This window comes from Castanea sativa, chromosome 2 (genome assembly GCF_040712315.1).
Source record: "Castanea sativa cultivar Marrone di Chiusa Pesio chromosome 2, ASM4071231v1".
NCBI classification, from domain to species: Eukaryota; Viridiplantae; Streptophyta; class Magnoliopsida; order Fagales; family Fagaceae; genus Castanea; species Castanea sativa.
In genome coordinates this window covers 45,195,799-45,247,435 of record NC_134014.1, presented here as the reverse complement: position 1 = coordinate 45,247,435, position 51,637 = coordinate 45,195,799, and the positions used below count along the sequence as shown (strand labels likewise).

Genomic DNA, 51,637 nt, shown 5'->3' with positions numbered 1-51,637 from the left:
AATTTAGAATTATAATTTAAGTTTTTCTCAGTTTTATCTATTATATATGTGTGTGTGTGTGTGTGATCCACATCTTGTCTCACATATGGGACCAAGGGGACCTTGACCCAATGCTGGCTAAAAAAAAAAAAACAGGTCGTCTAGACTGTAACTTGTGACCCTTCTCTAATTAAAAATTTTTTAATAAATTTTTTTGAAAAAAAAATGGTTACTAAATGTTGCTTTGTGTGTTATGTAGCCAAAATCCTTGAATAAACCCAAAAAAACTTTATTAATTCATTAAAAAAATTAAGGGCAAGCTGAGAAATGAGAGTCTAAGGATTGTCACTCTTTTATTTATATTCGAAGCAAGTTTCTTGCTCTTATTGGTATGTATGCATGTATAGGAGCACATATTTCTCTATCTATCTATACCATCTATAACAAAATTCCCCCATTTGGACTGAATTTTTATGTGATTACATTTAACATGAATAAAATTTGAGGACAACCTGGTAAAAATATATCTTCAACTCCACTTAAAATGCCTACAAAATAGAGCACTCTCCTACTAATCCATATTTTCAAAACAAACTTATCCAAATTAAAAATAAAACAAAACTTCTTAGTACACTTTGTATATTTCCTTCAAGACCATGTTCCAACTTAAAAAAAAAAAAAAAAAACTTTATCAATACTCACAGGTTTTTTTTTTTGGGTTGTGTCATAATCTGAAAATTAAGATAAATGAAAATTATGACACTAGGAAGAAAAAAAAAAAAGTCTCATTGTACACGCAAAGCGCATATGATGAGACAAGTGTATATATATTGACATTAAGTGTCTGTTTGAGATCTGCTTATTTTGCTAAAACTGAAAAAATTATACTGAAAGTATTGTAGATAAAGATAAAAGTTAATTAAAATAATACAGTGAGATCTATGAATAGTAGCAAAAATAAACTGAATAGTAAAATAAATTGGTAAAACTAATCTTTGTCTTAAACGGCCACTAATTATAATATTCAAATTATTTTATAAAATTTTGTTTGTTCCCTCAAATGTCACAAATACCACGCATTGTAAATTTAGGAAATGGTTTCAGTGAATTCCAATGGCATGCCATAAATTTGGAGAGGTCAAGTCAAATTTTATCTGCCATACTATTGGCACATGAGACTTGTTGGTGTCTCATGGATATGGAGTGAAAAATATTCTACTCTTGAAGATAAGAACGAGGGCATAGTCGTAATTAAAGTCAATACTAGGACTTGGGGGCCCACTATATTTCAACGAGTAACGATTAACGGGTGCACCGTTTCTTTTTTAGTTTTTAGAGAGAGAGAGAGCATTTTCGGTTTATTTCCATATTTGTCATCTCCATTTCCCATTTCTCTTTCTTCTAGGAAAACAAGACTCAGCCCCCAAACAAAACCGAAACACACAGAACCAACAAAAAAAAAATGGTATCGGACTCGGATCTTATCGCCCGGCTCCACGAGTTTCTCCGGAACTCGGACCTGACCACGACGAGCACCGCCACCGTGCGGCGGAAGCTGGAGGAGGATTTCGGCGTGGATTTGACGGACAAGAAGGCATTTATAAGAGAGCAGGTCGACTTGTTCCTCCAGAGCGAGCAAGAGAGACTCGCCGAGATTGAACACGACGGAGAGGAGGATGATCGGACGGCCGGGGTTCAATCTCAACAATCCGACGTCGACGACGATGATCAAGAAGAAGAAGAAGTTGAAGAAACCAGTAATGGGAAGCGTAAAAAACGGTCAGTTATTATCTTTTTTTTTCATTTTCAAGAATTCACATTCTAAAATTGACCGTTTTTGCATTTGGATTCGGAGCTTTTAATTTACTATTTTTGCAATTGGATTATGTAATTAGCATTACACATGGAAATACACAAAAGATTCAAATTAGGTTTATCAGTTTCTAGTTTTTTATTTTATTTTTTTATATATATTTAATTTGGGCATTTTGTGGTTGTTACTTTGACGAATTTTTGGTTATCCATGTGGCAATTTAATTAGGAGTTAATTTAAGAAAGTTGGGGTTTGTAATTGGGACTAAATTTTCTAGCTTTGTACATTATGTGTTTTGAAAGCAATTGATAAAGTTACGTGCGTTATGGGTTATTTGTAGGTGGCAGTGATTAGTTTCACGTGCATGTTCACGTTATTCTTCACCTTTATGTAATAGGAAAGTCTATTTAGGGCTTTGCTTTTGTTATACGCTGTTGTTTTAATTTTTCATCTATGGCTGAATCTTTATTGTAAAGGCCCAATTATATGTACATGATGACAAAAGTTTGGAAGGAGCTTGTGATTGACAGAGGCTGAAGGAATTTGTGGTTGTTATTTTGCATCTGTGACTGATTATATAATTTGAACAGGTTACGAAATCGACTGTCTGTCATTGCCATCGAAAGTTTCAAACCAAGAAGAACAATAGATGTTCTAGAAAGAAAGAAGAAAAAAATAGTGATTTTCTCTTTCAAATTATCCTTTGGTAGCTTTTTGTTTGATTTACTTAGAAGCTCCATAGTTCGGGTGAAATTTTTAAGGAAGTTGAGAAAAAGGGATCTTTTATTTGAGCTCCGTGAATGTTATATTTTTGGAGAAGCTTACTCTGTTGTCTCAGCTAGCTTAAGTTATGTTCTCAAGAACATATTTCTTAGAATCATGTTTTATCAGAAGAAAGGACATTTTTTTCCTCTTTGTAATCTTTTGGGTAATTTGATTTTCGGAGTTGCAAGTCATTTGCAATTCTTCCAAATGTTTATGGTCGACAGTAATACTAATAGTTGTTATGCTGCTTTATGATAGAAATCACTGGAGATTGGCTATGTGAGTCCAAAATTATGAATTGACTGATACAATGTGCAAGCTACTACAGCTCCCTCCCAATCTTTGCATTCTGTACTTTAATAGCAGACTATTAACCACTTCTTATGGCCTCTTATCAGCCTATTGTGCATCTTGTATGAAAATTTAGAAGTAATGGTCAAGAGGCTATTTATTTTGAAAGAATAGCTCTCTTTCAATATACAAATGTTCCCAATTGACTTCATGGAAAAGCAACCACTTCAATGCAAAATTTTCTTGATGTTATTGAAGATGCGCATTCCAGACACCATCTTAACTATTGGGTTAATTTTGTGGTTGTCCCTGTAATCACACAAATTGTAAATTTAATTGGAAATTAGTTTTATTTATTGTCATTTTAAATAAAATTACCCAAATGCTCTCTTGTATTTAGCCAGAAAATGTCTCCTTTTATATTGGTGTGTATGCTGGGATTTTTTTATCGTTCAGTTAGTTACCCACAACCTCATCCACCACCTATTCTCATGGAAGAAGGAAGTGCCATTTGAACTAGAATTCATTGGCATAAAGTCAAATGGGATTCTTTTACAGAGATTGCACTTTACTTGTAAACTGATTGTTGTCTTTTCTTATATTTCAGGTCTAACAAGCTCAGTAATGAGGTCAAGAAAAGAGGGGGTGGTTTTACCAAATTATGTGGCCTATCTCCACAACTTCAGGAATTCCTTGGGGCATCTGAAATGGCAAGGACTGAGGTATATTAAGAAAGTTATGGAGAAGTTACTTTTTAATTTTATTACTTATTAAAAAAAAAAAATTCAATTGTCATTGGTTAATATGCTGATTCAGAAGTCATAATTATCATAAAATTATCTGTTTTTATCTCGGTTCTAGGTCGTCAAGCAACTCTGGGTCCATATTAGAGAGAACAATTTGCAAGACCCTAGTAATAGGCGAAATATAAATTGTGATGAACCATTGCGTGGCCTTTTTGGTGTTGATTCCATCAACATGTTCCAAATGAATAAGTCCTTAACAAAGCATATCTGGCCGTTAAATTCAGACGATGGTATGCCATTACCACTTTATTTTTGTTAGTTATTCTTTTTCTTTTCTATTATTTGAGATGTTGGAACTGTAAATGTTGAAAAGAAATTTCTTGTTTCAATTCTAACTCTGTTCATTCTTTGAGAAGGATTATAAAATTTAACGGCTGCATTGATCAAAAAATGCTTTTTTGAAATATGTTGCCTCTATTTTATCTATTATTGAATCTAAGTAGCCTGTCTCTTAGTTTCACTTTTATGTGACTTCTTGAAACATTACGTGTGCTGTCTTTCTTGATATAGTTGTGCCAGTAAAGTCGACACCAAAGGAAAAGCATCAGAAGCAAGAAAAAGAAGAAGGTAGGATCAATAAATTAAGTTTCTTGTTGATATTATGGTGCTATGTTATGTTCTAAAAGTTGCTCTGCATCAATACTTGGAGTGACAATGATCTTCTCACCAATTGCGTGAAACTAATAGAGATATATGTTTCACAGTTTCAGCTTTAGCTGAACTCATACCTTCTACTTGCTTGCCACATCAGAATCTGCTTTTTTTTTTTTTTTAAATCATTTTAATATGTACTAGGCTAGGTCTTTCAGTGCAGTGGGAGTCTATTTAACACAATCTTCTTGTTCACTGAAAATTTATAATAAAGGTGAACTTTAACAGATTTCATTGCTAAAAAATTGTTTACATTTACTAATTGAATCTATTCATTTCTGAACAGCATATACTAGACAATTACTTGTCACGGGTTTGGGGAAGTCTTTTTATGTACTTCATCTTGATCTCCATTTCAGATCCAGATGAGCCAAAAAAGAAGGAGAAGAGGCAGAAGGGAGGGAAATCGGGTTTTCTTGCTCCTCTTCAACTTTCGGATGCCCTAGTAAAGTTCTTTGGTACTGGGGAAAGTGCATTATCACGGGCAGATGTTGTGAAGAGAATGTGGGAATACATAAAACAAAACAACCTCCAGGTATTTTTTTTCTTGCCTTGTTGAAACTTGAAACCCTATGATTACTTGTATTTGTAGGTTTATATCTCATATGTGTGACCCAGCTATACAGAACTCAAAGTTCTTCCACCATATTGATTTCTTGGTTAGAGTTTGTCAGTGTACCCTTTTTTATTTGTTTCTTATTTAAAAATAAAATAGCCTAATGAGAAATGGTAAAATCATGTTCTGCTCTTTAATTAATTTTACTGATATTGAAAAATCGTAGTAGCCTACTGAGTTAAGAAAATGAGTAGTACTTGTTATAAAATGAGGATCACCTAGACCTTGTAAGCAAGTTCTGATGTGTGTTTTGCTCTTGCTTACTGGGCTTATCATTCTTTGTTTGAAAACCTCTTTTTCTGGGTAAGTAAAAAATCAATAGAAAAGGATGCCAAAGGGGGCATCTCTCAGGTACACAGGAGTATGCAAGAGGAACACTAAAGGAAGATGAACCAGTAAGTTACACTTTTCTGACCACTAGTAACTTAGAAGCGGAAATTGTGCTAAATTGTGGGCTGAATGATGATGTGGAATCTAGTTTCTAGTTTTCTAATTTATGGAAGTCTTGAGGTTGACACCAAGTTATTGTTAGGGTTTACTTTGAATCTTTACAAGACAGATGAAACCCTATATACACAGGAATCTGTAGAATTTGTCGTTATTTATGCTTTATTTTGGGGATTTTGATGGAGATGGATAATTTTTATTATTTATTTATAATTTTTACAAGTATTTGGTAGAGCTTGATAACTGCTGTTGATAAGAGGAGACTTTGTAAGTTGTGTGATGGAAGTGCTTTACTATCAGTGTTGGCTTCCTATGGTGCTTTCTTTGTGAATGTTTAGCCAGAATGTCACTCAAACTTGTGTTATTTGCTTGTTCATGAAGGACCCATCTGACAAGAGGAGAATCATCTGTGATGGGAAGCTGAAAGAACTCTTTGATGTCGATTCCTTTCATGGTTTCACAGTTTCAAAACTCTTAACTGTTCATTTCATCAAGACAGAACAATGAGTCACTTACGCAGATCAAGCCCAAGGATATGGAAGTTTTGCTACTAAATTTAGTGTAGCCTTTTAGTATTTCGTTTGTTGGTTCTTTCATGTATCTTTTTGTAAGGCCCACAAAGAGGGCAAATAGAAAATATTTAAAAAAAAAAAATTAGTCTCCTTTTTTCCCTAACATTTCGTATGACATTGTCACGTCTTCTTTAGCCGCGGCTTAGTACTCTTTGTCAAGGCCAAAAACAGGAGATTTTCGGTACAGGGTGCCTCCACTGCAGTCATTCAGTAGACTGAACATGTTGCCTTTCAACTTAATTTGAACTTTCTGGATTTTGGTTGCGATTTCCACATGAGAAATTAGGTCTACAAATCCTCTGGAAAAAGGCTCAAGTAACAGCATTGTATACATAATGAGTTGTGGCTTAATTGATGTTTCCTTTTCCATAATAATAGGATGGATGGGTGAGTGGACTCAACTCCTACGAGTGCCTGTGTGGAACTTATCAATAAATTAATTATTAAAAAAAAAAATTTTAGAGATAATTTTAGCCTATGAAGTTTGCTCCTAATGATTGATGGTTATTATCCGACTAAGATTTCAATTAGATTTTTGGTGTAGGAAGAAAAACAAACATATTCATATACTAGAGATTTAGTCATTCTTTTTGGTAAATTCAATGATGTTTAAAAATAAGGTAATATTGTGATAAATAATATATATGATTATTTGAAAACTTGTAGTGATGCATCTGAATTGATACCGAATTCTGAAATTAAAAAATGAAAAAAGAAATAGAATTGATACTAATTCGCATTCATCTCATAATGTTTCTACAAATTCCAAAATTGAATATTCTAAAATGATGGTTTATTGTTGGATTTTGTTAACAACTGCCCTAAGGGTAGTGGCTAAATGCATTTAATGTTTTATTAAATAATTTTTTAATACATTTTTTCAAAAAATAAAGTCAAACTATAAACATATATACAAAAAAGCATACACAACCACAATAAATTTGTTTAAGACTATAAGTAATTGAATCATTAAAATGTGTATTTTATTATTTATAAGTGTGTATTACAGCTCGTAATTGAATATTTATTAATCTTTAACATGTGCCCTTAGGCACTCGTTAACAAAAACCTTTATTATTTTGTATATCAAATCTAAAGCCTTAAAACTGAGAATGAGATGCTTTGAAACCTTTATTATTTTATGTATCTAACTAACCCTTAAAACCAAGAGTGGGATGCTTTGCGTGGTCTAAGTCAATGACCCGAAAATGTAGAGTTTATCCAATGAAAGAGACCAATTCAAACTTTCCATTTTTTATTTTATTTTTTTATTTCAAGGCTTGAAGATACAAAAAGAAATTAAATGAAGAGCACGAATGACGATTCAGTGCTTTTCTCCTTTATTGATCTTGTTTAAAACAAGCACAACAACTATTATCTATTGCTGGTTATGTTACTTAAAGAATTTTTTATTTTTTTGGGGGGATGAACATGAAATGCATTAGATTAATAAAAGAAAGGGTTTTTTGTTTAACTTGTATCAAAGTACATTTGTTAAGGAGGCTCCCAAGGGTCCTAACTACATGAAAATAATAAAAACTAATATTAAAAAAAGAAAAAAAAGTTAATTGCACATTTTGAACATTTAATATCTATACTTCAAGTATGATGTCCACATTTAAAATATGAAATAGTTAATGTGTATTGGTGCATTTTAACACTCATTAACATAATTAAAAAAGAAAGGGCAGACAAAATATCACATCTAATTGAAAAAAAAAAAGTACTTATTCTATTGGTAGGTTTCGTTGAATTGTGACAAACATAAGCTTTTGATGAGTATCATTTTAAAACAAACTTAAAAAAAATGATACACTAAAAAGCTAGTATAAGTTAAATTATATCTTATCCATATTTTGAGATGTGGCCACTCACCCAAATGGATGGGGTGGCCTACCCACTATGAGAACATTATACTAGAGGAAAATGCTTGGAATGTCATTGAGTCGATTCGTAAAGAAGATGTTGATCTCCACTGGAGTATTAAAACTTTATGTGATGATATTTTGTATTTTGTATTTTGTAAAGTAATTTACCAATGTAAAAATTTTCTTTTGTTTGTACGGAGACAATGTCTCTGTCTATCTTTTAGCCCAATGGACAGCTATTGTAAGCTAGACTGAGCCGGTTCCCATCTCAAATTTGTTTTCTTCGATTTTGCGGGCTTAGGATAAAGATGGAATTTGATCCAGTTCTTTTGTTCTCTCTTTTTTCGAGTTGAGCAATAAAATATTTATTCAACAAAAAAAAAAAAAGAAAAAAAAGAAGAAGAAGATGGATGGGGTGACCCATTTAAACCAATGGTCTTCACCTTGGATTCTTAGCAATTTGTTGTTTTGTGAGCTACCCACCCATGATGGATTTGGGTTCTATCACTTCTATCCAGACACATATTTTGTCAAAACGGTTCATGCATGTTTTGGATTGGCCCATTAACTGTATGAGTCAACAGCACAACTAGCAGGCCAGGTCACATCCCTGTAATTCTTTTTGGTGGAAAGGAACTTTCATTGAAAACTAACCAGCTGAAAGCCTGAAACAGAGGAAGATACAAATCGAACCCCTGCACTATCCAGGCCCAAACAAAAGAGCCATATGTGCTATATCGTATCTATTAATACTAGCTATAAGCTAGCCTTTAGTTTTTTAGTTGCTCACTTTTTTTGCTTTTTCTGAATTTTTTAAAGTGCAGGTATACTTTAGTAAATTTTCAACAAAAATACTTTTAGAGAAAAGCTAAATAAGTTATTCTGACATAGACCCTTTTTTTTTTTTTTAATGTAAACGGTAGACATGAACATGAGAATATATCAATAAGCTTCAAGTGATGATTACTTATTGGGTATAGACTTATAAGTGAAGTCTAACATGAAATGAATAATCTTCTCTGCATTCTTATACTATAAACTAGCCTCTAAGCAAATATGTTGACTCTTCTATTTTTTTTAGATAAAAATTAATAATTTGTATCTATTATAATTCAGAAATATATATTTTTATTTTTCAAACAAATAAAAATAATAAACTTTAAAGATAAATAGTAATTTTTTTTTTAAATGTAAAGAAAAAAACATTTTAAAAAAAATTCTAAATTTTAGGAGTTTTTTTTAAAATTCAAAATAAAATTTATTATTTGATATTTATAACTCTATTTTTAAATAAAGTTACCCTTCATTAATGATGGAATTTTTGAACCACGTTAAAGTCCAATTGAAATAAAATAACCTTCTTATACATATAGTATAGGTAGATTAAAAAAAAAAAAAAGTTTAAATTATAAATCATTTGCTAACAGATTTTGCCAAAAGGGTCATATTGGTTCTCAAAAAAAAAAAAAAAAGTTTAAATTATATGTCATTTGCTAACAGATTTTGCCAAAAGGGTCATATTGGTTCTCAAAAAAAAAAAAAAAAAAAAACAAACAAACAAAAGGGTCATATCGATTAAAAAATCCAAAATGGAGGTGTTTCCAAAAACTTCCAAACCCTTTTCCTTTCTCTCCCTCCTAAACACCGCCTCAACCTGAAGTCTATGCAACGGTTGTAAAGCCCATGCTCTTACTCTGATTTTTCTGCTCTCTCTCTCAAAGAACCCTAATTCGTAGGTGAGTACTTCTAGAATCTTCTATTGCTTCAATTGTTATCACTTGTATGTATTTCCTTTCAACTTTTTACTTGTAATCGTTAAATAAGAAGATCATATAAAAAGAAAAAAAAAAAAAGAAAAAGTAACTACTTGTAATGGCAGGGAAGTATGAAGGAAATTGTGACTGTTCAAGTTGGAGGGTTCGCCAACTTCGTTGGCTCTCACTTCTGGAACTTCCAGGTATTTTTTACTCATTAAACCCTGTCCCTTCTTAAAAAAAAAAAATTGTATATATTTTTTTGTGGTGATTCTTCATATTTTATATTCAGCAAATATAGTGGTTTGTCTATAAAAATTGTTCACATTGGAATGAAAAAAGTTGATATTTGCTGAAATTTGTGTTCAAAATATGAACTTGATCAAAGCAAATAGGTACACAGTAAGTTAGTGAAGTTATTACACTGTTTCTTTTGACTTTGAATATGTAAAATTTGAAAACCAATTACAGATTTTGCGTTTACATGAGTTCTTAATTATGTCAATGAATAATGGGATGACAATTTGTTGATTCTCTTATATAATATGGGTTTGCGAGGTTTAATTTTGCTCTGTCTGATCCATTGGAACTGGATTGAGTTATAAAAAATTGTATTTTGGTCAGTTTGGGCGTTAAATTGAAAATTTTACATCTTGGTTTGCATGGGATTAAAGTTAACTTGGCTACTCTTGGTTATGGGGAAGTTGGATTTATTTTGTTTTTTTTGAAGCAGTGGTCAAATTTGCTGCTTCTATGGTCTCCTTCACGCGGAAATTTGTAAACTTTCTCTTTTATGAATGACTTTCAATTGAAAAACTTTATAGGAAGTTTATAAAAGTTTCGGGAAATTCTAGTTTGCAGATTGAGGGAAATGTTAAAAATGCATTGCTATCCCAGGCTTTGTATTTAGAAGGAATTCTGGTGTGGTGTATCATTCTGGTCGACAGAATTACTTGGTGGCTTCCCCATAGTCCATGTCGTCAAAGAAATCTGAACTTTTCCATTTTCTTTTATTTATTGAACATCTTTTCCCATGTGCTACACTGCTACGATGTACAAATAGCATTGTTGATGAAGGGACTGGCTTTATATTTAAACAAGTGTATGATTCCAACTTAGATACAGTCCTATGTTCACTTTTCTGTGTTGTCTATTAAAAGTCCTTTTAGCTTGTGATTAACTGTAGCTCTCCTAGCTGTTGAGACTCAAGACACAGTCCCAATCTAGGTTCTTTTGCTAATGCCAAGGAATAAAATTATCTCTCGATAAAGTTATAGGATATTTAAAATTTAAAATTTGTCTTTATTTAGGCATTTTTTAAAATGTGATATATTAACCTCATGTGCTTGATACTGAAGGATGAGTTACTTGGATTGGCTTCGGACCCTTCTGGTGATCCAGTCTTCAAGAATGATGCTTTAAATATGGATGTGCTCTACCGTACTGGTGAGACACAACAGGTGAAGCGTTAGGACAATGAAGTTCAATTTAAGCAGATATTTTATAATTGTTTTTACTTACAAGCTTAAATTGGTGGCTGACTTGTTGTAGTACATTGGTATCAGCAAATGTGGGAAGAAATTTATGCAGATTTTGTTTTGATATCCATTTAGATATTAGTTGACATAGTCCATCATCAACTCATTGTTATTGAAAGTAAGCTCAGAAAAATATAAGGTTCTTTTTATTAATATGGAAGAAGTACACACTTTTCAAGCACCCTTTTTTTTTTTATGACGTGGAACTTCACCAAGGCAAGTCCCTTTGGACCCACCCTTGGGAAGAAAACCACGGATACATGGCCCCACCCGCTAGAACTGTGAATCAGATAATCTAGGGGAGCTCCTAGTGGGGATTGAATCAAGTTGTCTAGGTCTTCAGCTCATCCCAAGCTTTCAACCACTAGGCTGCACTTGTTTGGTTTTTCCATCACAATTTTCAAATCCTTGTAATTTAAATGCTGCACTATGCTTGAAGGGTTATATTGTATTTCTTTATTTGACTTCATAGATCATTTAAATCTTCATTGTGTAATTCTTTTGGAAGCTCCACCTTTTGTTTGTTCCTTTCTTTAATAAGATTTTATTAATAAGAAATATTTTTTTTTTTAATTCCTTTTCTTTTCAATGAGTGGAAGATTCTTTTTTTGAGATTAATGGAATTTTCCTGGTGATAATTTTCTTGTTAACTAAAATTATTATTGCTAGAGTTCTATTATTTGAAATTATAATTTTTTTTTTTTTCATTTTTAATGCTTTCTCATATTTAATTTCTACGCTTTCTTATGAAGAAATATTTACCCTTGAGGTTGTCTCATCACTAGACCATTGTTAGTTGATTTGCAGCAAATCTAAGAACTTGATTTTGTCATTTCTAACTTGCATGGCTTTTGTAAAGATACATTGCTAACAGCATTGCTGCCAAAACACGTGCAGGGCACCCTTACATATACTCCTCGTCTGCTTTCAGTTAACTTCCAAGGTACTTGATTTATATTTGACGTTAAAAGAATACTCAATCTAGTTTCCTTTTTCCTTAGGCAGTGGGATTTATCTGAATGTGGCAGTAGAACTTAGGTTGACTAGAGTTTCATTTTCTGAATAAGCTGGCGCCCTCTTGCTTGCTGTCCACCTTCTTACCTCATCTCATCTCTAGGCTTTCTAAAAGTGATGCCATTCTTTGCTTGCGAGGTGAAGCTCAGTCTTTATACATTAGTTCAGCACTAAGAGAATATAGAAATGGATTGCTCTCAAACCACAGTTGACACTCAAAATATTCAGATATGAATTTTGTGTATTGGACCATTGGTGCTTGGGTAAATGTCTGTAAGCCTTATGCTGGCCATCTATGTGCTACTATGAACATAATTTAGTTCAAGCTGGCACTGTGTCCTTCATCTTCTGCACCCTGGAGCTACTTTTCAACTTAAGGGTGAAATTGGTAGTGCTAAAACATAAACATTATAGTTATAGTGCACCCAGACATGCTCTTGAGGATGAGAATGGCATGGTTCCTAGATATCATTTTTCGGAAATGCATTTTCAAATTCTGATTGTGAAACTTTAGACAGGTTCGTTTACATGTTCATCCCCAAGGTGCTGAGAGGAGAGCAGTTCTGTTTTGCTAATGGTGGCCTGTTTTGTGTGGGGGTTAATCATAACTTCCATCAATGTTTTTGCTATTATCCTATTGTACACTTGTGAAAAACATAATTATAGATTACATTCTTTCTTTCTTGTCTTTTATTAAAGGGTAAATTACAATTTACCCCCTTGTGGTTTGGCCTTATCACCATTTAGTCCACAAACTTTCAGTGGCACATTTGACCCCTTAAAGCTTGGATTAAAATGAAACTGTTAAGGTTTTGTGCAAATTAACAGATTTTGCATTTTATGGACAAGCAAGTTATTTTCTTATGCTTTGACACAATCACAATTTACTACCACAAGAATTTTCCATTGTTACATTTTGACTCCCTAAGGTTTGGATTAAAATGAGTCTGGGTACTTTGGCGAGAACCCTAATGATTTTATTTTATTTTCCAAACTTTAGGGGGTCAGATGTAGCAATTGAAAGTTTGTTGGCTAAACTGTGATAATATCAAATCACAGAGAGGCTAGTAATGCATGCTTGTCACCAAGTGGGGCATTAAAGAGGTTGAATTTGTGTGGAATTGCTAAGGGTTAGATGCGGAATCGCTGTTATGGTTTGTCCAAGTCTGGAGCGCAAGCCCCTCAACCTTGGGGTTGAAGGGTGACCCCCATCCACCATGGGTGGGTAGTTATGCTATTGATCTGGCTCACATCTATTTTGTTCCCTTGGTATCCTATGTGATGTTATTTTTTTTATTAGTGTTTCTCTGAATAATGTGTTAAGCTTTGATATCACAGGATCCCTTGGATCAATGAGTTCATTTGGTACATTGTATAATGAGGTTGCATCTACACCACCGGATGTTCTTACATGGTAAGATTACATACACACACATGAATGTTTGAAATGATGACTTCATTACTGATCTAGGTTTGTTTAGTCACATTAACTTTTAAGGTGGCATTTTAAAATAGTTAAAGCTCTTTGCAAATTAAATGCTTTTCAATTTTTTAATATTTAGAATTAAAACAAACTCTAGTTAGAAAAGCATATGCCTAAAAAGGATGTTCCCCTTGATAATATCTTTTAATGATGATATTAAACATAGCTGATAGAATGTCATTTACTTTGTGCATGACCAAAAAAGCCAAATTTATTATGATATAAAACACAGCTGATACAAAGTTATGTCAGCTATGATTGTCACATTAGATGCTCATGTGATCTATTTTGTGCATAACCATCATTTCCAATGCAAGCAAACCCTGGAGGCTTTTTTGTGTGCATGTGTTTGGATGTTGTTTCCTACTAAAAATTATATGCTTTTGGTCCTTCTGGTATTATATGTTTTATTAGAATACTTTATCGGGAATACTGATGATTATGCATATCTTAGATTTGTGTACATTGATGGCATATATGTATATGCTGCAATTTGGGATCAACTGTAATTCTAGTATGCTTTCTCCTACTTACATTTTTTCATTGTGGTAGCTTGTACCCACTGTGTCAATTTCATCTCCCCCTCTCTTCCTCCCTCCCTCCTCTCCTCTTTTGGTTTTCTTTACTTAGAAAATGATGCTATGGCATATAAGATTGATATTGGATCTTACCTAATTGTCTGATTATAATATGTCCATCCTTTTTAGTAGTTTGTCATCCTATGTACAATTCTGGACTTAATGTGATTTCTTAAAGTGAGGAAGATCAAAAATTACATTAGTAGAAGCAATAAAACATTACGTCAATTAAAGTAGTAACAAAGAATATGTCTTCAGATAGAGTAGAATGGAGACAAGGAATACATATGGGCGACCTAACTAATACGTTGAGGATCTATAGCCGACCCCAAAATTTTGGGACTACGACTTTGTTGTTGTTGTTGTAGTTGTGCTGAATTTAAGTCAATGAGTAAGTCTTAATGAGTCAACAAGTCTTATCTGACCTTTGACTGCATGATATTGGAACTAGGGGGTGTTAATTATGCAAGTTGCCTCTAGCGAATCATTTTAGGCTAATGTGAAGCCTCTTTTACTGATTAATGTTATCTATTCTAGAGAATTGTTCTCTACAAGCCTATCATGGGTTTGTGTCTCTTCATCTATTTTTCTATTCTCCTGTTTCTTTGCTCTAGATCAGCTCTTGCAGTCCTTTGAGTACTGTGGACTGCATCAAAATCTAAGGTTGGAGTTGCAGGACTGGTACTGTTTTATTGTGATTTTTAAATGAATTGAATATCTGTAAATATTGTGCAGGACTGGTAATGTTTCCACACATGCATCTGAACCTCGAAGGAGGAATTTGTTCTTGCAAAGATTGTATGAAGAAGAACGGGATAGTTTGACTCAGGAGAATGCCATCAATGGTGGGAGAAATAAACCCCAGAGAGAAATTAAGGATGAGGATATAGTTGAATTCTTAGAAAATGGAGTCCAATATTGGACAGACTTCTCAAAAGTTCACTACCATCCTCAAAGTTTATATGAAATGAGTGGATTATGGATGGGCGCTCAAGAATTTGACAGTTATGGAATTGGAAGGGATACCTCTTGGGCTTTACGAGAAGAAATTAGTGAGAGGCTGCGCTTTTTTGTAGAAGAGTGTGACCATATACAGGTATATATTAAAAGCTCCTTGCCCTTTAGTACGATTATGTCTTTGATTTTTTACATTTTACCCCAATATTGAAGAAAGATATGGTAATCAAGAATGTTCACTCTATAAAGCTCAAGATTGATAATATCTTGTTGCGTGTCCCTTGAAGTTAGGAGTGGGTGAAGATTTCCGATGTCCCATCTATATATGATGATTATATTCTTATAATTACGATTGAATTACCCTATATTTTATGAGACCCAAGTTATTTTTTAATTTTTTATTAAAATAAATAAATAAGATTTTAAAAAAAATTTCTTACTGCCAAGAGCCCTATAGCTAATTGGCATCTCATGGTATTTCCAATGGATACGTCCAAGTTCAAATCCCTCCCTCCCCTATTATAGCTATCAAAATCTCTTAATTTTCTTGTCGTGAAACTTTTTTATCTTTTTTCTTGTAAAGTTTGTAGAAGTACAAAAATCAATGAAGAAAGTTATATTAGTGTTCGAGTGCTAATTACTTTTTTTTTTCCCAATTATTATGGGTTTAAGAAAATGGGACCTTTTTCTTGGAGTGCTTAATGATTTCTCATGCTCAAGTTTTGTAAAGCCTGTAGTGCTAAGGTTATTGTTGCCTATAAATTAAAATTGCACCCAATAACTCATTCCAGGATGTGTTTTCTCAAATGGGGGCATTGTTATTGCCACTTGTCAAGAAGTGTTGTGGTCTTTACAAGCGAGGTTGAATTTGTAGTGTTTGTAAGTTTTGCATTACATGTCAAGGTATCTGAAGTTATCAGATGGAGCCTAAAGCTGATATTGCTGCTCTTCATCTGTGCTACTTATTCATGCTTTTTTTAACCATGTTTCCTTCTTTTCATTATTACTCTATCCATATTTGGTGCAAAAATGTCATTTTGAAGTCCATTTGTTTTAAGACATTTTTTTTTTGGAGTTTTGTAGACCATCCAATATTGTCTGTGATCAGTATCTTTATGGCTATAGACAGTGTTTAAGTTTTGACTTCCCAAGTCTTTAGAAGGTTTGTGATCTTCACATGTGACAGTCCTATTCAAAACATCCCTGGATGTCAAGAAAATGGTTCGATATTTACTGTATGAACCATGAACTTTCCCTGGCCTTTTGTATAAGGATGCCTAGACCAAGTGCTTGTTTCGTTTAACCTTTTTTGTTGATGTACAGCTTTATAAAGCTTCATTTTTTTCTAGTTACAACTGTACTTTTACCCAGCTTAATTTTTAAGCAAAATAAGTCAATGAAAATAAGCTCAAACAAACCAAGCTCTAAGATATAAGTTTGGGTGTAGGCACCTTGTTGTATGCCTGTATGCAGGGATTCTCAATATGAATTGTGATTTGATCTTTATCCTTCTTTTTCTTTGTTGCTGAACCTTTAGAGATTTTGACAGGGTTTTCAGTTCATTGTCAACGATTCAGGAGGCTTCTCATCTGTAAGTGCTGATTTTCTAGAAAATATTGCTGATGAATACACAAACACTCCTGTGCTGCTCTATGCTGTCAAGGATCCTGGTTCTCACATGATCCCCAAAAGCCAAAAGCAAGTGGTCTCTAAGAATCTTCAAGATGCAGTTTCATTTTCAAGACTATCATCCTTTTGTAAATTGATTGTGCCAGTTGGTCTACCCTCCTTGAGTAGAAGTAAGTTATATGATATATGTGGAATGTATTGTTTCAGTTTTAGATGTCTCTCTACCCTTCCTCAGTATTTCGTTGTTACTTTTCATGTGCCATTTCTTTACCCTTTTTTACTTGCAATTTTTTATAATAATAACAAGTCTTGGCATCCAATCAACACCCCCTCCACCCAGCAGGCACCCACGGACCCAACCTTTTTTTCCCCTATATTACAAAGTACAAACTAATCATTTGTTCATATTTTTATGAAGGTAAAGCTTCCACGTTCCTTTGCATTGAAGATGAGAAGCCTTATCACTGTAGTGCAGTTTATGCCTCTGCTCTGCACACTATTAGTCTCCCTTTCCGAATGGAACCACTTGGTCCCAGTGCAGATTCATGTTATGTTTCTGGTGCTGTTGATATCCATGGTGTTGTAGAAATTTTATCAGGGCAAGCTAGACAGAATAGGGTAATTATTCTCGATGTTGCAATGCCTGCACCTTCTTTGACTGGTAATATCTGAATGGCTTTCACACTTAAGCCTTGATTTTAAGTGATGGGTTTGGGTGATTGACTAATTGTTCAAAATTCTGAAATCCAGGTAAACAGGTTGCGCAATCTTTCTTAGGGAATTTGCAGACATTGACACCTGAGATATCAGAGGATGTGGAAGACTTGCAGGCGGTGGAATCCATGACCATCCATGGAGCTCTTGGATCAGGTGCTTTGAAGAATCTGTTCACATATCACCATCTTTATTTTTCTCATTTCACTGCCTTCAGTCCATATTTGGTTCTGGAGAACAAGTTGACTTTACTGGCTAGAAGAGATTTAAAAGTGGTAATTGAAGGGTTGAATTTGTGGAGTTGGGGGGTGTTCTCCTATGGGATTTTCGGGATCAAATTTATCTTAATTTAAGATCACAAAATTATAAAATGCAAACTGGATGGACCTTTAAAGCCTGTTTTGTAACGGTTGAGGAGTGATGAGTTTGCTCAAGACATTTTTCTTTCCCCCTTTTTTTTTTGCCATTTTTAGTAAACTCAAAATTTACTGATAAATTTAAGACAGATAAGTCATCCTGACTTTTGCTTGCAGGACACTCCTTAAGTATGCCATGCCACATTACCTTGTTTTAAATGACTAAGCTGCTTTTCTTAAAATATTTTATTGGGTATGTGCTTTTTTTTTGGTTGGGGGGAGGGGAGACAATATAAACATTAAATTTTTGTCTATATTTATTTTGGTGCTTAAGAAACGTCCATGCATCTAATGCTTTGACTTATTGTTTTTTTTTACAGGAGGTCATCGGGCTCCCGTTTCCGAAGTGAAGGATATGGTTCGGGTTGCTTATGAAAATGCAATGACAAAACCAAGGTTCTGCAATCTGTCAGTGGCTCTTTGTCCTCTTCCAATACCTTTACCTTTTCCAAAAATATTTGGAAACCTTGTTGGCCAACATGGTGAGCTACTGGGTAGTCCAGTTGTTGATTCTCCATTGAGGGGGTCACTTGACGTCCATTCCATCCCTTTGGCAGCTAGACTACGTTCTAGCAGTGCTGTCTTGCCATTTCTGGAGAATAGATTGGGGAATATTCGTAGACTTGGAATTCAGCAAGGGGCAGCTGGGGCTGAGATAGTTAGAAATTGGGGCTATGGAAAGGATGAATTAGAAGACATGGGGGAAACGCTATCTAAAATGGTTCTGGAATTGGATCCTTATTCTCAGATGTCTTCTGATTCAGATTAAGTTTCTAGTTTGTGTAATATTTGGTTTCTTTTTCGTTTGTTTTCTCCACCAATGTACATTTCTTGAAGAAAATGGTTCAATTTTGCCTTAATATCACTCTTTGCCACATTAGATATTGGGATGCTTTTACAGTTTACACAACAGAAGATGAAAAGAGCAAAAGAGGGGGGTGGGGTGGGGTTGGGTTTGAGATGGATACCATTAAGCCTCCTGGTGAAGCAGTATTACTTAAAAACTAACTTTTGTATAACTGAACTAAACATATGATCATGATGAATTATTTATTTGTTTTAAAATAACTCCAGATATTTGACAAATTTCTCAACCATTTAGTGTTAGGTGTGATTGGTGTATAATAAATTAATAATAGTAATATCAGTTGTGGTCCTATGTGAACATAATGTCAGATGTGAAATTTGTCTTGTCTATAGCATTGTTATTTTTTCTACGAAAATTTCAACCATATGGTTGTGGGCAAGTGGAGATAATCGTTGAAGTGGGGGAAATAGTTTTACATTTGCATGGATGAGAGTTTAAAGCACAAGTTGTGGAGATTTGGGAGTAAAGTCAAAACTTAATCCTTATAGTGTGCTTGGATGAAAAAAAACACACACTAGGTGCTCCAATGCTGAATGGATCAAAGTCAAAATAAAACAAAACCCTAATATTTTGCAAAAAATACTTAAATTTCGCAGCATCCTTCTCAAGTTTACCTACAAAAATTTTCCCATCTATGACAACGAGACTACAGTAGAATTAAAATCTGAAAATTATAACATTTATACGATTGAAACCTTCTTTTATTAAGCCAGTTTTTACTCGAGACAATATTTCAGTGAGATCCAACCTTATCAAAATCAAAATTTTATTTTATCTTCTACTAAACAATGAAATACAACCCATCCCATAGCGACAAATAGAACCTAAAAATCTAACCTTTAAAACATTTTGGGAAGAAAAAAACCTTTTAAATATAAAATAAAGCAAACATATTGAAACCGAAGATTTTTATGTATATTAGAACAAAAATTATTCTATGTCCTACTAAGAGGAACATATGACAAACGGTGATTAATAAAATATAAAACGGAATAAACACATTGACACAAAAGATTTTTATTTATTTGAGAACAAAAATTCTTTGATCTACTATTAAGTTATTATAGAGACTTTAGTTTAACTTGTTCAATAGAATGTACATACAATAAGACCAAATTATTATTCAATTTAAAACTAAAATTCTCCGTAAGTTGTCTATTTTATATTCCATCAATTAAATTATGCCTTATATTTGATGTTCTTTATGTTTAAACTTTAATTATTTTGCAATGAAAAAAACAAGTACGTCTCTAATGTACAGTACGTCTCTAGTGTACAGTGGAACACACACATTCAAAGAATATATTTTTATTCATGATTTCCATCTAGCAGACCTAATTAAAGAATGCATCCCTCGAATGGACGGACGAAAAAACTACAAGGTCAAAGAGCAACAAAAACATCAATCAACAAGACTAACCTAACTCCTACCCTCCTTGCTTTCCAACTTATGCTGCCGAGGCTGACTTTGTTGGCCTTGTTGTAGTGGTTGTGGTTGAAGATGGTGTAGAGGTTCAGCGACCTGTGTTTGAATTGGGTAAGGGTTTTCAAAGGTGCCCAAAGCCAAAGGAGACATGGCAACAGCAGCATCATTCCTTTGATTATACTCATTGGGATTGATCGAACCCAGGTTGGCTGGTGGGTCAAATCCAGTGTTGAACCTCACAAACTCCCGTTCCTGTTGCTCTCTGGCAGCCACAGCCGCAACCATTTTTTGTTCCTCAAAAATCTGTTGCTGCATTTGCAACATATGTTGCTGCTGCTGATGTAGTTGCGGCTGCGTATCGCGAATCACCAATTGGCTACCATGGGTATCAGCTCCAGTGGGAATGTAAGGCAAGACTGAAGTTGAAGAGGAAGGGTTGTCCAGGTGCTGTAGTTTTGGGATAAACCCTGGTGGATAGAGAGTAGGGTGGATGGCCTGACCGCTCGAGAATCTTGCAAGCTCCTGCTTGGCATTGTAGAGATTGATCTGGATCTGTTTCAGCTTGAACTGGAGAATGGAAATGATACCCACGCAGCCATAGACTGGATCGCTCAGACGAGCCTCTGCCTCGTACGCCAAGGAGTTTACTGCGTCCTCACGCTGGACAGGGTTGAGTTCATTCAGAAGCTTGGCAACATTGCTAGCTCCAAACACATTGTGGACATTAGCAAACTTCTGGGGCTGGTCCGCTGGAAAATACGGTGCAAACACGCAGTCTTGCGTGCACTTTCGCCTTTGGAGCTTGCATGCTGCGCATGGCGAATTTGAAGATGACATTTTCTCTCTCAATTTTTAGGAATTGAGAGGATCCTGATAAAATTTAAAGACCAAAATTTGGTTCAGAAAAAAGTTGACAAATGGAACAATCGACTTCTTTGAAAATACTAAATTTTTAACTTAGTTGATGTAGTCAAGTAATAAAAAATCTTCATTCACAATTTTTTTTTAAAAAAAAAAAGTAAAAAAAGATTCTTAACATGGTATATTATTGCAATATCTCCTAATTAATGTGCTGGATTTTATTAATTATTTTCATTTATTAATTTATATATTTTTAGTTAGCTTAAATAGGTAAATTATAAAGTAGTTTATATATATTATTGGATAAAATTTGGCTACAAATTTATTTTTACTCCAGCTAAAAAAGAAAAAAATTTACGAGGCTGAAAATTTAGAAATTCTAATCATATTCTTTACTTAGAGAATATGTCTAATTTACTATAAATTAGATATTATTTACTATTCAATCAATAAATTTATTTTTTATGTATAATTTTAAATTACAAAAACTTGAAATTTAAAAATTTGATTGATGAGATAATTTTTTTTTGAACTCATTGATGATATAACTATTGATATTTGATATTTTTGAAATTGTGTAAGCATGAAAGATAATAATAAGAAGTATTATATTCTCCATACTTGTAAAATTTTAAGAATAAAAATATCAAAGATTAATAGTTATGCCATTAATTAAATGTTTAAATTTAAAATTTTTGTTATCTAAAATTATACATTAAAAAAAAGTTTATAGATCGAATAGTAAATAACATCTTACCAGACCACCGCACACAATTTGCATGATGTTCATTTGTAATTTCTTATAAAATAGGGGCAAAAATCAGGACTATAGTGTCCAAAAAAGAGAAACACATATATGAGACGCCCATTAACCAAATCCATCAAATAAATCTCAAAGAAATGTCAGAATAGGATTACCTTTTTTTTTTTCTTCTGATTATGGTAAATTCGGTCAGATCACAGTTTTGGCTCTTTTTTCTTTTCCCCTCTCTCGGTGCTAGTAATTCCTTGTCACCCCTGTCACCGCTGCTATTTCGTCTGCCCTCTTTGTATGCTAGTAATGCTTCATCACCCCTGCGCTAAACCATAGACTCCAAGAACAGAAACGTCGAAGTTTTTGGTGGAATAAAAAGAACTATAATGAAGAAATGAAAAGATGAAGAAAGAATCTCAGAGAGTGTGTTCAAGTGAGAGAGAGCTTGATCCGATATTTGAGTTTCACGATCCCAACAGAAGAAGACTGGGGGAAATAACATGTGTGAATTTTAGAATAAATAGAGAGAGATACGTATCATAACAGAACCGGTAAGGACCGTTTCAGGAGAAACATACAATGCACTCCGAGATCCTCTTTATTTTTAAGTCCGCTCTATTTCTTTCAACTCTTCGTAAAATTTTTTTTCCTCGACTGCCACATTATTTAAAATTTTAAATAATACGACAACGTTTATAAGTTTGAGTCCATAAAATCTATGAAATGATCAATGTTTATAACAGTGAGTAGCCTATAGAAGAATGAGAAAAAGATAAAGCTAATTCTCATAGGATCTCTCCGTTTGAAATTGATATGGATCCTACCATTTTCGTTTCAATCTCAGCTAAGCCTCCAAATGCTTTTTAATACGAGAAATGGTATGTCCACAATATTTTCACAATATTTTTACAATAAATCTTAAGTGACAGGTTGTTATTGGTGGAAAAAAAATTAATCTTAATATTAGATTTAAATTTGAACCATTAACAACTAATCACTTATAATTTATTATAAAATATTGTGAACATAATACCTTTTTTACATACCCATGCAGTCTACGCCAATAAAACTCTTTCTTCCCTTATCTCTAAAAGGCTGCCTAGGCTTCCTTAAAAAAAAAATATCTGAGGCCACGTAGCCTAATGTTCATTAAAAAAAAAAAAAAAAAAAAAAAAAGCGTAGCTTAATCTTGACAACTCACCTAGCGTAAAAGAATAAAAGGGTTTATATTCCAGTTAACCTTTTTTTTTTCTTTTTTTTTTTTGTATAGCTCTTAACAGATTTTATTATTTAAAAAAAATACCGTAACAATGATAAACCCAATAACAATATGCATTTACCTAGATCTATTTATTTACTTCTTTAGCCTTTTTTTTAGAGAGTTTCAACTTATGACATTCACTTTTGATGATATTTTTTATCTTGAGTAGTTTTTTTTAGAGAGTTTTAATTTTTGACATTCACTTTTAATGATGTTATTAGTTATCAAATCAAGACACCAATCGATTTTTTATGTAGGTAAAGATTGATAGCATTTGTTTAAGAAAAGCGCATATTTACTTTTTTATTTTTATTTTTAATATTAGCTTTTAACATGTGAATTTTATTAATATCAGTTTTTTTTTTTTTGTGGTATTTGTTATGTATTTGGTTTAAGTTATTTAAACAAATAAAGTAAATGAATAATAAAAATAGTAATATCATACATTATATAAGTCAACAAAAAACATATTTATATATGTAGTTGTAGGGACTGAATTTAGCTCCTGAGTCCAAACGATTGACAAACCCAAGCCTAAATAGCCCAGCACAATGAATTTGTAGAGAGTGGACTATAAGACTAGGCTTCTAGGGGTTAGATAATGTTCACTATAGGCTAAAAATAACAAATAAGCAAGGAAGAACAAAAGGCAACCACAATATTGTAAAAAAATTTTTCTCCTTGGCCAAGTCTGAAGAGATTGATTCTTCAATATATCACTATGAAACCTGTTTACAGTTTCAGTTCTTTGTGCTACAGTATTTTTCTCTGCTCTTTTTCCAATCCCCTCTCTTTGGGGGACCTTTTATCTTATATAGACCCTCTCAGATGATCTGGTCTTCTATTTGTTGATCATGTAGGCCACTACTCAAGTGCTAGTTCTATCAGACACCTTCCCATAACCCCTGTGAGATGCTGCAACCAAGGTAGTACTGTGCAAGGGTCTTCTCCACAAAAATGCGGCCAGGAGGTTTGGTGGGATGCATTAATTAGGGTGGCAGCCACTAGCTCTTCAATCACGTCAGTGCCAGCCCCTTCCCCAAAACTATTTCTGTACAATAAGGCCTCCTTTGGTGATGTACTAGTGATGTGATCCTAAAATCCGAGGGCATGGCCTCCTTGGCACAATAATTGTCCTTCTCAACCCTGGTATGACACGTGGCATAGCTACCTTACTTGGAATTCTTGTACCCCACAATAGCCCCTTAAAACTCCAATTTGTTTCTTCCCATCCAAGGAGAGAAATGGGGTTTTGACTTCAAGTAATTAATTTAACACGTGTCTCTGACTCTCATGCGTGAGAATGTCGTTTCGCATGTCCATTAACTGTATCCGACGCTTCGGAGTCCGTAACGCTTCATTAAATGCTCTAGGCGGCAATCTGTCCCCCACGTCTAGCGGTGAGATGGAGATCCTATGGTTGACATTTCTCCTCAAATTTTGAGTGGGATAACTCCCACCCAAAATCCGCCTCCTGTAAAAGGCGCCTAGAAAGTTCATTTCCCCCATTTTACAAGTCTTTGAACTCTCCAGGTTTCTCACACTCCCAAGTTTCCAAGATTTCCTAACTTTCCCTGTTCTCAATAAGCTCCTGAAGAGCCTCTCACCCTTATTTTTGTAAGTTCCTCACTCCTAGGCTGTTTTCTCCTCGACCAGTCTCCTCGGCCTTATACTTTCTACCTCTTTTTCTCAGACATCTCCTGCGCCTCTCTCCTTAGTCTTGCTTAGATGGGTAGATTCGCTCACCTCGTAGACTCTCTTGCCGGTATGGAGGGATTTAGGGCTAAATACCATATTCCACCCTGAGTTTCCTTACAGTACTGTTCTTCGGGGTAGTGGCACACCGATAGAAAGGAGGGGGAGGTCGTCGTTCCCATAATCACCTTTATAGAAGGGGGAATGACACTCTTCATAGGTAGTGTGACTAGGGATTACTTGTTCGCCCATAGGTTGTCCCCACCAATGTGCGCCCAACCTATTTAGGGCCTTGGGTAGTGTAGATGCCCTTAATACGCACATGGGCTTGAACCTCACATGACATGACATCGTTTGGATGTACGAGTGCCATTCGCTTGGTGACTTAGGGTATTACCTCAAGTCTAGGTCCTCAGCCGTTAGGTTGGTCTCGTGACTTCCCAAGTCCAATAAAGGCATGAAGGACGACTACTTAATTGCCTCTGGGGTCTTTACTGCCCATCCCGGGAGGGGAAGCCAGGTGGGGTGCCCTAGGTTTAGGTCCATTGTTGTGGGATTCAGTTTTGTGGTTTTTTTTTTAACTAAGTGCTCATCCTTTTGATCTCGGTTTTGCTTTTTGGTTGTGTCTATAGATAAAAGATACATAGCTCCTAACATTAGCTTCGTTAACGTCAAGGGTCTTAACAAAGTGTTCAGAGCCGAAGTGTTCGTGAGTGAAGATAGGCAACTAAGGGCTCTCCACCTCATTCTTGATTTCGAGCCCTTATCCGACAATTTTTAGGAGGTTGGTAACGCAATCCGAGCAGGCAATCCTCAGCTTAACCGTATAGACATCATGGTGCCAGGTTTTCTAGCTTGAGAAGACATAGTGCAAGTTGTTCGACCTTCCCAACGCACTCCTCTAGAAACAGTGACTCCAAGGGAAGAGACTGCTTCCTCTCAACTGTCACTTGAGGAAGAAATCAACTAATTTTGACTTGAGGAAGAAAATGAGGAGCTGGGAGATCCTGTAATCCACCTTTTGGACAAAGATGATGAGTTGGACAGAACCTCAGGTGTTCATGCCCCTGGCTTCATAGTCGCACACATAGACAGCAGTACAGAGGAAGAGGAAGAAATGACCCTGAACAGGAGGAAGAGTTTAAAGGACCTTCTCGCAGATAGGGCTAAGGGATAGATGTCAAAAGATGCTTCGGCGTCCCAGCCTCTTCCTGCTCTTCCCCCTCCTCCTTCTCCTCCAGGTAGCTTGCTCCCCATACCCAACTTGAGGAAGAAAAGAAAGGAAAAGACGAAACTGAGGAGGGGAAGGTGGTCTGGCAAAAGGAGCTAAAGTAGCAGAAAACGACCAAGGGCCAGGCGTGGGCTTCTTCTGTCGAGAGTAAGGAAGAGTATGACATGGCCGAGGTACGCCACCAAAGCCCTTCTTGGGCCCCTTGGTTGGAGTTGGATGGGGCTGCCATTCTCCCGAACTCCTCTATTAGGAAGTTCTAGAAAGGGCACGCCCACTACTTGGTAGAGGCCCTAGAGCAGCCTCTCATTCTACCTAAGGACATGGCTGCGTTAAAGAAGATGAGGCAACCTGACCTTTTTCTATCCCTGAAGAGGGATCTAGCCTTGGTAAGTTCCTTGGACAACACTGTCGGCACTTGATCTAGTTGTCTCTTCCCACTTTTCCTTTCCTTTTTGTAATGTACTTGTTTTTCGCTTTTGTGCAGGCCATTCAGGAGGTGTTTATCGTCAAGGAATGGGTGAAAGACGCCCGGAATGAGGCCATGGTTGAGGCCAACCTATGCGCCGATGCCGACAAGACCTTGGGAGCTGCTGAGCAGAAAAACTAGAAGCTCGCCGTAAAACTGGCGACTGTGGAGAAGGGGAGAAGCAGTGCTGAGGCTGGGCTTAAAAACGCCAAAGACCAGGTGGAGGAGTAATGCAAGAAGCTCCATTACGCTAAAATAGAATGAGAAACAGCCCATCAGCAAGTCCTGGAGCTCAAGGCGAAGCTAGCCAAGGCCAAGGAAGCCACCCGAACAATCAAGGAGACTGCGGAGGCCTCGACTTAGGCCTCTTACGACCTTGGGTTGGAAGAAACCGAGTTCTAATTGGTTGATCACTAAGGTTTGCAGGGACTACTGCGAGATGGTGCAGGCAGAAGCTCTCAATGTGGTAGGAGTTCCAGCTACCTCAGAGTAGAGGAAGGCTGAGAACGTGTACTTCCCTCCAGACATCCGTGCAGTTTCAGCTGCCCTTCCCTCCCATCTCCTATTGTCCTTGTGCCCATTCCCCCAGATCAGCCCTCTATCACCCAGACCTCTCTTCCTCCTCCCATGGTCTCCACAGGGTCTGACAAGCTAGTGACCAAGGCCAAGTGGTTGAGGTGGCCCAGAGCAAGGGGCTGGTTAGGGTGGCCCATGGCAAGGGCAAGGAGGACGAGTCCTAATCAAGGCATAGTTTAGGATCCCTTTCCTTTGCCTCCTTTTGTTATTGTAATAGCACCATTATGTTTTACTTTTCTTCTTGCAATTTTCTTTCTTGTAATTTTCTTTTTTCCTGGCAATCTGCCTATATCCATGTTGTAATCGTACTCCTATTTAATGAAAAGACTTTAAATTTTATCCTATGTACGTCTCTTTTTGTTTATGATGTTTATATTTGGTTAGTTATATCCCTTACTTTACCCTTTGCCAAGGTTTTAGGTTAATGATGCCTTTACGAGTGAACACCCTTGTTTTAACAATAATTAGTGCTAACGACTTGTTGTCTACTCAGACAGAATAGAACCATGTAAATGATGAGAAAAAATGACTACGGGTCCGTTTGGATAGAACTTATTACTGAAAACTGAAAACATTGTAACAAAATAATTTTTTAATGTGTGAATAGTATTGAGTCCTATTTTTAATATATATATTTTTTTGAATAAAGTGTTTATGGGTCCTATAAACAGTACATGAACAGTAATATACAGTGCCATTTGTCAGTTAAAAGATGAAAATCTTGAAGAAAAAAAAAGGTGAAAAGGAGCTGAAAAGGGTTGAAAAGTCAACATATGCGGCTACCATTCATGCTACAATAGCATGAACAGTAGCATCTGTCCCTGACGCATGCAGCAGTAGAGAAGAAAAAAAAAAGGGAAGAAAACGTGAAAACACTAGACGCAGCAAATTTAATCCGTATCCAAACGGATACTAAGAGAGCGTTTGGATAGCGCAAACACGTGTCCACGTCCACGTCCACATTTTTTTTTTTTACGCGTGTTTGTTACTGTTCATTGGCCATGAACAGAGATTTTAGGCCAATGAATAGTAACATTTGGCATGAACAGTGTTTTTTACCCGTTTAAAAATTATTTTGCTACAATATTTTCAGTTTTCAGTAATAAGTTCTATCCAAACAAACCCTAAGTGTTAGTACTAAAAGCTATGTAATTAACAGGGGAGGCTTGAGTCCTCAAAAGCAAGCAGAGTAGTTAGCAGGAAATGAGTACCTTATCTTTAAAGCATCGTAGTGTACCCTTCGAGCAACTTTGCTAAGGCCCAATGTGGGTCTTTGTATTCATGTGATATTGCACATGCTTGGATTCCCCCCTTGGTAGATCCACTAAGTGTTAATTTCCCTAGGGCAAGTAATCTAAGAGTTCACATAGTTAATGAAGAGTGTTAATTCACCTAAGACATGCGGTCTAAGGGGCCAGCCATAACCCAGTTCTGTTTAAAACTTAAACAAATAATATAGAGTATTAATTTACCCAAGGTATGTGGTCCGAGGAGTCAGGCACGACCAAGGTTCAGTTTAACACTTAGAGAAGTAAAAAAGAGTATTAATTTACCCAAGGTATGTGGTCCGAGGAACCAGATATGACCAATGTTATATTTAACACTTAGAGAAATAAGGAAGAGTATTAATTTACCCAAGGTATGTGGTTCGAGGAGCCAAACATGACCAAGGTTCTGTTTAACACTTAAAACAAATAACATAGAGTATAAATTTACCCAAGGTATGTGATCCGAGGAGCCAAACATGATTAAGGTTCTGTTTAACACTTAGAGAAGTGACGAAGAATATTAATTTACCCAAGGTATGCGGTCTAAGGAGTCAGGCATGACCAAGGTTTTGTTTAATACTTAGAGAAATGACAAAGAGTACAACAAATAATGTCAAAAATAGCATACAACAAAAATATTTTTATAAATAGTAATACCTTTGCAGGTTATTTATATTTCATGGTTGTGGTACAGTTTTTTCATCTAGATCTTCTAAGAAATACGCTCCTATCTCAGCTACCGAGGTGATGCGGTAGGGCCTTTCCCAGTTGATTCATAACTTTTCCCATGCTGGGTTCTTTGTCGTCGCCAAAACATTTTGCAAAACCAAATCTCTAGGGGCTAGTGGCCTTAACTTCACATATGAGTCATACCCTTGCTTAAACTTTTGTTGATAATATGACAACTGGACTATGACACTTTCTCTCCGCTCTTCGATCAGATCTAAGCTTTTTCCTAGCAACCCCTCATTGCTGTCTGGAGTGAAAAAACTTGTCCTCAGCATTGGGAATCTGGTCTTTAAAGGAATCACAGCCTCGGCTCCGTAAGTTAGGGAAAAAGAGTCTCACCTGTGGACCTACGAGGGGTTATTCTATATGTCCAAAGTATGTGGGGCAGTTCTTCCACCCATTTGCCCTGGGCATCATCCAACCTCTTTTTGAGCCCATTCATGATGACCTTATTCACAGCCTTGGCCTGCCCATTTCCTTTGGAATAAGCAGGGGTTGAATATTTGTTCTTAATGCCCATGTTGCAACAGTATCTCCTAAAGGCCTTGCTATCAAACTTAAGCCCATTGTCCGAGATGAGGGTGTAGGGAATCCTGAATCAAGTAACAATACTTTTCCATATGAATCTCTTAGTATCCACATCTCTGATATTTGCCAGAAGCTCAGCTTCAACCCATTTGGTGAAAAATCAATGCCAACCAACAACCACTTCCTGTTCCCAACTATTTTAGGGAAATGTCCCATAATATCCAAACCATATTGAGCAAAGGGCTAGGGACTAGAAAGAGGATTGAGAACACCCCCAGGTTGGTGAATATTTGGGGAAAATCTTTGGCATTGGTCACATTTCTTCACATATTCTTGTGCTTCCCTTTGCATACCTGGTCACATTTCTTCACATATTCTTATAGGAAGGGTCCTACTGCCTCGAGATGTATACATAGCAAGTAGGGGCCCGAGAAAGAGCGTTTATACAATTTTTGGTCCTCGAATAACAAAAAATGAGGAGCTTTTCTTCGCACCTTATCAGCCTCTCCTTTCTCCGCGGGCAAGATGTCATCTTTAAGGAATAACACAATAGGATCCATCCAACTAGGCCTTACCCTAATTTGGTGAAGAAGGACCCTCGCACGTTCCCTTTCAGCAGGCTGGTACAGATCTTCGATTAGGATCACCTGAGGCAAATCTTGCACCGAGGAGGTTGCAAGAGTGGCAAGAGAGTCAGCATACGTATTTCTGCTCCTTGGGACTTGTTGCAGGGAGAAAGACTTAAACTCTGCCTGCAAGTGCTTAACTCGATTCATGTATTCCTGCATTCTTACGTCTCGAGCTTCTAGCTCCTCCTTCACTTGGCCTACGACCAATCTCGAGTTCGAAAATATCTCCACTACTCGTCCTCCCATCTTTTGTACCATAGCCATTCCTACCAACAGAGTCTCATAATCAGCCTCATTGTTTATGGCCGAGAAGCCCAGCTTTAAGGATTTTTCAATGGTGATCTGCTCAGGAGACACTATAACTAGCCCCACTCCTGATCCCCACTGATTGGCTGCACCATCCACGTACACCTTGCACGATGGAGGCTCTTGTACAACGACCATCCCAACTGATTTTCCATCCATGCCTGGCCTTTCCTCATTTTCTACTAACGAGGATTCAACAAACTCAGCCACCAAGTCTCCAAGGATCTGGCCCTTCACGGAAGTGCGTGGCATATATTTGATATCGAAAGCCCCTAGAATTATCCCCCACTTTGCAATCCTCCTCATGTAGTCCACTTTTCGAAGCAGTGATCGAAGGGGGAGTTGGGTTAGAACTACAATCATGTACGCTTGAAGTAATGCGGGAGCTTTCGCGTAGCGTGCACTATTGCCAAGATGGCCTTCTTTAGGGGTAGATAACGGACTAATGCCTCGTGTAGTGATTTACTCACATAATAGACTGGTTTCTGCACCCTATTATCGGGTCGTATAAGTACGAGACTCACCCCGTGTGATGCTATCGCAATGTAGGCAAATATAACCTCCTCCTCCTCGAGTTTGGACATAATGGGTGGTCGAGAAAGATATTCCTTCAAATGCTGGAAGGCCGAGGAACATTCCTCCGCCCACTCAAATCCCTTCCACTTGTGCAATAGTTGAAAAAAGGTCGGCACCTGTCTACAGACTAGGAAATGAACCAGTTCAAAGGTGGTCGTCATCCCTATCAATTTCTGGACTTCCTTGGGGTTTTGAGGGGGTTGTAGGTTGCTAATTTCCTTGATTTGATTAGGATTAACCTCAATTTCACGGTGGGTGACCATATAGCTTAGGAACTTTCCAAAGCCGACACCGAAAGAACACTTTGAAGCATTGAGGCGCAACTTATGTTTCCTTAATATTCCAAAAATATTTCCGAGGTTGTTCACGTGCTCGAACATTTTGGTCATCATTCTCTGATAAGTAGACCTTGCGTTCTTCAGCCCGAAAGGCACTACCTTGTAATGATAATTCCTTGTAGGCGTGACAAAGGAAGTCTTCTTCTAATCTTCCAAGGCCAACGGTATCTGGTGATATCCCTGGAAGGCATCCAGGAAACTCATCCGAGGATGGCCCATAGTCGCATCCACTAGTTGGTCTATCCGAGGCAGAGGGAAAGGGTCCTTTGGGAAACCTTTGTTTAAATCCGTGAAGTCCACACACACCTGCCATTTCCCTTTTTCTTCTTTACCACCACCGTGTTGGCTAACCACTCGGGGTAGAATACCTTCTTTATGGCTCTTGCCCGTTTGAGTTTGAGTACTTCTTCTTTAACAGTATCGACGTGTTCCTTGGATGAGTGCCGAGATGGTTGCTTTTTTGGGGTGGTAGACGGACTGACGTTTAAATGGTGGCAGATGAAGTCTGGATCCATCCCTGGAGCTTCGTAGGGGCTCTACGCAAATACATCGACATTTCTTCTGAGAAAATCTATTAGCTTCTCCTTCTCCCGATGAGGGAGTTGAACGCCGACTTGAAAAAAACTTCTCCTCCTCACCCCCAACAATAACCTTTTCTAGTTGCTTGCACCCTACTGCACTTTCCCCCATCTCTATAAACAACACCGCTGCCTTTAATTGCTATAAACCCTACCCGCTAAAGGCCGAGCGCTCTCCTCCGACTAGATGTCTGATTGTAGCCAGTAAACATTGTCTAGCCATAGATTGGCTCCCTACCAGCTCTTCGAACCGATCTCCAGATTGATACTTCACCTTCATGTGTAGGGTGGAGGGGACGGGCCTCATGGCATGAAGCCAAGGCCTCACCACAATGGTGGTATAAGGGGAGTAGGCGTCCACTACAATGATATCCACTTCCACTACTTCTGATCCTGTCTGCACACGTAGTCTGATTTGCCCTTTTGGGATAACAATCTTTCTATCAAAACCCACCAGATGAGAATTATAGCTAGTTAGGTCCTCTGACCTTAGTTTCAGCCCTTTATATAGATCAGGGTACATGATTTCTGTATCGCTGCCCTGATCTACTAGCACACTCTTTAAGTCATACCCCCCAATTCTTAGGGTAACCACTAGGGCATCATCGTGTGGTTGTGAGGTTCCAACTTTCTCTTCGTTGGAAAAGCTCAAGGCTGGTCTGACCTCCACCCGCTCCTCTTTGGACCAAGAGTTAAGTCTTTAACAAATTGTTGATCTACGAACATTACCCTGGATGGAAAGGAGCCGGTTCTCCCCGGAGTAGCGAGGGTTACACTAATTGTACCCAGTGGGGGTTTTGAAGAAGCATCTCTATGCGCTCTTAACCTGGGCTGGCTGCCTCGTTCATTAGGTTGATACAAGAATCGCTTCAACTTTCCTGTCTGTACTAGCTGCTCCAGATGGTTCCATAAAGTCCTGCAGTCCTCGGTAGTATACCCACACTCCTAGTGGTATTGGCAGTGGAGACTCTGGTTGCGCTTCGTGGGGTCTCCTCCCATCTTATTTGGTCACTTAAAGTACGGCTCGTTCTTAATCTTTTCTAAGACATGGTGCATAGGCTCTTGGAACACGGTGCTAACCGCCTGGGTAACAGCTAGACCCAAGGGCCCAGCAAAATCCCTCCGAGGTCTGCTGTTACTGTATTTGTCTGACCTAAAATCCCTCATCTCCTGTAGGGTCACCTTAGCCTTTCCTTTTCCTTGCTGCTAGTCCTCTTCGACCTACTTATACTCATCAATGAGATCCACGAGCTGGCACACAATTCCAACGGGCTTTATTGTCATGGACTTCCTCAAGTCATGCTTAGCGGGCAAGCTGACTTTAAAGGTTCTTATGGCCACGCCATCGAAATTTCTCTCAATCTCGTTGATCATCTCCCAGTACTTGTTGGAATACGTTTTCAGAGTCTCCCCTTCACGTATCATCATGGACAACAGTGAGTCCAAAAGTTGAGGAACACTGCTGCAAGTGACAAAATAAGCCACAAATGCCTAAGTGAGCTCCCTAAAGGAGCCGATAAAGTGTTCCTTCAGGTTGTCAAACCATCTCATCGACATGAGCCTTAAGCTTGAGGGGAACACCTTGCACATTAGGGCCTTGTTCTTGGAATGTACAGTCATTCTCTGATTGAAGTGGCTCACATGCTCTACAGGGTCTGTCTTACCGTTGTATATGGTAAACGTGGGCTGAGTAAACTGGCGAGGGAGTCTTCCTGCCTCGATTCTACGAGTGAAGGGTGACTTGGAGATTTGGTTCAATACTCTGCTCATGGCGTCATTCCCTAGGCCTTCGCGAGACGAGCTCTTTTTTTGTGCTCCTCATCCTTTGAGAAAGACTCACTAAGTGGAGTTCTTGATCTGGGCTTGTAGCTGCCATCTCTGTTGCCCTCGAATGAGTGGTTGGAATGTGAGGGAGTCCTTTTCCACCTCTCACGACGCAGCCTCCTGTAAAGGCGATCGATTTTCAACTGCATGCTTCTGGTATTTTCCTCGTGAGAGATGTAGCTCCCTCCTCGAGATTGGCTTCTGCTGGTATGTGTGGTATGCACACTGACCTCTCTATCCCTTCTTTTTTCAAGGTTGAGGAAGTAATCCTGACATTGAGAGCTAACAGACTCCTCCTAGTTTGGCCCTGAGACTACCATAGTCAAACATTGAATGCCTTAAAGCTCAAGTCTTTCCCACAGATGGCACCAACTGTAGTAATTGGATTCAGTTCCTGAGCCCAAACGATTGGCGAACCTAAGCTCAAATAGACCAACACAATGAATTTGTAGAGAGTGAGCTGTAAGACTAGGCTTTTAAGGGTTAGATAACGTTCACTATGGGCCAAAAATAACAAGGAAGCAAGGAAGAACAGAAGACAACCACAATATTATAAAAGAAAATTCTCCTTGGCCAAGTTCGAGGAGATTGATTCAATATATCACTATGAGACTTGTTTACAGTTTCAGTTTTTTGTGCTACAGTGTTTTTCTTTGCTCTTTTTTCGATCCCCTCTCTTTGGGGGACATTTTATCTTATATAGACCCTCTCAGATGATCCTGACCTTTCATTTGTTGATCATGCAGGCCACCACTCAAGTGCTAGTCTCATTAGGCACCTTCCCAAAATCCCTGTGAGATGCGGCAACTAGGGTAGTACTGTGCAAGGGTCTTCTCCACATAAATTCGGCTAGGTGGTTTGGTGGGATGCATTAAATGGAGTGGCAGTCATCAGCTTTTCAATCACGTCAGTGCCAACCCCTTCCCCAAAGCTCTTTCTGTACAGTAAGGCCTCCTTTGATGACGTACTAGTGACATGATCCTAAAATCCGAGGGCGTGGCCTCCTCGGCACAACAATTTTCCTTCTCGGCCTTGGTATGATATGTGGTGTAGCTACCTTACTTGGAATTCTTGTACCCCACAATAATGTTGCATTATTTTATGCTTTATTTTAATCTCAATTATTACCATTTTAATAATGGAAATTGTACCCTTCGTATAAAGAAATTCATATATATATATATATATATATATATATATATATATATATATATATATATATAAATGTTGGATCACGGTGGATGTACAAAATCATGCAACATGTCCATTTATTGAAGTATAAAACATTAACATATAGTAAAATTCTCAATAAAATTAGGGTGATATAGACTAATAATACTATATGGCAAGTTCCAATTTGAATAAGAATGGAAAATGAAACCACCGCTTATCCTTGACGCGATGATCACTCCACAAGTATAAGTATTTGTAGGGTGTGGGGACAAGGGCCAGGGTTAAAGTGCCCAAAAAGAAGACACTCACACATATATGAGACGCCAATGTGCTTATAAGGAGTTATCTCCTTTCAATATTTAGAAATCTTTTCTCCCACTATTGTGTACTTTAAAAGAGAACAAAATCAACCGGGAGGGTCTAAGACCAAAGCGAACAATATTGTGTTGGACCTAAAGATTAGAAGTCTTTTCTCCCATTGTTGTGTGCTTTAAAAGAGAACAAAACCAACCAGGAGAATCTAGAACCCAAAGCGAACAATATGGTGGAGGATGCAAAGAAAATTATTGAGAGTGTATATATATGGTATAGATCCATGGAATCTCACATTGTCTGGGGAATCGTCTGGGGAAGCGCATGAAGATGTGCTTATAAGGAGTTATCTCCTTTCAATATTTAGAAGTCTTTTGTCCCACTGTTGTGTGCTTTAGAAGGGAACAAAACCAACCGGGAGGGTCTAGAACCCAAAGCAAACAATATTGTATAGAATTAAAGAAAATGATTAAGAGTGTATATATATGGTATAGTAGTAAAGGGTTCCCATTTGAAGAGAAGATATAACTCTTAAATGAATAGTTCTATTAGTAGATGGAGGAACATTTTGTAAATGCCGACTACCGTAAGACGACAATTTAAAGTGAAGTATTTTATAAAGAGATATTAGTTTCTTCTAATATTTCAAGTACTCATTGAACACTTTTTTTGCAAAATTATTAATTTGAATTTTTTTTTTAACAACCAGCCTTGATTGAATTGCTATCTTTATATTAACAGCATTATGATAATGCCAAAATCATGAAATATATATTAACTATGATATTGACATGCTAAATGTATTTTATGAAAAATATGGTCACATTGTTATGAAGATTTTTCATTAGCATAGTGAATTTTAAATTTAAAACAAATTAAAAGCTTTGAAAATTTGTAAATTATAAATGATGTCATTTATATTATATACCTTTTTATTTATTTATTTATGTACCTAAGTTAGTTTCAAACAAGTTTTTTCAGTCCTCGTACAAATTCATAATCCGCAAAAATAAGACCTAGTATAGGGCCCACTCAACACATTTTGGAGCCAAATGCAAATGTATAATTATTTAATATTTTATAAGTGATACATGCATAGTTGTCAGTATTGTATTGTGTATAAAAAATTATGTATCATATCGGCGTATCATAAGTGCTCATGAATCATATGATGCAGTATGCATATTATATTGTATTGTAAAATCACACATATCGTATGATACATAGACAGGCCCATTAAATTGAGATTTTTTTTAGTTAAAATTTGTACTTTTATTCGAATCTAACAAGTTGTTAGACTTGTTTTTAACACAAAATTATTAGATTTCTTAATTTTGCCTAATAAAATAACATATTCATAAATTTTTTTCCCTCTATTTCTCCTACAAGATTAGACTACATAGTACATAGTTACACTTCACTTTAGTATTTACAAAATTATATTTCTATACTATGAATAAGATATTAATTGACAATATAATTATTTTTTAATTTTGTCATTATTGTAATAAGTCCGAGAAACTAGAATGCGAAGAATATATAATAGGAGATAGTAAATTTTAATGACGATGAAGAAAATTTTAGTGAAGAAATAAGTTTTCAAAATGATTTTTTAAATAAAAAGTTCAAAATGATAAACATAATGATAGCATTGACTTAGATGGAGTTTATTATGCAATTTGATGAAAATAAATTATGATTTTTGGGTCATTTGTAATATATTATTACTTTTGAATTAAAGCAATTTGAACGTGTATGTTATAAACACATGCTAGTTTGATTTATTTAGTTGGCTTGTTAAATTTTATTACATAAGTGATGAATAAATTAGTTATTAGTTGAATATATTTAAAATTTATAATGAATATACCATTTATATATGTATATCTATAATTTTTATAAATGTTTATGTATCTTACGATACATGATATGGAAAAATCAAAAATCGAAATACGATACAATTTACATTTTAACAACTATGGATACATGAATTAGGAAAAAAGAATCCAACCTTTTTATATAATTTAATACATTATTTATATATAAAAAATTAAAAATAACTTCAGGTTGAAGGGGGGCAATAGATTTATGAGTGATTTTGATTGGTGTAATCTAAAATGGAGTATACATATTATTAAGATAGAGCATTTTGATTCAATAAATGATAGAATACCTCTGTTTGTTTCGATGTAAATTTTTCTAGAAAAATGAATCATTTTGCAAAAAATATTTTCTATAAAAGTATCTCATTTTTCTTTATTTAGTAGCAACTTTAAATATGTTGGAAAAAGATATCCTAATTTCCAATATTATTTAATTTATAATGAGATAGTATTGTTTCCCAATAAAATTTAGAGGAAAACAATTTCTAAAGTATAATTCATATTTTTTATATTAGTCAAAAATATTTTTTCTTTAATTCATTTTTTTATGCTAAAAAATAATTTAATAAAACGCAAAATTTATTTTAACTCAAAAATTTCCAAAGAAACAAACATAGCCTAAGAAAGCAAAATGCGAATAAACTATTCCATGCAATCAATCAGCTGGACCACGATAATTACCCTTCCAAATTCCAATATTTAAATAACTATAGGAAAGAATTTATATCAACCAAGTGATCAATCAGTTAACATGACTCTCATTTGAGTTTTATAATCTTATTCAACAGTCAGAAAATAAAATCTAATTGGAAAACCCGTATGGATTGTCACCCTGCTAGTACAAATATGACAATTATTTTATGGTGCGATTGTCCTTATCTTCGTTTCTTATAATTCTTTTGGGCCGGTGTAGATCCTCAACAATCATTATAATAATAAAGTTCCAAGTAAACCAAAAGAAAAAATTATTTAAGGGTGCACATGCTGGTACAGTAAACTAGCTTAAATAAACAAAAATTATAGGTTGAATATGTTGACCTTAGACTGTATTTCTTTTTTCTTTATCAATTAAAGTCTTCATAACAACCAACAAAGAATAGAGAGTGAAAGAAGGTTTGGCAAGCTAGGCAATGAAATAGAAATAAGAAACAGCTTAGGTTTTCCCATTTTTGAAATATAATCCATTTGGTGAGTCTCTGATGAAAACCAATGGTTATCTGGCCTCAGCTCTCCTCTGACCCCCTGACATTACTACAGTTGTTTCTTCCAGATGGGACTGCAATGCAGCATTGTATTCTTTTTGGTTCATGTTTGCATTTCATTCAAATCGAGAACTTCCTAAACGACAAAATATGCTTATTCCTTTAGTCCGGCTCGTTATACCAAATCCTAAAAGGCATAGTACCTGAAGATTGGAGCAGTTGCGCTTTTGTAACTTGTAATAGTAATATTGACATTATGTCATTATCTTTGTTTTAAGTCTCATTGAAATTGCTATACATTTACACAGGAATTAAATTTAGAGCTGCTGTATTTGGGGACCAAATCTGATAGTTTAGCATGTCAACAACAGAGACATTTGAATATGATAAATACAATTATACACACTATAATTGACCCGCATGTCTTTCTCAGAATACTGCCAAAATCTTTTTGAAGCGTGACCATGCATTCTTTATAGAGATATCACTATCCATACAACACGAAAGTCTTGTGCACTAAAATGTATTACCATACTGCATCAACATAATACGAATTACGAAAGACACAAATCTTCAACTACTACTTCTACTACTACAGCTATAAAAAAATTGTTATTTGTAATTGTAGTAACAATGTAAGTTGGAAAATGCAAAGAAACTGAAGAGTAACAAAGGTTTTTAAAATGCTTTCCAGATTCTGATTTACATGTTTATAAGGATAAGCCATCGCTAACCCGATCAAAATAAAAAAGACTGCACTCAATGATTAATGTGGGTTATACATTTTTAAATGTATACCCAAGAAAGTCTTCTTCGAACCCCAAAAAAAAAATTGCAGCCTTAGGATCCCAAATGTTAACCTTTTTTTTCTTGTATGCGGCAGATACGAGCTGCACAAAAAGAGAGAAAAATAGAAGTAAAAAAAGTATTAGAAGATGTTTATACAGACATCAAATTTTCAATATCTAAAAATCAAAAAATTAAAAGTTCAAACAAAAATAAATTCATGTGGTAAAACTGTTTTTAGAAAAGGAAGGGCAATAAACTAATGTCAAAACATAAGTAATGTCATCCAATATACTTTATTACTATCAAATCACAAAACTTCTTAGTTTCAATGTATCATCTCACAAGAAATAGGGCTAGTCGTAAGCCAAAATGTCCCTAAACCAATGACCAGATCCCAAAATGTTGCAGGTGGAAAAGCCTAAGGTGTATTGGTTTCTACAATTCACAATAAAGTGAACTACTGGCACGAATAAAATTTATAAAATAACAAACCGTGCACATTTCTCTGAGCAACTAAACAAATTACGAGTTTAATTGACCGAAAGGCAACCCAAATAAACGAGACTAGAGTTTGTATCTAACCATCCACATTGAAATATCACTTTCCATAAAAGATGATATGAAGTTATTTTTTCTGAATTAAAAAAAAAAAATCTATTTATTAAGGAATCAATGTCTTATAAAGTCTAGATAGGATTGAGTCATAGATGCAATAAATAGTAAGAGATGATAAATAGTCTTTAAAGTTAATTCAATCATATTGTGATCCCAAAAATTCAAAGTCGGAACCTACCTCGTACTAATGAGAAATGATATGGTAAATATAATCGTCCTCTTATATGGAGACGGATCCTAAAAGCATGACACCAATCTTTATGTGATAGACATAATTACATATATCTGTTGTACAAACACCATCTCCATGCTAATATCCTGGGCCACAAGTAATGGTATATGAAGCTTGGGCATTGTTAGGTGGGACGAGAATAATAGAATAAGGGCACATTTTTTTTCCATACGACACGTGGGTGCGCAAAACTTATTCATATTAGTCAATATCATGAATTGTATTTGCAATCAAATACCCATTAAAACCCCATAGCTACCTTATTCTTGTCCAATGGTTGATACAAAAGATAGGAAAAATCAATTTAAGACACGCCACTAATGTGTCCATGTCAACCTAAAGAAAAACATCACATCACATCACATCACCCGGCACCCTATTTCTTTTGTTAGCAGAAGATAATGGCAACATGATTATCAGTAAAACTGAAACAAAGATGCTCAAACACCCCCCAACCAGATAAAAACAAAAATCGGGGGTAAAAAGTGAGGAAGAGAGGCTGATAGTATAGCCAGAAACTTTAGATGGGTGCTACTGATCATTGATGAGGGGACATCCTTGGTAGCGAAACGACAATAATTCCTTTAGCCAACCCTTCTGCTCTATGCAATAAAGAGTATTTTGGGCTTTTCACTGCCACCAAACAAGATTCGCCCCATTTATGAAAAAACCAAGCTATATTACACATAAAGGATCAAATCCATTCATAAATGCACAGGATATGCTACTCAGAAAACCTCATTTGCTCAGGCACGAGCATATTCAATTAAAAGGAGAAAGAAAAATCAAAAAGAAAAGAATGAAAGAAAGAAAGAAATACATACCTTAGAATGAAAATTGGTTGGATGAAAAAGCGGGAAGGTTAGGGTGCTACAAAAAAGAAGCATCAACAAGACGGACCAACACTCCTACCCTCCTCGCTTTCTGACTTAGGTTGCGGCGGCTGGGTTTGCTGGCCTTGTTGCTGTGCTTGTGTCTGTTGTGGTTGAAGCAAGAGCTGTGCCTGAAGCTGATGGTGAGGATGGTGATGTTCCGCTCCTTGCTGTGTTTGAATCTGATAAGGGGTTTCATAGGTTCCCAGAGCCAAGGAAGGTGACATGGCCGCAGCATTCATCTGATTGTACCCACTCGCAGTGACCGAAGCTGCACTGGCCGGGTCAAACCCGCTATTGAACCTCACAAGCTCTGGCTGTTGTTGCTGCTGCTGCTCGTAATTCCTGTAAATCTCATGTTGCTCTCTGGCAGCTACCGCGGCGGCCAATTGTTGCGCCTCGAAAATATGATGCTGGTGGTGCTGTTGCTGTTGCTGCTGCTGCTGCTGGGTCTCGCGAATCATCATTTGGCCGCTATGCGTAGCACCAGCAGTGGGAATCCCCATCATCGCCGGCGACATGTTGTAAGGTAAGGCAACGGCGGAAGAGGAAGGATTGGCCGGGTGATGTTGCTGTGGGATAAACCCAGGAGGTTGGAGAATAGGTAGCATGGCCTGAGGTCCAATGTATGTGGCCAGTTCCTTCTTGGCATTGTAGAGATCAGTCTGCACTTGTTTCAGCCTATGCTGAAGAATGGAAATTAGACCCACACAGCCATACACCGGGTCTCGCAAGCGAGCCTCCGCCTCGTAGGCCAAGGAGTTCACCGCGTCTTCTCGCTGGGCAGCATTGAGTTCGTTCAGAAGCTTGGCCACGTTGCTCGCTCCGAAGACCTTGTGGACATTGGCAAACTTTTGAGGCTGATCCGGCGGGAAATACGGTGCGAACACGCATTCTTGCGTGCACTTTCGCCTCAAGAATTTGCATGCTGCGCACGGAGAGTTCGATGACGACATTTCTCTGAAAGAAAAAAAGAAAATCAACAAGACAGAAAATTATTAGCGTTCATAATTTGTTAAAGAAAAGGACAAATTGACTTCTTCAGAATAGTATTAGTAACCTAGAGAGAGAGAGAGAGAGCGAGAGAGAGAGAGAGAGAGAGAGGAACGCGTGGGTTTGTGTGTTTTTTGTTTAAATTTAATAATAATAATGAGGAAGCCATTGAAATGAGGGATCGCGGAGATAAAATGGAAAAAAAACAAAAGAGAAGAGAGGGGTTCAGGGAAGCTTCATTTATGGATTAAAAATGGTCATTAAAAGCGTCTCATAATCAAAGCCGAAATAAAAAATAAAAACAAATCCAACCCGACATGATGAGTCAAAGACGATACCGATATTACGAACAGTGTCTTGCAGTAAAAGCAAAAAGGGAGAAGAAGAATGAATAACAAAGCCCCTCATAGTCATGGTGTAAGAACAAAAAACAAAAACAAAAAAACAAAGAAGAAACGAAACGAATCGTTTAAATCCTGACCCGGCAAAAAGGTCGCCGATATTTGTCAACTTCCAAACTACACCACTAGAAAGAGAAGAGAGAGCGACAGTGGAACAGAAAACAATGAAACGAGAACTAATCTGTGTAAATTACCAGAAATGTATTCGTAAATCCCTATAGAAATCGCGTTATGATCAAGCTCTCGTCGCTTTCTCTCTCTCTCTCTCTCCGCTAAAAAAAACAATACCGTCTCAAAATGTAAGGAAATTTGTGGAGTATAGGATATTTCTAGATCCGTTTTGAACCAAAAAAAAATCAAATTTCAAAAACCAAATCACAAAAAATCTTTAAACTCTTAAGCAAAGAGTCGTAGTTATCCCCGTATCCAAACAGTAATATATATATATATATATATATATATATATATATATATATATATATATTTTATTTGGTTTAACATATCTTCTCTCAGATTCCTTAAAAAACCAAAAGCCTGTAAAACAAACATAGAAAATACCAAAATCTCACCTCGGATTATATTTACCTTATATTGATTTTTCCTTAAACTCTGTCCGATTAAAGTGTTGGACCTTTCGTTCTCTCTCCCTCTCTCTCGGTTCCTAGCAAGTCCATGCCACGGCTGTGATAAAACATAAGACTCCACAAACCGAAACGTCGACGTTTGTGGGAAGGAAGAGATGGAAAGGAACTGTTTGGAAATGGAGACCGGAGAGAACCTCAGAGAGAGAGAAAGAGAGAGAAGACTCTACAGTCTAGGGTTCAAGTGCGAGAGAGCTCTTGATCCGATCTTCAAGTTTCACGATCCCAATAGAAGAAGACTCGGAAAAATAAAATGTGTAAATTTTCGAAAAGGAGAGAGAGAGAGAGAGAGAGAGAGTAAAAAATGAAAAGAAATAACAGAAGTGATGATAGGGAAAAAGGATGAGAAATGATAAAAATGGCTTCAACCTCAATTTTATATCACTTCTTTTACTTTCCGTTTGATTATGTGAAGGTTGCGCTAGCCGTCCGATCAAAAACTGTGATTTGTAAAATAAAGTTTTTTTTACAAAAAGTTATAAACTTTGGTATGTGTTTTGCACACACAAAAATTAACCTTATAAAGGACCTCTCATTCTGAGCAAGAATTGAATGCGGCTCTGAGTTACCTATTTGTCCCTGTACTGTCTGCACATAATGCCAAACTTACCCTCCTTTTTGACCGTCATTTCTCCAGAGGCCCAAATTACCCAACTACCCTCGACGCTCTAAATTTCTTTTCTTGTCATTCAAGTAATACTTTGAAGCACATTAAAATCAAGCATGAGATTGTTCTAGTAATGGACCACAAGCAATGCAAATGAGATTAAAGTACTTGTTTGTTCCGGACAAGCAGGCCAGTTTTTGGTATAGCTTTTAAGTCACAACTAATTGAATTTTTCTAATTCTTCCTTTCGGAAAGGAAGAACTTGAATTATTTTTCATTTCCGCAGGAGTCAGAAGATTGAATCTACCATATGAAAAATGCTTGGCTGATAATTAATTCACATAAAGTTATTGTTATGGGCTTTCGGCAATTCAAAAGTGGGGGAGGGTGTTTTACTAATAAATCGATATTCAAAATCATGCTATTCTGGATATCTTTTTCTATCAAAGTATAGTATTTTCAATATTTTTTATATATAACTTATTTAATTGTACTTATTAAAGCGGATCTAACTTTTAAGTGAGTTTTCAAAAATTAATAATCTAGCAATCATAACTAACAAATATAATTGTTGCAATCATTTCATTGTGTGATTCTATTAACGACATATGGATAATGACAAATGCTTTAATTGAAATCGGTTATAAGTTACATTTTTCATTATAAATTATGTAAGATTCACTGTCATAATGAGAGAACTAGATAAAGTTATTGTAATTATTGTTTAATAACAATAATATGCATTTTAAAAAACAATAATTTGTGAAATTTTTCGTTATGTTACTTAAAACAAATTTAATAGTTGCTCATTAAATTAATTTTAAAATGTGAATCTTTTTTTATGCCAGGTTATATATCATTTCAATTTCAACGGATGTCATAGAAAGCACATGCTTTGCAAAAATACACATTCAAAGTAAATTAATATTGACTTTGGAATTCAAAGTTTCCCTTTCAAAATCAGGTGAAGTCTATTTATTAAGGGCGCTCCTTGGACCATGGGCCATGGCTTAAGCTCTTTATTGTAAAAACCATCAACACGTTTTTTTTTTAACTTCTATTTTTATGTGTTTAGTATTAAAGTTTTATTTTACAAATCTGGTAATGTTAAAGGGTGATTAGGTACTTGTGCAGCAAACCTACGGCTACAATGGTTAATAGCATTCATCCCCTATGGCTATGTACACACACTTCACACATCGTTCCATGCACAATCCGCTTTAATCCACAATCCTAGCATTCTCACTGTACCCACTTGAAATTGACTAAATTGTATTTGACGCATCTCTTTTTCTCTCTCTCTCTCTTATCAATCAAGTTGCTGGATAAGGGTATTATCGTAAACTCACACACGCTCAGCACATCGTTTCTCGATTCGGTCATTTAATGCTTCTCCTTCAACCTACCTTTGCATCATCAGCAACGAGCGCGAGTTACGAGATTATTTTAAAGAAGTATGTGAGTTGTGTGACCTGCTATCTCCAGTCAGCCTCCGTACGAAAACCCACAAATTATCACCGTCCTCTTTGAAGTAACACCTGCGAGACCAGTCACTTCTGATTGACCGGTTTGTTTACATCATTATTCATTTCGAAGTGACAAAACCTTAAGCCTAAAACTGCCCGAAAGGACTGGTGGAGTGCTCACACTTTCAGCCGTCAGCTCTGTGACCCGCTACCGGCTAATCACTGCACTCTAAAACTGTCCAATAGGTCAACTTTCATGCTCCCAGGCCTTTTTCCATGTTATTCATTGCTCCTACTATATTTAATTGTATTCTTTTTTTTCATGCTAACAAATTTCTTTAAAATATTGGTTAAGGATTTAAGAGAAGTTTTGACATCATTATTAAGAAAAATGAAAAAAATTGTCAAAATATTAATTTTTTTAATAAAAATTTTATTTAAATAAATTATTAACTAATACCTTAAAAATATTCATTAGTATTTTTTTTTATTACTAGCCAAATATTTATTTGCATTTACTCAACATATTTTATTTACCTTTTTTTTAAAAAAAATTTACTAGTTACTAAGTATTCGTTTAAGATTAGGGGTGTCAATATTTGATCCAATCCGTGAACACGACACGAACCTGACACGGGTTTTTTCGGATTAGGGTTGGGTCTTAATGGGTTTGGGTCATAAACAGGTCAACCCGAAAGCGATATGATAAGAAACGTGTCATAAGCGGGTCAACCCGCATAACCCACAATATATACATTTGACACGCCAATTTATTTGTATCAACTCAAAATGACCCACTTAACACAACCCGTTTAACTTGTATAACAAATAAATATTTATTTGATTTTAAATTTGTCAAATACCTTTTATATCCAACATATATTTTAAATTTAAAAAGAAAAGTGAGTAATTACAAAAATTTACAAGGGATATAATTGAAAATTGAAACTTTACAGACCCTAGAACTACTAATACTTTTTTTTGGCATAGAACTTGCACAAATGAAATTGGATGAGCTTGTGGAAGATGTTATGAATTTGGACATCAACAAAGAATCTATGGATGATAATTGTGGTCATAGTCAGGATTAGTCTACTGTTTGCTCAAATTCTTTTAAGATTGATACTTAGCATTTGGCGAGTTCCAAGGATATTATATTTTTGTTGAACTATGTTATTTTATTTTTGTTAAACTATGTTATTTTAAATTTGGGTTGAAGTGTATACACTTCTTTTGGAGTGTAAATAATTTATTTCTAAATGAATGTTATATTTTTGTTGAACTATATTATTTTGAATATGGGTTGAAGACTTGAAATGTATGCACTGCTTTTTGGGATGAAAACAAAAATTATTTCTAGATGGATGTTATATTTAATATTATGAAGGGTTGAAATGGGTTATGTTACATTCGTGTCAACCCAACACGACTCATTTATTAAGCGTGTCAAATGGGTTGGGTCTGGTCAACTCGCTTTATTAACAGATCAGGTTAGGGTTGAAGGATCATGACACGATTATTAAATGGGTCGAGTTAGAGTTGAGTCATTTAATCGAATACTCCTATCTTGACACGACACGAACCTAACACGCTAATCCGAATTGACACCCCTATTTAAGACATGTTTATATTTTCGAGACTTTTTAGTTTTACACCTAATACTTTTACAAACTTTACATGTCAATAGTCAAGGAATTTTTCAGAGTTTTTAGAGACATTTGACCGTAGAATTTTTAAAGCTTAACATTTGTTCCTTTCGTTGTGAAAGGATGCAAATGAGTGTTTACATTTGGTGTTAAAGTTATTGACATTTCAACACATATTGGTCATCATTATTCTTTTAATAATATCTTTATCATAAGTTAGTATGTATTTTATATATTTTAATTCCACCGACCCAAAAAGTTGACATGGCATGGGTATTGCACTTTCTCAAGGAAGAGCACCACGTGTTGGTTTTTGAGTGGTTTTAAGGTTTGTCATTACTTGAAGCTATGTATATAATTCATCTTGTCCTACATACAAAAAGGTTTTACTAGAAAAGTCTTTTGTCCCATTCTCCCAAATGTAAAAAGGTTTTGTTAATAAGGTTTAATTAATAAGGTTTTAATTCTAGTTAAGTAAAGAACTTTTTAACTTTTATTATAAAAGTTAATAAGGTTTAACTGAAACACTGAAACTGAACCGTATTACATTATATTGATAATCAATTAATGTTTGTGGTTACAGTCATAGAGGACAATAAAAGAGTTTGTTCGGATACTATCTTGTGTGCCTGGTGGGCTTCACCACGTTTCAATTAAACAACACGTGTATGGCGAGGGAGTACACAGTACGCTACACTACACCCTAGTGGGAGTGTGTGATGGGAGGTTCCTTTCCTTCCTTTAACGGGACGCGAGAGAAAGGAGGTGGAAAGGAAGCGAAAGGAAGAAAGTAATGGGAGAAAAAGATGGGTAAGTGGGACCCAGAAGGAGGGAAGAGAGGTGGTGGTTTTGGTGGTAGTGGTGGCGGTGGTGGTGGTGGTGGTGCCACAGAGTCTGAGTCTGAGTGAGCGAGTAGTACTGACTGAGCCCAGACAGAGAGAGATGGGCCAATGTGTTGGTGAGTAATTGCGTGCAATGCGTTTCATTCCATTTAATGTATACCCTGCATGCTGTACCTCAGAGCCAGAGGTACATATTTTTTTGCAGCCAAAAAGTGGGGTTTGTGACTAATCTTTTGTGTGTGTGTATCTTCATTGCTGTTGTTTGTACTAATTGTTTTTGCTTTTGTTTTCTTTGTTTTTTAACACTTTGTTGTTGCCCAACATGTTAATTTATGGTTGCTTGAAAGGAAGTGGGAACATACTTTATTACGGTGTATGCTTCTTTTTTTCACATGTTAGTGGGACTCACAATTTGTGAATTTTCAACTGTGAAAAAGAAGAAAAATATAAACACGTAACTTGGTGTATTTTCTCCCAAGTTACTTTCTCCTAAAGGAATTATTAAAGCATTTTTTGTCCCTCTCTTTTTCATGTAAAGATAGGGGAATTCGCCCAAAGATTAATCCTAGTACCCATTTCCGATTTTTACTTTTACTCCCCTGCTGTTTTGGACACACTATAGCTTTACTAATAGAATAATTGGTTTTGCATAATATTATTTTGTTTATTTATTTATTTTAATGGAGTATGATCTTGGTTTTATAATTTGTTGTTTGTCTTGCGAAAATAGTGCACGCATCTGTCAATGAAAAATTGAACACTCTAGAAGGGAGCTAATTATAATAAATTAGTATTATACATGCTATATATGAAGTCTTTGAATTTATCAACTTGGTAATCGATAAAATTGGATATTTTCAGAATTTGCATGGATTTAAAATAATATATATCAGGATGGTGCGAATCTGTTTGCTATCTTCTAATACGTAAGCATTCGCATTTACAGCAGAAAATTTGTACGAAAATTATATATGTACTTTTCTATTTGTAATTTTTAATTCAAACTTTCATTTTCAAATAATCACCATGATCTTGATGACAAAAGATCCATTTAACTTACGTGAAATTAATGATCAAATCTCACCCCAAGTTGTCCATGCTTTCACGCTAATGCAGACGGAATGTTTGTTATGAACTCATGATCCACACTTCTTTTTTTGGGGGGAGGAGGGGCCGGGGTCCAGACTTGAGAGAAACAAAAATGATAAGTTGATATACAATTATTCACAATTTTTTTTTTTTACAGCTCTTGATATTTTGAAATACTAGTAAGTTGTAATCTAATTATTATTTTCATATAAATTCATTAGAGCATTCACACTAAGAGTCCGTTTGGATAGAACTTATTTTGCTGAAACTGAAAACTGAAAACTGAAAACACTGTAGTAAAATAATTTTTAAATGTGTGAATAGTACTGTGAGACCCATTTTTAATGAAACAGTTGCTGAAAAGTGAAATTTGTGGGACTCATGAACAGTGCATTTGTGCACTGTTCATGGCTGAATAGTCAAATCTTGCGGCTGGGTTTAAAAAAAAAAAAAAAAGGAAGCAAAACGCGGACGTGGGACGCAGACGTGGGATCCAAACGCCCTCTAACTTGTATAAAAATATTTGTCTATTTGAGCATAAGAACCCATTTTTTCTATTTTTATACTTACTTTTCAAAATATTCTGTATTAGATTAACTATTTTACACTACATTCCATTAAAATATCAAATTTTTTTATTTTTTTAAAATTATTTCTCTTTCTTCACACACAATAACTATCATCTACTCTTTTTCTTCATCATCGAAATACGTAAAAAAAAGAATAAAAAAACTAGATATAAGATTTATAGTATTTGTATAATTTTACATAATTATTGTAACAAACTTTTAAATTCACATGTACAATTATACACAAACTTATATGAACCATTTTTAGGTAAAATTGTATAAATTTTACCCATTTTTCTATTATACTCAGTACTCTTATTGACACCATTTTTTATTAATATGATTTATATAATATGTCACCTTAATTGATGTAAAAGATTTTGTATTCTTATAAGGATTTTGTTAATGTGTGTCCTAAGGGCACACAATAATTAATCATCTTTTAAAATATTTTCTCAAAAATTAAAAAAAGTATTGACAATTTTTTTAATTTTCATAAAAATATTTTCAAAAATAAATGTCTTAACCGAACCCTACTTAAAATTTGCGAAATCAAAAAAATTAGGTACCCATATTGATTACAAATACGGCAGGTGATCTAGCCCTTAATTTTTTCAGGTAAGCAGCATATATAGCCCATTAAAGTCTACCATTGACTGAGGTTTACAAAAATTAATTTCACCATTCATTAAAAAAAAAAAAAAAACTTTTGTCAGGGTCCTCTGTAGGTCACCTGAATATATTATATTATACAAGGTTGATCTCAATCCTATCCAAGGCTGATGACATTGTATAAAACTATAAATGGCCAGGAATCACTGCAACTTGTCAACCATTTTGAGTCATCCTTCTTTGCACATTATTCATATTTTAGGTGACCCTCCTGTTTTTTTCCATTCCTGTTTTCGCTGTTGAGATTTTAATGGGCTGCTGGAAAAATCATCACGTGCATGGATTTGACATTGAGTACCAAAACTTTTTATTTTTTATTTTATTAGATTAATACTCAGATGCCATCTGTTACCAAAATCAAAATTATAAAAGCACCAGTATTTCACCCTCCAGTTGCTATTTTACTATCCAAGACAACAAAAATTCGCTCCATCCAAGTTTGTATATTTAAAAAAATTTGCAACCTATGAATAGTGAAGTTGCATATATGCAACCTTACTATTCATAGGTTGCAAAGAAAAAAATTATATTTAATCTTGTGGCTGTGTGTGAAGAGAAAAAGATAATAGAGGAAAAAGAGAGAGAAAAATACTTTTTATTATTTTATTAGGTAATTTACATATATTATTTTATTGGACTATATGTAAAAATAAAAATTGGGACGTGTAGGATAAGTTGTAAAATGAGTTGTTAAAATAGATAAAATAGTGTTTGAGGATGCAAAATAGTTTTTTTTTTTGCATTCCCAGATGCTAGTGCTCTAATGCTAAAACCACAACGAATTATATAATTTTTATCACAATTTGTCCATTTAGCGAGTTGTGAGTGGTGATGTTATGAACTTACAAATTTTCTCTACTTCTCACAACTCGTCACGTTAGTAAATTGTGTGATTTGTTACTGTCTTGGCATTGTTCAAATCAAAAAATAAAAATAAAAAAGAAGAATATTCTGATGTCATCATATTCAATCAGCAGCAATAACCATGTTACAAAATTCTCGTAAGTCATAAGCCACGGCCTTTTTCCATCATCCTCCACTTCTCATTCTGTGGCTGTAGGGGGGACTTTTCCGCCGTTTCCCTTTTCTGTGGCTTCTCGTATTCACCAAGAAAGAAGAAAAAGAAGAAGTTAAAGCTGTCTTGTAGTTGAAACTTGAAACAAATTTGAAATTTGAGACATAGATCATGTTCCAATCGTTTAATTTGAAGCTGAACACAGAAAGTTATGTTGTCATAATTTTTTTTTTTTTTTGGGGGGATGAAAAAGGGGAGTATTATATGGCTAATTGGGAGTTTATACAACAAAAGGCATATAGGCCTCCAAGGACACAATTTACTTATCCGAGCTCTCAAGTTGATTCATATCCCAAACAAAAGCTAGATAAACAAAATTTGGGCATAAGTCATAAACTTCCAAAAAGCCTTGTCATTGTCTACCCCTTTTTGCTAGCTCATTTGCACATCCGTTAACTTCACAATATATATATAAAATAGATGAACGGTTCATAAAAGGTTCCTGCAATTAGAAATTAAGAAAACAACGTCCGGTGGTAAATAGTAATACATTATCAGTGATTATCCAATTGATAACAGTAACATAGTGATTGAGTTTAAATTTGTTATTCAATTATTCATCCTTTTAAGAAATGTCTAATATATTGGATGATCTAATTAAATTACACTAAACAGTTATCATTACACAAACCAAGGTGAGAACTCGTCCCATCGAGGCAAGACGTACAAATCTCTTTCATTAACTTTAGTTTCAATCAGTAAAGTAAAATGATCTATACATTGTATCATGAAAAGTCTTACATATATGACAGC

The 51,637-nt window shown here is 35.6% G+C and overlaps 5 protein-coding genes across 6 annotated transcripts; 2 read left to right on the top strand and 3 right to left on the bottom strand.

Moving 5' to 3' along the window:
- Positions 1–1,296: 1,296 nt before the first annotated feature.
- Positions 1,297–6,208, top strand: LOC142623205 (uncharacterized). Its single transcript, XM_075796602.1, has 6 exons — positions 1,297–1,758; positions 3,456–3,570; positions 3,710–3,884; positions 4,165–4,221; positions 4,665–4,840; positions 5,750–6,208. Exons 1-6 carry the CDS (start codon positions 1,442–1,444, stop codon positions 5,873–5,875), a joined length of 966 nt encoding a protein of 321 aa, XP_075652717.1. The 5' UTR covers positions 1,297–1,441; the 3' UTR covers positions 5,876–6,208.
- A 3,194-nt stretch (positions 6,209–9,402) lies between these two features.
- On the top strand, positions 9,403–18,776 carry LOC142623351 (uncharacterized). The gene is made up of 10 exons (XM_075796745.1): positions 9,403–9,544; positions 9,688–9,765; positions 10,921–11,022; positions 11,998–12,043; positions 13,453–13,528; positions 14,911–15,271; positions 16,682–16,931; positions 17,180–17,422; positions 17,512–17,631; positions 18,212–18,776. Exons 2-10 carry the CDS (start codon positions 9,694–9,696, stop codon positions 18,658–18,660), a joined length of 1,719 nt encoding a protein of 572 aa, XP_075652860.1. The 5' UTR covers positions 9,403–9,544; positions 9,688–9,693; the 3' UTR covers positions 18,661–18,776.
- Positions 18,777–20,116: 1,340 nt separating this feature from the next.
- LOC142626393 (LOB domain-containing protein 10-like) lies at positions 20,117–21,022 on the bottom strand. The gene has a single exon (XM_075800217.1). It carries the CDS (start codon positions 21,020–21,022, stop codon positions 20,180–20,182), a length of 843 nt encoding a protein of 280 aa, XP_075656332.1. The 3' UTR covers positions 20,117–20,179.
- A 12,180-nt stretch (positions 21,023–33,202) lies between these two features.
- LOC142625401 (uncharacterized) lies at positions 33,203–33,751 on the bottom strand. Its single transcript, XM_075799068.1, has 2 exons — positions 33,525–33,751; positions 33,203–33,443 (listed from the first exon to the last, which is right to left on the bottom strand). The coding sequence occupies exons 1-2, from the start codon at positions 33,749–33,751 to the stop codon at positions 33,203–33,205; spliced, it is 468 nt and encodes a 155-aa protein (XP_075655183.1).
- Positions 33,752–38,979: 5,228 nt separating this feature from the next.
- On the bottom strand, positions 38,980–43,324 carry LOC142623631 (LOB domain-containing protein 10). 2 transcript variants are annotated; one of them, XM_075797075.1, is made up of 3 exons: positions 42,847–43,324; positions 40,836–41,843; positions 38,980–39,265 (listed from the first exon to the last, which is right to left on the bottom strand). In XM_075797075.1, exon 2 carries the CDS (start codon positions 41,837–41,839, stop codon positions 40,898–40,900), a length of 942 nt encoding a protein of 313 aa, XP_075653190.1. In that variant the 5' UTR covers positions 41,840–41,843; positions 42,847–43,324; the 3' UTR covers positions 38,980–39,265; positions 40,836–40,897. The 2 variants fall into 2 exon arrangements, with proteins under 2 accessions (XP_075653190.1, XP_075653189.1); XM_075797074.1 differs by having other exon boundaries at positions 42,863–43,312.
- Between the last annotated feature and the right edge of the window lie 8,313 nt (positions 43,325–51,637).

Coding starts and splice junctions, on each gene's coding strand:
- LOC142623205 (XM_075796602.1), top strand. CDS start 1,442: ATGGTATCGGACTCGGATCTTATCGCCCGGCTCCACGAGTTTCTCCGG. Junction 3,571..3,709: donor CTGAAATGGCAAGGACTGAG/GTATATTAAGAA, acceptor TCTCGGTTCTAG/GTCGTCAAGCAACTCTGGGT. Junction 4,222..4,664: donor GAAGCAAGAAAAAGAAGAAG/GTAGGATCAATA, acceptor TCTCCATTTCAG/ATCCAGATGAGCCAAAAAAG.
- LOC142623351 (XM_075796745.1), top strand. CDS start 9,694: ATGAAGGAAATTGTGACTGTTCAAGTTGGAGGGTTCGCCAACTTCGTT. Junction 11,023..11,997: donor GTACTGGTGAGACACAACAG/GTGAAGCGTTAG, acceptor AAACACGTGCAG/GGCACCCTTACATATACTCC. Junction 12,044..13,452: donor GCTTTCAGTTAACTTCCAAG/GTACTTGATTTA, acceptor TTGATATCACAG/GATCCCTTGGATCAATGAGT.
- LOC142626393 (XM_075800217.1), bottom strand. CDS start 21,022: ATGTCATCTTCAAATTCGCCATGCGCAGCATGCAAGCTCCAAAGGCGA.
- LOC142625401 (XM_075799068.1), bottom strand. CDS start 33,751: ATGAGCAGAGTATTGAACCAAATCTCCAAGTCACCCTTCACTCGTAGA. Junction 33,444..33,524: donor AGGCTCATGTCGATGAGATG/GTTTGACAACCT, acceptor TGTCACTTGCAG/CAGTGTTCCTCAACTTTTGG.
- LOC142623631 (XM_075797075.1), bottom strand. CDS start 41,839: ATGTCGTCATCGAACTCTCCGTGCGCAGCATGCAAATTCTTGAGGCGA.